Source organism: Anopheles nili, chromosome 3 (genome assembly GCF_943737925.1).
Source record: "Anopheles nili chromosome 3, idAnoNiliSN_F5_01, whole genome shotgun sequence".
Taxonomy (NCBI): domain Eukaryota; kingdom Metazoa; phylum Arthropoda; class Insecta; order Diptera; family Culicidae; genus Anopheles; species Anopheles nili.
Window position 1 is genome coordinate 5,527,262 of NC_071292.1, and position 70,886 is coordinate 5,598,147.

The 70,886-nt window shown below is 48.2% G+C and overlaps 4 protein-coding genes across 4 annotated transcripts in view; all 4 read left to right on the forward strand.

Moving 5' to 3' along the window:
- The window catches only part of LOC128723664 (protein bark beetle), a 16,273-nt gene extending 10,817 nt beyond the window's left edge, over positions 1–5,456 (forward strand). Inside the window, exons 3-10 of the mRNA XM_053817426.1 lie at positions 1–1,794; positions 1,860–2,071; positions 2,135–2,490; positions 2,564–2,689; positions 2,976–2,999; positions 3,151–3,619; positions 3,692–3,913; positions 4,304–5,456. The exon at positions 1–1,794 is cut by the window's left edge and continues 4,442 nt beyond it. Of these exons, the coding sequence (XP_053673401.1) occupies positions 1–1,794; positions 1,860–2,071; positions 2,135–2,490; positions 2,564–2,689; positions 2,976–2,999; positions 3,151–3,619; positions 3,692–3,913; positions 4,304–5,353 (4,253 nt within the window). The 3' untranslated portion in view covers positions 5,354–5,456. The remainder of the gene's footprint in view (positions 1,795–1,859; positions 2,072–2,134; positions 2,491–2,563; positions 2,690–2,975; positions 3,000–3,150; positions 3,620–3,691; positions 3,914–4,303) is intronic.
- Positions 5,457–10,373: 4,917 nt separating this feature from the next.
- LOC128725785 (serine/threonine-protein kinase pakF) lies at positions 10,374–50,036 on the forward strand. The gene is made up of 5 exons (XM_053819555.1): positions 10,374–10,442; positions 27,079–27,163; positions 48,291–48,946; positions 49,020–49,889; positions 49,962–50,036. Exons 1-5 carry the CDS (start codon positions 10,374–10,376, stop codon positions 50,034–50,036), a joined length of 1,755 nt encoding a protein of 584 aa, XP_053675530.1.
- Positions 50,037–59,369: 9,333 nt separating this feature from the next.
- LOC128727881 (uncharacterized) lies at positions 59,370–60,281 on the forward strand. The gene is made up of 2 exons (XM_053821833.1): positions 59,370–59,754; positions 59,842–60,281. Exons 1-2 carry the CDS (start codon positions 59,370–59,372, stop codon positions 60,279–60,281), a joined length of 825 nt encoding a protein of 274 aa, XP_053677808.1.
- A 727-nt stretch (positions 60,282–61,008) lies between these two features.
- Positions 61,009–62,075, forward strand: LOC128725618 (uncharacterized). The gene is made up of 2 exons (XM_053819377.1): positions 61,009–61,456; positions 61,560–62,075. The coding sequence occupies exons 1-2, from the start codon at positions 61,009–61,011 to the stop codon at positions 62,006–62,008; spliced, it is 897 nt and encodes a 298-aa protein (XP_053675352.1). The 3' UTR covers positions 62,009–62,075.
- Positions 62,076–70,886: the final 8,811 nt, after the last annotated feature.

Sequence of the window (70,886 nt, forward strand, 5' to 3'; positions counted from 1 at the left end):
TCCGTGGTGAACGACACAACGCTAACGATCCGACGTGCGTGATTGGATTTGGGGGTGTACAGAAGGTCCAGATCTACCGAAACGTGATCTCGAACAATCAGCAGAACTACGATCTGATTGCGGGCGTGAAATCCGCCCGTTTGAGGAATTATCTCGATGCTCGAGAAAACTGGTGGGGTAGCAGCGACGAGTTGCACATTCGCAAACGCATATTCGACTTCGACGATTGGAACAACCACGCGGAGGCGTTGTACCGTCCGTACCTGATCGAGGACGTAATCGATGGTAGCGTGTCTGTGAGCGAAGGTCCAAGCCCGCCAGTCGATCTGGACGCGCTTGGTGGCCGAATCCAGGAAAATCTGATGATCTACCGGCGAGAAACACCGTACGTCGTTAGATCCGACATAACCGTCATGCCTGGGGTGACATTGAGCATTTTCCCGGGTGTGGTGATGGAGTTCGCTCCGAACGTGGGCATTCTGGTGCTTGGAACACTACTTGCACGTGGTACCAGCGATGCCGAGGTGATCTTAAGACCCATTGAGAGCGCTTCGGAGTCGATGGTGCGTGTTGAGCGTTCACTGGAAAACATGGTGAACTACGACTCGATTCGGCTCTGCACCAATCGCAACTGCTCGCAAGGCGAAGGTGAACGTGAGCGAGTGAAGGAAGGCTTCCTGGAGTACTACAACCACACAACGCTTCAATGGATTCCGATCTGCGATCGACGGTTTACGGAGCGAAACGCACAGGTGGTTTGCCGCGAGTTGGGGTACGATCCGCTGGACGTTTTCTTTGGTCACGATCGCAGGATCGAGTTTCACACGAATTCGCTGACACGCATCTGGTCTTGGGTGGAACCGATGGAATGCCACGGTGACGAACCACGGCTGGAAGAATGTCCGGAAAGGTTGAACGGACAGTTGTACGGTCGCCGGCACGAGTGCCAGTGGGATTCGGAGTTTGTGTTCATCAGCTGTAATGGAGATTCGGAACGCCGCAACTATTGGGGAGGAGTGCGCTTCGCGAATCAGGACTTTGAGGCGAGCATGTACGAACACAGGTTGCATGACGCGTTGAAGCACTCCACCACGCAACCGGTCGAAAGTGTGATGGATTTCGTGAGGATCCATCGTGCGGGTATGCTGCACGGTGAAAAGTCTCCCGCCATCCAGACGATAGCTAAGAATCCGAGTATCTCGTCGGTGTCGATCAGAGACAGTGCGCACCATGGGGTGAATTTGATTTCGCCAACGAACGCGATCCACCTGAACCATTTGCAGATTCTGCGGAGTCTTGGACAGGGCATTAATGCGATCTCGTTAACAGGCGAAGGACGCGAGAGCGATGAGTCGAGCTATAGTCCGCTGAAGGACCTCGATTTGCCGTACAATCTGTTCTCGCTGGTCGATATCTGTGACACGAACAAAGAGATTACGCTGGAGGAGCGTGTTCTTGTGTACTACAAGTACGACAACAATCCGGTCAATTGCGTGAAGATCTTCAAGAGTGCGTATCGCGTTAAACCTCTCGGGTTCCGCTTGCTGCAGTCGAACCTGTTCAACCACTCGAAGGAGTACGGACGCCGGGACATGATCCAGCTGATGGATGGCGACATCTACAACGTTTCATCGCGTATCATCGGTACCGTAGATGCTGATTCCGACAATCAAAAGCGCCTGTTTAGGACGATGGAGCCAGCTCTGAGTGTACGGTTGATTGCAAGTGGAGCACCGGCCCGACACGGATTCATTGCGGAAGTGGTCACTCTACCTATATCGGCTATCGGATTCAGTGAGTAGAAGGTTTTTTTAACCTCTACGCACGTGTATACTATTCTTTTCCATTCTACTTCACAGATCGTGACGCTCAGCACAACATATCGAACACAGAGATTCAGGGTTGCGTTGGTGGTGCTCTACAGTACACATCCGTCGGCGAAGTGTCCCCGATGCTTACGCTGGAGAGAAACCGAATCATGAGCAATTGCCGTCAATTGTATGGAAATTTCTCGTCTTGCGAGTCGGCGATCAGGATCGATGTTCAAAACATGCAGTCGTTACACTTTAGGGTAAGAACGGAAAGAATCTTCCGTTAACAAAACGTGACGATAACCAACATTTTCTTCCAACAGAACAATTTGGTACAGGCGAACCAAGGCGGTTTGTCTATTCGTGCGGACTCTCGCGGTTCAGCTACATCGTTGCGTGGTTGGATTCATCACAATCTGTTCGCACGCAATCGCAATCGACCCGCGATCAACGTTGATGGGCGACAGTCTTCACCGTACCAGGAAGTGATCATCCACAACAACTACATCACACAAAACGACGCAACCTTCCGGGATGTGGTCGTACTGAAGCAGGTCGTTTCGAACTTTACCTACAACTACGTGCACCGCAACAAGGGACTGCGGATTATACAAGTCTCAGGCTTCGATCGCGTACGGCTTCCGATCTACCAGACTACGACCCACAACGGATTCTATGAGTGAGTGAAGAAGGGTGGTTAGAATGAAGACACAGACACAGAGAGTAATATGTGCGTCTTAATTTCATTCTAGTAATGTGGCTACTGATTGGGAAGGACGAGCTACGATCGTCGCTGGAACCGCCGGGCAACACTACATCGATAACATTTTTGCCAACCCAGACAACGATTACGAAATCATCACCGTGAACCGTTCCATGTAAGTATGGCCTATTAGCTGACGATACGTACCTTTACTAACGGTAGCTGATGAGTGAGAAGGAGTAGTAGGAGTAGAAAAACGCGCGTATGATACGATAGCGTTCGATAGTGGTTTTATTTCGGCATTTAAGCATTATGTATGATACGACTTATATTCCAAATTTGCATGGTATTTTGAACGATGTTACTCTTACTCCTTCCCATCTGTACTTCTAAAACCCATCTCTACTCTGCGTAACCGTGGGCTGCTGTATGAATGCACAAAACATATTACGCCCTGGCAGAATTGATTTCCAGTACTGGAATAGGTAGGTGTTGTACATTTAAATTCACACGCAATTGGTGTCGGTTCGCTTACAAATAGCACACTGCTCTCTCGCAGGGGGGAAGCTTTACATTTAAACAGAAGAAAAACCCTCGTTCGTTTCTAATCTTTTGTCTGGTTCATCCCTCGAATAGCACCTTGGATGTGTGGAAAACGAAAATCGACGCTCGGCACAACTACTGGAGCTACAACGAGACGCTGGCGGTGAGCTCGCGAATACGCGATCGCTTCGATGATCCTCAACTGTTGGAGGTGTCCTTTTTGCCGCTACACATGAACAACTTAACGGTGTTGGATGGCAAGTGTCCGCCCGGTTGGACGTTGCTTATCGACACGTGCTACATGTACGTTGGTGCTCCGATGAGTTTCCGGGAGGCGCGTGATTTCTGTCGATCGGATAACGCCTCGTTGCCATTCATTCACGGTGATTCGAACACACTGTGGTTATTTATTGAGCAGCAGTCAAGGTCGTTGCGGAACTACGAACGTGTGTGGGTGCAGGATGCAAATTATATCGATCGCTGCACGTCCTTCCTTTACCAGAACGTTGAGGTGGAGGAGTGCCACAACCGGCACGCATTCTTGTGTGAAATCGATCCAAAGGTAACGGAGAGCTAGAAGAAAGCTCCAGTAGAACCCTCGCATTAATCGACGCAAAATGTGTTCCGATTTTAGGTTGAAATTGATCCCCTCCACTGGACGGCGAGTGTGGAGGTGATCGGAATCATCGTTGCCCTCGCACTGCTCCTGGTACTGATCTGCGTTGTGTGCGTGTGCTGGTGCAGTAAGTCTCGCTATCGAGAGGCACAACGATTGCAACGACGCAACAGCATTCGGCAGAGTATGCGCAGCCTGAACAGCATCGATCCACAAGGATCCTTACGCAGGAGAAACTATGTAAGTTTGTACCGGATGTGCCAGTGAAAACGGATGCATTTGGAATGGTTTGTGGCGATCGAATGGTTCGTTTGCCACTTGAAATAATTCACAGAATTTGATGCTATTTTCACTCATTTCCATTCTGCGTACGGTGGCAGCCAACTTCAGTTTGAAGAGAGCGAACAAACGCTGTCGTAAGTGATTCGGTTTTGAGAGTGTTGTTTGCTAGCTTGTCTTGCTGGCTTGTTGTTCTTTAGCATGTTTCGTGCGTGGGGAAAACGAAGGGAAAGTGTGGTTTTCTTTAGTGTTTAGTGCTTGTCTTTTCTTCGTTATTTGAACGATTTATCTTGATTCTTACTTCTCTGAAAAATACCCGATCAAACCGATTAATGGGTTTCTCTTTTCCAGGCAATGTCACGATCAACGGATACGCTGCGTACCGCCACTACGAACGACTACAAACGAATGGCATCGAACGGGTCAATTGAGTCCGTGGATAAGAGTGTTCTAAGTACCGAAACTAGCTACGATATGTACGATCATAAGCAGAAACAACAGTACAGCAACGAGTACGCTGAGCAGCTGAAAAGCCAGCTCGGTTACAGCGAAAGTAATGGTGCTGCCTCTGAGTATGTCCCGAACGGAACTAGTCCTGCGAAAACGAAGGTGTACGGATTGCCGGAATATAGCAGCCACGCAGGAAGCATCGCGCTGGAGCTGGCTTTCCGCAACGAAGGTTTCAGGGATACTTCGACGACTTACTCGGGTGTGACCCGCAATAATTCGATAAGCACTGCCATCAACGAAGACACCCCGATAATACACGCGCCAGGAGGCGGCGAGGAGATCGAAGAAAATGGCTCGGATTATTACGGCAACTCGAGCACACTGCCCATGCGAGTGCAGGATAAACTTTACTTCCTGAACGAAATGAATCACCAGCTGCCAGAGTACGAGCCGCCGACGACGTCCATCAGTCACAGTAGCTTCCAACCGGCAAGAAACTCGCAAACTGGCTCGATATCGAGTGTACAGAGAGTTCCACCGGCTCGTCCGGCTCCTCCAGTGGTACCTCCTTTGGGCCACGTGTACCAGCAACCATCGATGCAGGTACGCCGGCCAGCACCTCCCGAACCGGAGCAAATGCGTCGTCCCGATTCGTACATGAAGGCTGTGAAGAAGTACGCAACTCCCGGCCGAGAACGGGAATCGATTTTGCCACCACCGCGCATGGATAGCCAGCGGCCAAAGACACTGTATGAGTCCTCCGGGGAGCAACAGGCACCGGTATCTCCTATCATAGATCCGTCAGCCACCATGCCATCTGGCCGATCCAACTACTCACGGTCAAAATCGGAAGCATTGCTGGAGACGAACTTTGATGGAGCAGCCACTATCACACCCGTGTTAAGTGCGGACAGTCGAAGCCACTCACAACCGCTTGAAACTGCTATGTGAGAAAGTGCAAAACGTTTAGAGCATTCTGGGAATTGAGTGCATATACTCCAACATATTTCATGTTATTTGTTTGTTTTGTAAACGAATTGTACAGCTAGACTTAAGCAACGAACAACACAAAAGCGATCAAACGAAACGAAACGGGCAGTAACGTGAATTAGTATAGTAGCTGGCAGTTAGATATGTTGTAGAGAATATTTTTAATTCACGGTGCTCTTGCGTAAAGATTTATGTATGTTGTGCTGTGAATGTCTAATTACCAAACCCACAGAAACGTGAAAGGTTCTTAAATTCGCAAAGAGAACGTAAGCGAATTGATTTGGGATCCAAAATGCGGCCTTGCACACGCCTAGGAAAATGTCTAACGGTGCCTTAATCATTCCGTTCATGCTATTTTCCAAATGCTTTTTGATGCTGGGGTTTGATAGGTTCCATGACCAATGACAAAATGTCTATTACTGTTATCGCATCGAGGCGGGGGTGCTCAGCAGAAAGCAATGTTATTTATGTATAGTTCTCGTGATAAATGGCCGAATGAGAATGCGTTTGGTAAGTTAGGTATTGATCTTATTTTAAGCTCGACATTATTTTAAAATATTTTATTTTGCAAAAGCGACAATCGAACGTACGTAAACCTGAACACAAAAGCTACTTTGTTAAAACAAGAGTTGTTTTTTAAATGATGTAGTAAATATGTGAATTTTATAACTGCCCCTGCAATTGTTTAGTTTAGTATAGCTTAAATGGTTCAAATTAGACCACAGTGAAATAAAATATAATAGAAAAAATTGTTCTGTTCGTATGGTCCATAAAACACCTCAAAGCGGAAAGAGCATGAATTGTTATTGTTATTTATTTAAGAACGGCCTGGCCGTATTTAGAGCATGAATTGATACACCGAGAGATTCTCATGGGGGATGCAAAATGTCAGTCAAATGAAATGTCACATCTTCATTCTTTTCGTCTAATCCAAGATGCTGCACATCTAATTTTGGGCAGGGCCGGTTACACCAACATTCGCCTTTTGCTCGCCGTAGATAAGACGAATGATAATGCATGTAACTAAATGTAACTTGAGCGGGAATTGTTGACAACAACTCACGGTGCTACAGTAGCGATGTAATATGCAAGCAACATCAAAACCATTCGATTTTGACGTTACATCACACTTACACTATACCGATGTTTAAACTATACGGCTCAAGAGTTATGCTGCACGATTCGCATATGATCTCTGTACAGGAGATTATAACATTATTTTTGAATATGGATGTTTTAGATGCAAATTTTTAAACAAATATGGTTTAAAACTATTAATTTGGTATTTTACAACAACCAACTTTATGTTTTATTAAAATTTGTTTAATTTGATCATTGACAATTGTCGACAGGACGAATGCACAATGGTAATGGCACTTCTTCCTCTGATGACAATTTTCCCCGAATAACCATTGTAATTTCCAAAATTACTTATTTATTTATTTAAATTTATATTAAATTACATTTGAAAAATAATCATTCATGCAATTCATGTAATTTAAAGGTAACATTTTCTGCCATAATTGTCCAACTTTTCGAGGTACATAAATTGTGCTCTAAAATATTCCATACATCAAAACATAACTACTTTTTGTTATAAATATAAGCGGAGAAATTATATATGATGAAAAAACAATTATTTATAAATTTTTTAACGTATTCTAAGCTATTAGTTTTATGAGTTTACTTCATGATTTAAATTTATTCGAAACTTGAAATAATCAACATTGTTATATTTTCTTACATTTTGTACAATATTTTGTTCTATTCGTCTACTAATATTATTATGATATTCTCGCGTAATATGTAAATTTAAACCTAATTTATCATGTGAATTGTCAACCGAGTTTACCGTGCTCCCGAGTGCCGAACATAGAGTGCGTCCAACATAAAAACATGCTCGCAGCATAGCCCCCCCGGTCGCTCCATCGTTTTCTCAGAATCGTTTGAATTGCAGAAGCGTGAGGAAGCCTGTCGTGTCGTGCCGTGCCGTGCGTGTCGCGCCGTGTGTGTTGTTTGTTGTGCTGTCTCTGTGCTGCGATATTTTGGCCGTGGAGTTTCGTCCTTTCGCCACCACCGCCACCCAATCCGACCTGTTGTTGGCTTGAGACGGGTGTGAAATCGTTCGAACGGTAAAAACTCATCCAAGGCAAGGTACGAACATCGGGTCTAGTTTTACGGCTGAGATCTGTTGAAGAGGTTTGCGAAACATCATCATCTCAGTGCCTACTTTGCCTTCTTCCATTGCTAGAGGCAACAGTCAAACTTTTCGAAGGTGCTAGACATCTACTTCTCCGCTGGTAGAGACACCAAATCAGGCAAAACACGTTCGATACTGTTGAAAACCTGTTCTGGCCAGTTCTCGAGCCAGTGTTGCTGCCATTGTGCGAGAATAGATCCACTGCGAAAGGTGATTTGTGGTTCTCGCGATTTTTGGTGGATTAACCATTCCCACTACCAGCTTCCCAGTGCACTTCGCTAGAGTGCATTGGCCGTAACGGCGTGACGATAGTGGAGAGTAATGGAGCACAGGAGCAGTCAGCAGCATCCTTCCCGTGTCCCGAACAAGGGGGGCCATTGTATTGATTAGTAGTGGGAGAAGAACGAACACGTTGAATTGTTGTTGCTGTTGGTTGAGTAGAATGGCTGGGGTGCGCGACCGAGACGAGAGTGCAAGAATTTTATGCTCTCTCTCAGTCCGACGCGTACGCCACCCGTCGATGAGCTTTTGGGAGTGCACAACGATACGAGAGAGCTGTCAAATGAAATGCAGTTGGTGTAATCTGTAATTGGCGTTATCTTATCGTCGGCGAGACGCGTGCACGAGAGGCCCGTGCTCCATTGATTCCCGACAATTTGGTATTTATGGTTGTTCGAAATAATTCTCGACGTCTGCCGACGGCTTATTGACCGTCTCGTCCGCCCATTCTCGTGTGTACGCGTGCGTGCGCGCAAAGGAAATCCGTGTTGAGAAAGTCCGAGGCGTTGGAGGGAAAAAAGGGAAAATTTCCAAATCCTTCTCCACCTTGCGCCTTATGGTTGAGATAGGCAGGCATGCAACACGGAGCATATTTATCACCGCCGCCGTGTGAGGGATGAGTAGTGAGTCGTGAGAAAAATGGCATGCTGCGCTCGTGAGACAGGAGCTTCAAGCGGATAAAAACCGGAAAATCCTGCTTTCTCCCCCGTACGCGTGCTGGTGTGTATGTGCGTGAGTAAGAAGCTTGGAACGTGCAGAAAGGACTCGTGAAGTCGGAGTCTGCGAGGATGCAATAAAATATGGTCGAAGTATCGAAGGCGGTTGGTAATAAATAGTAGTGGCAGTGTTTTGACGGCGCGGCGGTGGCTGCTCTGATGGATTTTGGCGCTTGCGAATGGTGCCACCGTGAGAAGGCACGTTAGAACTTTTCCGCGGTTGCGGTAGGCTGTGCTGTTGCTCTGCTGGTTCTTCTCCGTGCAGTATTGGTCCGAGTAAAACGTGCCTTCGCATCGCAGGTGGGGCATGAATTGTTTGCGAGCATAGTACTGAGCTCTTGTGTTGTCTAACTCGGGATAAAATGACTGGTAACCGGTGTCGAGTAGCTGATAAGTTCGTGATGTAGTTTGCAGAGTTTCCAAAGTTTTTTGTTGTCCCGTTTTTGTGTGCATACAACTCTTACACATGCCAAAGTTGCAAGCTGCAAGCTCATTCTGCAGTTGTACCGAATCATTCTTGCATCATTTACTCGGACACATTCGGTGGATATCGTCTCCTTTTCCAAACGTGAGCTAACGAAAAAAAAAGCCAGAAAATATCGTTTTTTAGTGCCTTAATGCAACTGGCTCGAGTGTGTACCATGGGCTGCAAAACTGCAGAAAAGTGCAGCGCCTTCAGCGAGCAAGGCTCACGGTGCGTGAAAATGGAAAAATCGATAACATTTTATTGCAACTTGCTACTCTAGCGCAAGGCTCGGCCAATCCGGCATCCACTGCCCAACGCAGGTGCTAGCGGGAGAAGGAAAATCGAACAGAGAGCACTTTTCCGTATAGCGTGCCGGAAACTCCGCTTGTGGCGGTGGGAGAGAAAAAGCCAAGGGCGAAAGAGAGAAGATATATTTTTGAGAACAACCAACAGTTTGTTCTACTCTTGCCTGGAAAATTCCCCCCGACAACGCTGGTATCTTGGTTGCTATTTGAGCAGCATTATAGACGGCGGAACTGGTTGAGATGTCCTTTTTTTGTTGTTTGCTCCAAGTTGCACTGTCGCTAAGGTTATGGAGCGTTGTTTATGAAGCAGGAACCGTAGGAGGTGTTGCGTGGCAGGGGGGCTTGTCTGGTTAGGAATTGACGTTTTTCTGCTGACAAAAGCTTTCAAATAGAACTGAAACTGGTTGACGAGGGTTGGTTTTGGTTTTATGAAATAGTTTGTTGCTCTCGGCAGGAGATGTATATTCCTTTGGACACCAATTGAAGAACTTTGTGCTTGGAAGCAGTGTGTCGAAAATCAAGGCTCTGATAATTGTCACGTTTCTCACCCTTCCCCAATAGTGGCTGGCATCGAAGGAAACGCACAGAAGTTGGTGGAAATGCAGATATAGCTAACTTTCTAGCCTAGCAGACGCGAAATACTTAGCGGAGGCTGTTGCCTAGATAGCTGCGTAGCTTGTTGTTTGATATAGCAGTTTGGGATCGAGCCGGATTTTCGTGTAGTGCAAACGGTGTGATAAAAGTTGACCGAGTAAAATTTGCGGAAGTGGAACGCGTACGCGATTGCAAGCGCAGTGCGAAATATCGAGTTCGCTCCCGAGAACGGAAGCAAGGACAGTCAAAGTGTATCTTCACCGTGCAGGACATCAGCGGCCTCGACGTCGAGGAAGGAGGCGTTGGCGGACCAGGAAGAGCCGGCGAGGACGAGGTAGTAATAGCAGGAAAGCGGAAGGGAAGCGGGTTGCGGCGACGGCGGTGCAAGGTGGCGTCGGGAAAACGAGCAGCGAACCAAACTATGCTCAAGTATCTAACGCACAAGCTTCGCACACAATCAATCAACGATGAAAATCATGTCAATGAGAAGGTAAGTGCCGGGTGTTATGTACATCGTATACTTCCATTTAGCTGTTTTTTTCGTCACGAACTATTAGTATTTTACTTGCTTTGATTGGCTTTGCGCCGATGGTCAACGGCTCGGAACCACTCAGTGCAACAAAGCAACCGGGAGCTATAATAATAACCTTCTATGGTAACCTACCTGGTAACGATTCCATTAGAATTGGGTTAGGGTCGTTGTCTGGTGGAGTAATAAAAAACCGCCACGATAGAGAGCACTTCGATGTCCGAGCAAATGGAAAGAGACAACCCGAAAGTTTAGCTCATGAAGAGAAACACAAAGAAACCGAAAGCTGAAAGTAACTATGTTGGACGTATCGTTCCGCTTGCAAACTTGCGGCTGTTTTAGGAAACAACGGCGTGTCGAGAAGGTTTCATAGTTTAAAAGATAAATTCTACCTAGGTGTTCGACGCCAGTAGGAAGTGGTTAGCGATTTCATGAGAGTTCCTTTTTTCCGTGCGCTAAAAGCTCTTCTCAACCCGAGCGTTTGGATACGCTTTGGCTGATGCTTACCGGCGGATGTTGTGTGGTCATGGTCCTGTTCCATCCCGACCTATGTATTTGCATTATGAAATCGCATTTCGACCTAGTGGTGGCTCTCTGGGGTTTCTCACTATCAGGAATGCTCAACTGCATACCGGTTTTAAGTCTCTCACATTTGGGCAGCATGCAAAGCAACATGGTCACCATGTTTACGCTCTTCCTCTGTCTCTCTCTTTCTTTTTCTTTGTGTCTCTTTTTCTTTTTACCCCCAAAAGGGGAGCCTTTATGTTCATTGTAACAAATACGGATGCATGAACGTGAAATATGTCCATTTTGAGCGTGACAACAAATCATATACTTTTGACGTCGTTTGTAAACCATGGTAGTGTTCGTTTATGGCCATCGCTTTAATTTTACCTAACATCGTAATTTTATGCAATAAAATCTGGGATTGAGACAATGTTTAGACACGAATGAGTAGTAATTTCTCCAGTTTTTGCATGCCAAAAATAATGGTGCATAAAATTTGTCAGGTTTGCTGTCATACAATCAAATCGAATATTGCTCATACTCTCAAACATAAAACAATACCATTGGTTGTCTTTTCAATTACTCTGGAATGCTACAATCTCAGTCAACTAATACTTGTTTAGACTCGTGAGCCAACTATATGCAGAAATTTCATAGAATATTGATACACAAACATCCTGGCTTTGTGCTTGTAGAAAACGATTGCTCTATGCAGAAAATAGACGAAATTCTGAAGCAATTCTGTGTACCCTAAATGCCCACGGGCCAGTAACCTTCGGAGCAAAAATAACACCAGCCACCAACACTGTTACATGAGCTGGCACGGGACGGGAGTGTTATCATTGCCATTGTTGGCCCCTTTTGCATAAGGACGGTCCCGTCTGGGCTGGTTTTCGGCTACCCGACAGTATTACACAACGGCTGCGCGAGATTTGCAACGGTGAATCCTAGAAATCTCATTCCTTGCCCCTCGCAAACGTGTCTATTTCCTCGTTTGTCTGATTTTGTGGACAGAAAAACAAAATTTTCCCTTGCCAGAGTGTGCCGTGAGTGCCTTACGCTTTGTCCTTCCACGATCCGGTGGCTTTATTTCATGCTGTGCGTGCGAGGACCTCGTTCCAACCCTAGGTTGATGATGAGTGAAAGTTGGGCAGTTTTGAAGCGTTTCATTCAACCGCGTTACGCGATGGTACGCGGAGGTCGACATGATACGCGCATGACCCTACTAGTAAGGACACATTGAGCAACAACAAAAAAACCCACACAGAAAGAAACTCATTACACCGATGGTAGTAGAGCGATGTACGACTACTACTGACGACAGCTACTGCCTCCTCCTGTTCACGTTCGTTCCGGGTGAATATGTTTAGCCTAAACCTGGGATGCGGCAAGGATCACTTTTTACAACGTTTCATTTTCCATGATGTTGGTGAGCTTTTGAGCTCCAGCTCGGATCCTGCTTGAATGTCATAATGCTTCTCTCTCTCTCTCTCTCTCTCTCTCTCGCTCCCACACACACGCTTGTGATAGCTTTTTCGCTGACTAGTATTACAACACTTTAGCACTCGGCTTCTAGCTTCCGGAAACAACTACAAAGGTAGCATTTGTAACAGTGTTCGTGGGGGGGGTGAAGGAGTCCTTTTGGGGATGGAAGCGAGGTGCACCGTTGTCTGAGTGTCTCTTGTCCTTGTGAGTGGCATTGACCAGCGCTGGTATTGTGCGAGTACGTGCTTCTGTCATGGAACATGGGCTACGATGAAGCTTTAAGCTCTCGAATCCCGTGAGCGTCGTGAGTAGTGGACAAAACTAACCGACGACCACTCACAGGACCTCCGCGTACGGGTGCTTCTGGTGCGGTGAGTGAACGATAAAAATGTTGAATGAGCAAGGACAAACGGACGAGCGTACAACAGCAAAAAAAGACAAAGCTACGCTACGGGGTGAGAGTTTGTACTTCTGCATCTCTCTGCGCGTAATATAACCTTGCGTTGGATTGATGTAACGCGAGCCGCGAGCCGCGAGAGAGAGAGAGAGAGAAAATAAGATGAAGAAAGTGGGAGCGAAAGAGAGAGAGAGAACGCAACTGTGGGACGATGGATACGTTTGGAGCAATTGACGACAAAGATTCGGGGTTCGTCCTTCCAGTACGGTTTCGACCGTTCGACGCAAAAGCACCAAGCGAACTCCGGAGGCACCAGGCGAGCCTTGGAAAGAGGAGACATTTCGCGTTCACTCGCCTGTCCCCATCGCAGCTAGAACGGTGTTCTGCAGGAGCAATAAAGTAGACTCCCCCTTTCTGGAGCCTTTATTCCGAGGCTGTGTACAGACGCTGGCGATAATCAGTGCGTTGGTTCGGGAAATCGCACGCCGTTTCTCGGAGTATCGGCGCTGTGAAGGAGGAAAGAAAACTCCCTCGCCTCCGTGCGAGCACAAGCCCAAGCAAGCGTCTAGCGGCAAAGAAGCAGCCCAAGAGCGAAAAGCAATCAGCAACATCGACTGTGGAGGGACGCAGCGAAGCGGGCAGCGAAATCCGGTTGCCAAAGAACATCGCGGTATCGGTGGCATCGGCCAGAGCTCGACTTTGCCGACTCCGGCCGCGAAGGCTCGGTGGGCTCGCGAAAGCTGTCAGTAGTGTGCCGAGAACCTGTGCAGTGTGCAGTGCTTGGAGGTTTGGAATTCTCAGCCACGGTGCTGTAGTGCCGTCGACGGTGTCACAAGCCCTTGGCGTTTGGGGCTTGAATGTCCTCGAATTTACCGCTGGTTGCTAGCTTCAGACACCTGGAAGGAGTGTTGTGCAGGAAGCGTTTCTTAATCGATCTCGTTTTTCGATTGCCAGCCCACACTGACGCAGGCCGTGACGGTGGCAGTGGGCCCGTGTTCTGATCGAAAGCGAAAGTGTCAAATCCGCCGAGAGATACATAGAGATTCGTAAGCCTCTCGTAACGGCAGGACAGCAAGAGCGACAGAGACGGAGCGTGTGCGTTAGAGAGCGATAGAGCGCTGGAAAAGCCGTGGGAGAGACATAGGCTTAGAAGCAGTGGACTAAAATTATTTCCATCAAAGCTCTGGCTAATTCTTCACCTTCGAGCAGCCTTACATCGCCCAATTTGGCAGGACTTGAAAGGCCAGCGTGCGGAAAATTTAACCCAACCGTTCGTACACCGATTTTCCGACTCGTACCGTGGGTTCGCGTGGGCGTATGTCGGTGTGTCAGCTGTGGCAACCAAGCAGGTGCTGTGTGTCGAGGCCTTGTTTGTGTGCTTAGCTTTGTATGTGGCCGCCTGTGGTCCGTGTGTCTGCGTAGTTCAGCATTACTTTGTACTGCAACGCGGCGCACAGTAGCAGGCCGAAGGATCGGCTCCACTGAGATAGAAACCGAACTGATAAGTCGACTAGGCGAGAAAGAGAGACCATACGGAGAAAGGACTTCTCGGGTGTATGTGTGCAGAGAAAAGCTAGAGAGCGTGTGCCGCGAGCAAAAGAGAAGGGAGAACGAACTCTGGTATTCTTTGTTGTTTGCCGAAGGTGACTTTGGAAGTGTCGAGTGTAGTGTCTTCTGCACATACCGGTGTTTTTTTTCGCTTCCTGTTCTGTTTCCCCAGCTAGAGCATTGCAAAATGCCAGGCTTGTTTCCGTCGACCGTAAGTACGATTTTCGATTTTTCCAGGGTTCCATTTGTGTGGAAATGTGTGAACAGCTATAGGTGTTGGCTGGGTTTATATTGAACCTGCATCGATCTAGCCCCGAGAAGGCGAGCATTTTGCCCTTGAATATTGTCCAAAGCCTATCCGCGCCTCCAATTCGAGGTTGTATTAGCATTTAGACCGATAATGTACAGCGATTGAATGTTAAGGCCATTAGTTTCCAGGCATTTCGAACAGGCAGTCCTAAAAAGGATTGTCCAGCTACTTTAAAGGCTAATGGTAGGATAGAAGGCAGTTTTCCCTGAATTACGTGGTATGTTGTCAACCTCCAGAGCAACTGTTTTAATTCGCTCTAAAGCGTAGCGCCGCTCAATCGCGTAATTGTAAAAAATTCCAAGCCCGAATGAAACGAATCTGAGCTGGACGTCAGCCACCATAAATCGTTCGAAAGGGTCGCCTTTCGCCTTACCGGTTACGGGTTTGATTTCTTGCCCTAATCTGATGAGTGTAGGATCATTCAGTGCACGGTTCGGTCGCTGTGTGGTGACCTTGTAGCATACCGGAGCGTACACCGTGTCTTATGCGGGACAATTGGATCTCGTTTGAGGAGCTGATGGTGTGGAATTATTGCCTGACCCCACCGTAGCTCCCGCACCATCCCCAAACCACCCACTGAACCACCCGTACGGAGGAGAATCGTAATTTTATCCGCCGTCACGACAGCTCTCGCCGTACAGAAGAAGAGCTGTGTTGAGCGTACCCTGTACCGGGGAGAGTGCCGACATCGTTCAATCTTCTGCTCTTAAACACGTTCAACCCGCCCGGTTTCTCCATCAGCGGCTCGGCACGCTCGAGCTCAGGCACATAAGAAACCCGGCCCAGGCGTATTGGATAAGAAAAGGATCTTCCCAGGCCGTCGGCTGGCGCTCTTCGCAGCATGTAAGGCGCAAGACGTTCGATTGAACCGAAGCAGAGAAGTTCGAGTGCTGTTCCGCAACATGCCGGGGTCGTTTGGTGTCGTGCGCGCAAAAGAGACCAGCAGTACCTTGCAGACACAACGGCGAAAGGGCGAAGGTTTTGGGGCGCGCTGGGGAGCTGAATGTCCTTTCTGCTCGCGTAACCTGCCTCTGTGTAGCGTAGTGTAGTTGTGACGTAGAGTAGAAGCGTAGCGTAGAGCGTAGAATCGAGAACCGCCCGAGTCCAAGAAAGGTTCGAAAGGGAACAACCTCTCCAGGAGACTTCAAAGTCATCCCACACGCCCGTGGTTCGGATTCGGGTTCGGGTTCGTCGAAAGGAAGCAAAAGCTACGCTGGTGCTACTGCTGCTGCTGCTGCTGCTGCTGCGCTTTGCGCATACTACGCGATGGCGTAGAAAATGTTATTTCAGCATTATTCCCTTGAGCAAGGGAGAGCCACCGTTTGGCGATGGGTCGGTCGATGTGGGTGTGTGTGTGTGGGCATGCTTTTTTCCTTCTTTTTGCTCTGCGCTACCAACAACACTCTTCCCAACATGGGCCGCGCGTTGTTGCACGGCTCCCATTTCATTCACGGCCACTCCAGCCGTAATGCTCTAGTTCCGTAGAGCGTAGTTTTTCCTTTTTATGAATCGACCACCACTCACCACAACTGAAATTTCCACTCTCTCTCTCGCTCTCGGCTGGAAAATTTACTCTTTTTCATTCTAATCGCTACCTTCAGGGCAAACTCTGCAAGGCACGGGCGTCTTCTTCTTCGGCGAAGCTTTCCACGTTCTACGTTGTTGGTAGTAATACATTTGAAACATTTCCTTCTCCCGCTCCGGACGATCACTTTCGAACTATCAGCTTTGTGGCGTTTTCGGTCTCTCTTGGTGAATTCCACGCAAGAAGACGTATTGTTCGCTGGATAGTGTTCCGCATATTTTATAGAGGATCCTTGTTGGCGGTGTTTGTCGCAGGCAAGCTTCGCTTGACAATTTATAGATGGATTTTGGGGTTGCGACACTGCTGCTCCCCGTATCGTTCGCCATTACAGAGCAACAGAGAGAGAGAGAGAGAGAGAGCCAGAACAAAATGGTGCTTTATTACTTTTAGCCTTTATTTTACGTGTTTATGAACGCGTTTCGGATGCATGAAGCGATGGTGTGATATGGTTTTGAGTCTTCTCTGAGGGATTCTACCTCGTCCGAGAGCAACCGGCAAATGCTTACGTGAGTTTGATTGCAAATCATTTCGCCACGGATCATCATTCCTGCCACGTACCGGCGTTGGCTCGGGTTAATCAGAGGCTACATTTGTTCGCGCAAGAACACACAGAAATCCCCAAAATTAATCACGTTGCTGCAGTTAAGCTGTCGGTGCGCTGGGTTCTTTTGGTGCGTGTGTTCGCTTCGCAAGCAAATGTGACACGCCGTGGAAAGAAACGTAACGACGGGGACACTTTTTCATCTGATGTAACGTTACAAGTCAGCATCGGTGAAGACCAGGAATGTGTCTCCTTGCGCGCGTTTCTATCTCAATTTTCTCATTTCCTGCTGGTTTCATGTCAGACGACATTTAAGATAATCCCTGCTGGAGGATATTAGGAACCCGGGATAATCCCTTTTGGGGGCGGCTTAATTCACACGGTACGGTTCGCGAACGCGTCCTGAAATACACAATCACAAAAACACACACACACACAATCGCATATATGCAAATGCTTTCACACGTACTAATGCTGGAAAAAAACAAATTCCATGAAATGTAGCTCCCTTCGTGATTACCTTAGCGTGAATGTCACGGTGTGGACTTTGGATCCAAATTTTTTTTTTAATTTCATTTTCCTTGTTCGCTTTTTTGCCGTAGTGGTAGCAAATTTCCCTTCCAAATTCCCTTGGGTGAGAGCTGTTTTTTCTGCTTTCTTCCGAACATAATCGTTTATTCCCACCCACCCTAAGTATCTGAAGCCAAAAGGCAGAAGGAGGCTGCAAATGGTCAATGTTATTGGCAAATGCTTGAATCTGCTGCTAGGAGGGCCCTACACCTCGCGGACACGTGGAAGCGGTTCGTGTTACTGCCATGCCGTGGCGTAACCGAGCCCTGGACCGTGGCTCCCGTTGCAAAAAGGATCGATTCTACACGCCCTTGAGAGCCCGAAGCTCGAGAGCCGTAGCAGTAGAAAGCCAGCGCTGGCTTGTGCTGGATGGGAGGTAGCGAAGCGTTCAAGGGAGAAAATAAAATAAGAATCATCCTGAAAAAAGGGTCCCCTGCGGATGGACAGAGCTGGGGCTTGAAATTCGATCGTGTTCCGATCGGGGATAAATCGGACCCGCCGGAGTAAATGGCCCAGGAGAATTTAAAAGATACCCACCGAACGAGCGGGTTTTATCAGATGGACTCTGGTGCTGGTGGTGGTGTGTGTTTTTCCGACGAACATCGAACCTACATTTTAGTACGGTTAATTAATTTTAATAATCGACCTTTTTCCAGTGGTTGTTTGGAAAAATAAATCACGAAACGAGAAGGTGGGGTTGTTTGTTCTGATGGTCCTAAAATTTCGCGTTTGATATAATTTCTTTGATGAAGCATGATGAGTTGAACCGATGCCTTTCCGGTTGATGGCGGTGCAAAAGAAAAAAGCGCTATCGATTATTATGTTAGGCGTAATTAATGATTATTGGGCTGAAAATGTCCCCGCCTTTGGTATTCGAGTCCGGGTATCGAACCGCAGCGTGTAGCGTTTGTTAATAAGCCAGTAAAAGGTATTAAATCATTTTTGCGCAAAAGAAATCCCCCTTTACAACCAACGTTAGGTGCGCTGCGTCATGATATTCATGCCGGGCTACAGCGGGCTGTCGGGTTTTCTCTCTACCGACGAGCGAAGAAAATTTATGAAGCTCGCCCCGATTTTGCGGTCGTATTTTATACATGAGCATTCAATGTAGTTTGAAGAATTGCTTCATGAAAACATAAAATGCAAGACAGTGAGCAGGCGAAGTATGGCGGAGGTTTGCAGAAGAAAATCGTTTCGCCGCGTCGGAGGGAAGTTAACAACAGGAAGAACAATTGAACGGGAGAATGATTGCAACAACGCACAACCGCACCAAGAAGTACCGCGCCGCAGTACATAAAATGCAATTCACTTTTCTGTCGCTCGTTCGCGTGTGTGTGCGTGTGTGTGTGTGCCTTGTTATGTGCAGCGAAGGTAATAAATTTAGCTGCCCACCAAACGGCAATGCTTGCAAGACGACGACAGGAAAGAAGAGAACCAGAACCGGCCCGAAACAATTTGGGCAAGGAATGCCAAACAAGGGCCGCCCCCGGAAGACGATACGGGGTGGCTTTTCACGTTTTTTCTGGGGTGTGTTGGCGCGGGGGGGAGGAGGGGGGTTGAGGGGGTGAACCGATTGTGCATCGAACCTGAACGTATGCGACCAGGTTGATCATGTCCCGGATCCCACGGACCGGCAGTGCACGGTTGGAGAGAGAGAGAGAGAGAGAAAGGGAGTATGTGCGTGTGTGTGTGTGGGGGTGGAGGTGGTAGAACCAGTCACGCCAGGGGTAAAAAGACAACATCCCGCAGAAAGCCTGAAGGACGAAGAAAGGTTAAACCGAAGCTCAATCAAATCAAACGCGAAGGGCCCGGTCGGCTTGTTTCTTGGCTGCGGTTGCGTTAATCAGTGTGCGATTTTCTCGCCGAGGACACCCCGAAAATGCCATCCTGGGATGGTGGTTGGCCAGAAGCGCCTGCGGAACGAGTTCCACAGGTTCTCGTGTCACCAGAAAATGCCTTAATGTGTGACTCAATGATGGTCGAGTTCACTTTTCCGCTGAGTTTCTAATCTAATTGCGAGCAAGGATATATGCTCCAAGCTGGCCGCCAACGATCACTCGTACCTCTCGGGCTACGTAAAGGGCTTTTTACAACTAGATCCGTTCCACGGACACACCCCCCTAGCCACTACCTCTTGCTAGTACCACCCCCTAATCCCAATTCCGATCGATCCAGCGATTTCGCTCACACGGGACAGGTTCGCGTGTACATAATCGTGACCGCGTACGGCCTAACCTCGAAACCAGCGCCCACCATCAACGAGCCGGCACCGGAGTAGAAGCTCAATTGTCGAACGGGTTAAACCTGAAAATCAACCGATCTCTCGCCCCCCCCTCCCCCCCCCCCCCCCCGGGACACACTCCCCACGGCACGCCCTTAACGTCACCCCGTTACGGCACGACAATGTGCAAAACAGCAAACGGCGACAGTGAATGAGAGAGGAAAATAAAAAAATAAAAAAAAAACGCGCAAGGAAACTTGCGGTGGAACGCTTTCAGGGCCCGCCCATCGTACAAGATCTAACCGCAACCGTGGCAGCGTTTCGGTTTTTGGTTGCCGGAGTTTTCCCTGGCCCCCAAAGTTTGCCCCGGTGTGTCCGGGCAGATTGAGTTCATGATTTATGCGTTTTACACCACCACCTCTCGGGCTCGGCTCTTCGGTACCGGTGTTGTGAAGCCAAAAGCCAACCCGTTGCTTCTTCTCGTGGTGCCCGTTCTCGGCCGCTATGCGGTCGCGTCCGTCAATTGGAATTCCTGTCTCGGTTGCACCACGTTCTGGGGTTTGGAGTCCGGTTTCTGGTTTTTCTTGCCCACTGCCCCCGAACAAAGAGTCGTCCGGTGTTTTCGCCGTGTGGTACGATTCTGTGCGACCGATCAGCTTGCTACGATGGTTCTGGAGGCAGGATTGGCACCTAGAGTTGGGTGTGTACGCTGCCTTCGAGCGATCGACCTCCAGAACGCCAGTTTTACGCGATCTATGCGACCGAAGAAAACCCCGTTTGGGGAAGGAAAAGCAAGAAAAAAAAAAGTGTACTGGTTAATCTCTCTCTCCCAATCGTGTGTCGGTTGGAACGGGTTCAAGCCCTGGGGCGTAAATGTTTTCTTTTCATTTGCAAAACCGGTACTACTGCGCTGGGACTGCCAACCGGACTGCCGTCGGTGTGGTGCCTAGCCTTGCGTGTTATTGTGTCGATGCTGACCTATTTCCTGTAGCGTTGTTGACGAAGAATAAAACCTCGCGAGCAGCCAGCTCGCAGAGCGCCTGACTTAAGAGGCTTCTTAACGGCGATTATCTTGATCTGAATTTGACAGTCTAAGGGAGGGTTTCAAATTTCTGCGCCTCCCGGTTTTGGCACCGACTGTCGCGTTTCCGGACGATTGCGTGTGATCAGCAAAATGGAATACATTAAGTACAGCACCGTTCGGCGCCGCGCAAGTTTAGAATTTCCGATTCACCAGCCGGTGAGTGGTGAATATAAAAGTACGCAATGGAGGCTGTTGTGATTTAAAATCACTCACTTAACCAATAAATGATGCATTTCTGAGCCACACCACGGAGCTGGTTAGGTGTCGCGAGGATATCCCGTCCATCAGGGTCCGTTTACGCGTGTGTTTCGTCACGATGAATAAATGTAAGGTGACCTTACGTCCGCATAATGCATACGTCGGCTTGCTTTTCCAAGCGAACGCGTGATCGAGAGCTGTTGCCCTTTATTTTGAAAATTCACGATCATGCTACGATGAAGCGTTGGAACACACTTTTCTAACAGCATTGGCAGTGCTGTAATCTATACCCATGCCTATACGCAAGCAAATAGTCGAAAGCCAACGAAAAAAAGAACCTCCTCTTAATTAATTAAGAGGAGCCAATATGATGATAGCGTTTCGTAGTGATTCGCACTCTGTACGATCGTTCGCTTTCCTCAACGATGACGTAATTCAACAGAAAGCAACATGTGTTCGAAATGTGTTTCACTCGTTGGATTGCCGCCGGCTCATCATCCTTTCGCGAGTGCTACAGCTGAGAATGAAATTAGCAAAAATGGAAAACACATGGTCAACCACAGGCACTGTGGCGCTAGGTTAATACGTGAAGAAAATCACCCTCAGAAGCATCATCCGGCTCGACCGATCGGTGTATATCGCATAAACGCTCGTGTGAATGAATCTGCAAAGGGGCGCTGAGCTGAGCAAGAATGCATTTATTTATTCAAGCAACAATCCTATCGCCGATGATGCCGTTAACCATCACCGTTTGTTTGCCTTATTTGGTTTGGCACGCCAACGATGTGGCAGTGAACCGGGGCAGCATCATCCGCCACTCTCAGCAGGAGAGCAGTATTATGCTGCCCTGTCTCCCCTGTCCCCCTTTCCCCTGTTACCATCCCACGGTACCGGTGCAAAAATCTCACCCATTATGAGACCACGCGCGCGAGTTCGGATTCTGAGTCGAGGCGTGCGAATGTACATGGACGAAAAAAGGGACAGCAGAGCACATACGTACGCACACACACACACACACACACATGATGGGCTCAGCTGCAGTTGAGCGATGGGTGGTGCAGCCGGTAGGGAATTAATTACAGTTTAAAAAATCGTAACATTAACAATGCAAGACGCGTACATGGAAAGTCAGTTTGGATAGGAGGCACATGCCAGGGGATGACGTGGAAGATGGGCTGGTAGAACGCACGTGTGGGTGGGGGTGGTGACGAAAGAAGGAAGAAAAAGAAGAAGAAGGAGGAGGAGGAGGAGGAAAAAGATGGAATGGTTGAATGAAAATGGTTGGAAGCAAACAAAACGAGAAACGAGAACGAGCTAACGTGAAGGTAAACCTGGCAGACGAACATCGAAACGTTCGTGCGGCGCATCGAACGCGAAGAAAAACTCACTCATCGTCACTTGGGGCATGTTTCGAGGGTTGTGAGAGTTCGGCAGGGTGGTAAGGGTGGCATTTTAAACCGTGGAAGAGCATGTTTATTTCTTTGCTTTACACTTCACAAGCCGATCAAATGCCGCCCGGGAACACGCAGCAAGAGATTGTTGCGGAGCAGACCATCACCACACACCCACCCCCGGGTGAACGCGGAAAAAAGGGGTGGTTGCGTTCTTTTCCCTCCATCCATCCGCGTTACATTTTTTTATTGTTGGTGTTCCTCCTCTCCCGCAAAGGTGCCCCTCGGCTGCGCGAGAAAAAGGCCCCCGATATGTGTGACAGTTGAATGGAAGTGACAAACGGGCACGACTCCGGCGTTCGATCCGTTGGTCGATTCGTTCTTTGTCCCTTTCCCTGGTACCGTTGGTAGCGCTATCGCTCGATCGGGCCGTTTTTCCAACCACCGCCATGATGGACCGTGGCACGAAAATGCATCGTTAGAGCGAAAGAACTCCGCCCGGGCGGTGCCGCATTGATTAGTTGTGTTGCACTTTCTTGGTGCATCTTTGCCGGCGCATTTGTTCGCGAAGGGTGGGGTGAGCGCAAGGGGGGTGTGTGTGAGGGAGTGCTAAGGGGTGTGCGTGATGCATCATCGTTAGGTGATACCCATCGGAGTGGCCAGCGGTGGGACTCTGGCAGCGGGAAATGCATTGTGTAATAATGCAATTGTGAATGCAATTCAATTGACGTTGCGCTCGTATGGTGCCTGCGTTCGTTTATGGAGGTTTGCTTCGTGTTGAAGGAGCATGTTCCTGGGCAGGCATCACAAACCGACCCATATGTGTACCCCCTGGAAGCGTGTGTGAGACCATAAATGGCAGCGACTAGAAATGACTTCACCTTAAAGTGTGCCATCCGGTGATGGCCTCGGGTCTTCCTGTGTACCTTGCTAAAGGTGAGGTGTTGCTAAAGGATTTATTAATTATTGATCATAGGCTCAACAAACCGAACGGCTTCGGGTCGAGCGCGGGTCTAACAAGAGCATGCCAGCTTCACGATACAGGCCCGCTTTGGCTCTATTGCCCCACGGCATAATTGCTGCTTCTCTTTCGGGGTATCTTTGTGTTCTGGTTTTTTTTCGTGGTTTTGTTGCTTTTCCTACACCCAAAACCCGGCCAGCCTCGCCGGCGATTGCGTGAGCGTCGATCGTTTCGGGCGGCCTCGAAGGAAAGCTCGCAGAGAAGCCGTCCGGCAGAAGCAGCAGAATCGTAGCATTCCGATCAAATGACTATAATACACGGACCCCGTCGGGGCGACCCCGTTGCTGCATAATGATGCCCCCGGTTTTATGTGCTCTCTCCCTCTCTCTTTCTCTTTCTCGCTCTCGATTACACTTCCTGTAATGGGGAGGTCGGGCGAAATGTTGGAAGGAAAATTGGACCGTCGGGCGGGCGGAGCTCGACGCGTAAATAAAATGCGCACGATTCAGCAAACCGTTCAGGTGAAGAAGCTAGTAGCGTAAACTGGTCCTCCAGCACCGGCACCAGTCTCGGCACCAGGCCTGGCAAAATACAATGGCCAGGCCACTCCCAGCCTCGGGCCACGGCCGGTTGTCTATTGTTGTTCGCTTTACATGACCCATCGATTGCTGTGATGTGGTCGTTTTGTGTGCGTGTGTATGTATATTATTTACCGTACATTGCAACGGGCCCATGGCGGTTCGGGAGCCAATTGTGGTAAAACTAACGACATGCTACGGGTCCGGTTCGTGCACCGTCACGCTGTTTTGGGCGAACAAAATGACCGAAATTCGCGCAAGTCGAAAAGATGCCCACGTCGCCGGAAGCCCCACGTAGACGAGTATGCTTGTTTGTTCGCCTATCCGTTCCCGGGACACAGGCGCACGGTTGCGAAAGACAAACCCAGCGCGTCCCCGCAGTAAGCCAAAAGTCCGACATTGCCAAAAAGCTTATTAACCTTGACCCTTTGCCGGGTGGTACAATGGTAGCCGCCGGTGGCTTGTTGGTCGTATTATAGCCGAAAAAGGACACCATTGTGTGTGGCATCGGATGCAAAATGGGGCGGTATTTCGTCACCGGCTTAAGGGTGCCGAGAAAAGCAGCATTTGCTGCTGGTGTGGGTCTTTTTAAGGGGCGCGAATGTTACTGCCCTTGATCTGAGCTTAATTGTCGCTGGTGGTAAAAGCACAGATTTAAATGTGTGTTTTTGTTAAATGTTGTTGTTGATGTTGATTCGCAACCACCGACCGGTTCTTGTTCCCAGTGCAAGCGCATGCACGAGAACGTGGAATTTATTATCCGAAAACGGCTACTGGCGCGGCCGTGGTGCAGTTCCCTGGAAAGGAAGTGACAATAATGGGCGATGAATGCAGCAGCTTGTGTGCTGCAGCAAGTTGTTAAGCAAATGTTAAAAAGTGCACCGAAAAAAATGTATATATGCAGGAATGAAGGAGGTTAAAAAAATATATAATACAAACATGCATTTATAACTGGTTTAGCCAAACCACTTGCTGCCTTATGGACCCCCCTTTCGGTGGATGGGTCAGACGGGCAGTGGCCAGTGAAATGCGAGCACCTCAAGTGTACGCGCCCAGACGAGGGCAACAGTAATTTACAGTTGACATTGCTAAAATGCCTGCCTGAAATACCCGAAACCGGGCGCGGAAAACGTACCGTCGACGTGGAAAACCAGGCCGCAGCGAGTGGAGAGAAAATAAAACGAAACACAAGCGAGACATTCATCTTCGTCGGGGGAGATGAAGGCAAAAGGGCAATGGCGTTACTTTAATGCTGCACGTCCTCCCGTACTACTACTGCTGCTCCTGCTGGTGCCCCATTCGACGTTCCGTTCTGACGCTACGTTCACGATCTCCCAATCCGACAGACGTCATTCGCGTTTATTGGTCCCGGTTACACGAAGGGGCTTGTAGGTGGCATGGGCTGACGCAACTCCACCAGACGTGCGCCCCTTCCCGGAGTGCCACGTGTGCCAAAGGCCGCACCTACAGGATGCTGGGTGTGTGTGAGAGACCCACCGAAGAGAAAGAGAACGGTGAACAGATGATTGCGCCTACCACCGGGGGTGCTTTCCGATCTTACGGGGTTGCGATCGGTCTGGTTTTTTTCTTTGTTGAAAGAAGGCGATTTCCCTGCAAGGAAGAAACCCGCGGGTTGTAAGACGGTGTGTAGCCAGTAGTAGTGTAACGTTTGTAGTGAGTACGGAGGAGCCAAAAAGGGTTGCGTCACGGGGGAACAACTCCTGCGGCCCAGACGCGTTCGATTCCACTTCTCGCGAGAAGTGCAATCTATCGCCGGGCAGGAGAAATAAGGAAACCTGCTGGAACCGAGCGGCTGGGAGGTCTCAGTAGAGACGCGAGAGGCCTTTAAGTCACGAGCGAAAGGAAGGTGAAATAGAAGTCACTCGAGATGGGAAGAGATTGGTGTGTCCGTGGCGTGGAAAGGCTCGACCCATCCTCTAGGGGCTACGGGAGGGAATTAGGTGAAAATGGCGATAGAAGGAAACAAAAGCGAACGTGTTCTTGCGTTCTTGGGCTTTTGCGCAAGCGAAATTACGCGAAGAGAAAATGGTGAAGCTCGAGTGACGGCGTTTGGTGGGATCGGAGTTTGGGAAGGAAACGAACTGGTTCTTTCCAGCGCACGGATCCGCCCGCTCTTCTGGTGGTGGTGCGGTATTTTTTTTCTTTCCTCCACCCAAAAGAAACCGAGAAAAGGTTTACAGCGACCGATCGGTGGGCACACGGTGGTGAAAACGAACGACAACCGGTCTCGCTCCGAATACGCCGCCGTAACCGTAAGTAAATAAACTGAGGCTCAAAATGAAATATAAATACGAGTAATATAATGTATTCCGCACCGCATCGGGAATGATAGTCAAACACTTAGCAGGAATGTGTAATCGGCCAGTTCTTGGGGTTCTTTTTTTCTCCCCAACTCAGTGTGTTCGCGTTGCATCACGCCAAGGTCTCGGTGTGCATTGGAACGGCCAGGGAGACCGTCGTCGTGGTGGGAAGATGACTCCTTAGGTGCCTCTCGGACACCCTACTGCTTGGTCCTCGCGAATGCTCATCTGCAAATGGACGGTTTTCACTTCGCTCGTCGTGCATTGCGTTCACAAGGGACAAGGTTCTCGTGTTTGCGGTTCAAAGTTTGGGTCCGTTCGTTGGGTTTCTTTTGGAATTTCTCGACTGTCGGTGGGCGGCGGTTGCTTGTTGAAGAAAGTACGCCCTACGCGAAGGGAAGCTCGATCGATCTGAGTAGCGAAGAAGTCAACCGGAGGGTTGGGTTATGGAATTATTCGATTATGCCGCAGACGTAGATGCGATGGAAAACGCATCTTTTCTTTCTGTGGAATGTTTCGAATAATTTTAATCCATTTAAAATGCGCTTCTCGGGGGTGGATTTTAGATTGCCAAAAATCAATTTGTACATAATTGTAAGTCTGCTTCCGAAAATGTAATGATACAATGTAAGAATGAAGCATGAAGAGGGAACGACGGCTCGTCCCATGATTGAGACTAATGCTGTTAGGGCGAAATATGACACCGTTCATGATTAAAATTGTCCTGGCAGGGCTCCAACGGCACCGGGCCTGTTTGAAATGCAGCGTTTTCCACTCCACTATCCTGCAGTAAAAGTAATGCTTTTGCAGCCTGCCTCCTTCTGCCATCCGATGGCCTCGAAACACATTACTAACGTTCTCTCTCTCTCTTTCTCTCGTTCCTTTTCCATCGTTTTGCAGATTGACGGTCACGACTCGGGCACCGAGTCCGACGGCGACCTGGAGCAGGAAGACGACCTGATACAGGAGCACGAGATGGAGCTAAGTAAGTAGTTGCACCTTTTTATCATTGTTTTTCGCGATAGGTTTTCCTTGGCCGGCTTTCCCGCCTCCCGAGCAGCAGGCAGCATCATCAAACCGGGGGCCGGCTGGAGTTGCTTCAGTTTTACGACGACTGCAACGTTTGTCGTAGCACTGGCGTAGTAAGGAAAGCATAAGGCCCCGGATCTGCTGTATATTATGTGTCGTTGCTTGGGGCGCTGCTTTTTTTTTTCAAGGCTCCTTCTCTCCAACACTCGGCTGGTCGGCGGCGGGCGCTTTGGCGTAACTTTGCCGGCATTTTTATGGCACGTGCTTGGGAATACAATTTGGCAGGATGTAATAAGGAGCATGAATTGTATGTGTCTTTCATAAAGCAACGCGAGGGAAGTGAGAATCCAACCCGCGTGAAGGTGTGCCGTGAAGAAGCGCAACGGAGGTGGGATATAATTTTGAAGTTTATGCGTCAAAAAGAAGAAAAGTAAAGAGAGAGTGGCTTTTTTTTCCACCATCGTTCACCCTCGAGGCTCTAATCACGCATCTTTTACCCTGTTCGGGCGCCTGTTAGCAGCGTGCTACGAAAAGGAGGGCCAAATGCTCACCGCATGCTCACAATCGCTTCGTTAAGGCTTTGTGTCGAACGGCCAAAGCGAATTAGCCCATGGAAACATGTTGATGAAACCATGTGTTTCGGCCGTGATTGTCTCCTATAATTAGTACGTAAGGGACACATTGATTAGTACACGCGAATGCGATGCTAATAACAGAGGGGCGAATTTTGACACAAAACAAAAGGATGATCTCATGCCGGCGTTGATGGGCATGGAAACAAATTGGGTAACTGCAGCCGGTCGGGGACAACTTGCTTGACGAAATAAATACATTCAATAACCGCGGCGCGCTCTGTCGCGTTCCCGTTTTAGGGACGTGTTCCGTTTTGCTGACAAAAACGGAAATGCAAAATGATCCGCGTCAGCGTTCCGAGCCGACCTTCCCGTGCTCTCGGCGTTGCATCAACAACTGCATCGGCATCAGCTGTGACAGGGCTTGCAGTATGTATGCGTGTGTGCTTCTCGCACGGTCCGTCGCTTCACCCGAAAGCACCATTTCGCCTTCAAAATAAAGAGAAATAAATAAACCGGCGAAAAACACAATTCCGGCTCCAACGAACCGTACGGTGGGTGTCAATTACTACGCCCGTCGCGCTTCCCAATGATCCAGCAACCCGTTGGTGGCGGTGGCGTTGGGTTCAGCATGAAAAGAAGACAAACACAAAAATATCCAACCAGCAGAAACAAACCCAGCGCTCTCGCACACACGCACGGCCCGGTGCAGCCAGGCCATGATGCGGAGGGAATTGAGCTGAATTGAAAGAAATAGATATTATTTGCAATCATTTGCAGTTATTTTTTAATGGGCGCTATTGTGTGTGCCACCCTGCCAGCTGGAGGGAGTTGAATGAACGCGGCTTCATCAGCCGTCCCGAAAAGTGGCCCATCGCGTAGAAATGGCATCAGAACTAATGGCGCCCAGAGTGTGTGAAAGAGAGAGAGAGAAAGAGAGAAGACCTGCGCCAAGTTGAACCGACGTCACCCGGCCGGCGGGAATCTCGGACAAGGCGGTCGAATTTTGCCAACCGCAGCTAATTTTCCGTTGCCGATATTTACGGGTTGTGTCATGTTTTGCTTTCATTTGCACAAAGCGATTAGACATCGGTTCCGGAGCGGCCATCGCTTGCGGGATGGTTCGCTGGTTTCGGTTTGCGCATTTCACTGCACCCCCGTCACCGGCACGTGTGTGGGTGTGGCGTATGTGTCATGGGGTTGCAGATTTCGGTGACATTGAAACTGGCCGCTGGGAGCTGTGAGCATGACTACATGGTGGAAGATATTACGAGCAGTTTGCGTATTCGCTGACCCATGTCGCGACACGATCAGATCATTCTACTCTGCCTTGCGGCGGTTTGGTGCAATTTGACAATTTAAATTAATAAATGGATGCACATGTAGCCGGTTTGTCGTTCGCGAAATGGGGTGATGATTTTACGAGTGGGTGGCATTTTTTTAATGGATGAAAAATTGGATGAAACGTTTTCACGACGCCCTGAGTAATCAAACTGTGCCCGAAAAAGAGCGCAAAATATTTCACCGCTTCTGGCGGGCTTCCGGATTTTGGTCGAAAAGTTTCGTCCTCGACTAATACTCCACTGTGTGTCTGGATGTGTCCGGTGCGTCTCAAAATTAATAAAATCCTCCCCTCGTTCGCTCGCTCGCTCGGTTCGTTTCGTTCCGCTCCACGCGACCGGACCGGCGCCTCGATAAACAAACTCATCTTGGCGTAATTGTTGCTAATGGCTGGCGAAACAATTTGCACTTGCCCGCCAAGCCTGGTCTCGCAACGGAAGCGTGAAAATTGCACTGCCTCTGATAGATGCGAACCCCCTGAGGGTGGGTGTCCCTGGGCGGCCGGTGGAACCGACCCAAGATGGCCAGAACCTCCAGTTAGCCAGCTGTCCGGATGTGTTTGACATTCAGCGGAAATTCGCACTGCATCGGCCGCCCAACTTGGCAAGTGGTCGTCCTTTCGGTCTCCAGCAGCGAACCAGCCAACCCACCCGATACGGTTGAGGGAGCCTGTCTGTGGCAGAGCCTTTTGGCCGGGAGTTTGGAGTTGATTTGCTGCAATTAAAGCAAACGTCCGAAACACATTTCTGCCCCCTTTTGTGGGCCCTGCCCCGATGGTCGTTGGTCATGCTTTGAGATTATTACAGCAGACTCGCCGCACCGCAGCAGCCCTTTCTTTGGCTGCTTGTTTTATTTCACCTCCCCAGTGCCCGTTGAGTGCATTTGCGGCCAGCTAGGAGTCAATCCGGACGGTGACGGCACCCATCTCGGGCGGGCAGAAGATTAGGCGCTCTCCCCAAGGGGTTATGGGAAAAGTTGCCCAACCGCGGACGGGACTTGTCCTTTAAAGGATGCGCCAGTGCCGAACGAAAAGGACAACTTCTTCAAAAACCCCCACCCTGGGAGCTAGGAGTGGCTCGTGATAGGCGGGGGTGGCTTTTGCCTGGCCATTTTTCTGCAGGACAGCCGCACCTTCTTCTCCGAGAGCGCTTATTAAAGTTATCCTTGTTGGTCTTTCGGTTGGCCGCTTCACACCACGAGGCATGAAGTACGGCCGTAATTAAGATTTGTGTACGGCTCGGAAAGTAGTCTGCTGCTGCTGTCTTCGGTGGAAGAAAAAGAAGCCAAAGAAGCCGAAGGAAAAAACGTGCCGAGGAAAATGGAGATACGCTCGGTGCGAAGATTCCATCCACCGGAGCAGGAGGTGTTGCCGTTTGGGCGTTTGCGCTGGGTGCCATGTTTTCATCACCGTGGCTGATGGAGGAAAATAAACTACACCGGCTCGTCGTGGCGCAGTGGCACAATGCGTTTAGTCTTTCTTTTTTTTGTTGCGAGCTCTCGAGCTTCTTGAAAAAGGTGTTGGCGGAATTTCGCCTCGCTTCTCGGAAAGCGGTTGAAGTCGTCCTAGTGAAGGGAGAACGAGAAAGAACAAACGAGCGAGCGAGCAAGAGCACAAGAGAGGAAAAGCTTCACATTCTTGAAATAACTCCCTTTAATTATGATATATTTTCCTCTTTACGGCTGTGAAGGTGTTCCATGAAAATAATCCTTTCTCTGGAAAAGTCGTAGCTTACCGAGCCGTCCGCCTTCGGGTCGGTGTTGCATTCTTTTCCTTAGGTGGTCGAGCAATGAGGGAGGGAATTTTCATTGTAGCAGAACGAATGGCGGTTGCTCGTATTTTATGCTAACAACAGTAAAATCCGGGCCCCACCCGATGGCCCAGCCCGGGCGAGGACGAAAAGGATACGTAAGTGCTTCTATACTTTCTCTTAATTTGTCATCCCGAGTGTCTTTTTAAATGGTCTTTTATGAAGACCTTGGGATTTGTGATCAGCGTGCATCGATTGCTGTGCGTTTGGCCAGAAATCGAGCGCCGAAGCGCGTTGGCTGGAGATGGAAAAGCAGGTTTCCCGGATCAAATGGCATTCAGCCCCCGTAAAAGATTATACAGCTTTTGTTTTACAACGCCCCTGCGAAATGGGCAGGACAGGAAGGACTCTCGGTACCGCCATTACGACGCCGCTCGCTTTTCGTCCTTTCGAAACGATCCTTCGTGTGCGTCTAGTTGCGTTGAACTGCCGACGAACAGGTCGAGCCCGAAAGGACACTCCAAGGACGTCGAGGCCGACCGAACGCACCACCGGCGGGTGACCGAGAGCTCGAACCAAGAAAGGGTTCAAATCATATCATTAAGCGCGGTGGCAGGGCCGGTGGTATTTTTCGGTGATTTGCTATTATGGTTCCATAATCCGCAATGCAATATAGTTGGAATTAATGGGCTCCTGTAAACGGTTTTGTAAATCGCATCTCATTTTTATTACGTTTTACGATGTTGCGATCAGAGACCTTTGCCTGCTCAAACCCTTCCAATTGCCGTGCAAGATTATCAGATATGTCGTTCGTTTGAAAATGCTACTGGATGAAAATACCGTTCCGTTCGCGAACGTGTTGAGTGGAAAATTCGCATCCGCGAGCAGAGTGATGAATGACCGAAAACGAAAAACCGTGCCGCAGTGATCGAGTTTCCTGTCGATCGGTAGCGTCATTCATTGAGGCCTTTTGGGGTGGCTGACTGAGCTGCACGCGTCTCTTTGTTGAACGTTGTATTTTAGCCGAACTTGGCCCCACCCGAAAAGGAAGGAGAAGACTGCGAAGCTTGCTTGGCGATACATTCCTTCGCGAATACGTCGTCGGAAGTTTTTTTTTCTTCATTCTGCTGACAAACGTGAAATGTTTGGCAATGCCTCACACTTTGCACGTTAGTGCGGGAAGTGATTTAAGTGATTGAACGATTCCGCGGAGATATTATTAGATTTCTAGCCAGCCAACGCGGTGCGATGGTGCAGCTTTCGCACCGATGTTTTTTTTTTCGACGTGATGTAACCGCCGCTACGAGTTTTCGATTCTTCGATCGATCGGCGTGAGATCGTGCGAAAGGCAATTTTCGTTTCTAAACATGTCGAAAACGGGTGGAATGAAAAAAAAAACGAATCCCCTAACCTCGTTAGCCTCTAGAAGGCCTCCGCGGCGTCAGCAGAGGGTGGACGGGCAAACAAATGCGCCCCACCATTGGTGTACAATATTAATCACGTACGGTGTCGCTACGACGCGCAGATCTGGCAGAGACGGAGTAATGGAAGTGCAGCCACGTGTGAACGAACGGACGGTTCAGTTCGGTTCGGTTGCAGAAGATGATGAACTGCGTTTCCACGCAATCGACAGCATACCATCGACGTAAGGATGCTTCCTTCCCGTGGGTAGCGTAGTAGCGCAAGGTCCTGCTCGCGGAAAGCAAAACCAAACCATGCGCCTGTCCGATGAACTCGCACGCGACGCGAAGAGGTGAAACCAGGGCCCGGAAAATCTGTGTCCTCGCGCGCCCTCTCTTTCACGCTGGGCCGAGAAAAGGAGCGCGCTTTTACGCTAAGAAAAACACTTCTCTGACGCACGTCCACCTCCCCCATGGCGGTTGGCACCCTTCGAGTCCGATGTTGGCGTAGTGTGTACATCGTAAAAGGCACTCATGGGGCTTTTGTAGCTCGTTTTTTATGTAGCGTGTAGCTTTTTTTTTTCTCCTTTCAAAGGTTTCCTGGTGTACCAACACGCTCGGGAGTACCACACTGAAATGGGTGATTTTCACGCGACAGAGTCCCCGTTTCGGGAAAGCGTGCTGGTGAGTGCTGAGCCCCTGAGTTTGCTGCTGTATGTGTATGTGCGTTGGAGCTCCCAGCGCCACCCTCCTAAAGTTCATTGATAGTAGGTTGTGTGGAGCCGTATGATGGAGCCGGGGGCTAGCACGGGGCTGACGTGGAGCTAGTGGTCTTGGGAATGCCACTGGCGGAAGATGTGTAGAAGAGACACCAATTCGCCTGTTCTCTCGCTCTCTCTTTCTCTCTATCTCTCACGTCCTGCGAGATCGCGAGAGTGCAATGAGAGTACGTCTAAGCAAACTACTCTTTATGCATGAGCATTCGCGTACGAACGGAAAGAAGGTGGACGGCGATGGGCGGCGATGGGCGAGCTGCCGGGTGGCGATGGTGGTGAAGATCCCGTCGCCAAGGGAGCGAGCACGTCGCGGATGGGTGGGAGGAACCGTGGGGGTGGTTTGCGATATCGTAAAATTCCTCCGTGCTCGTAGTGAGCCGCGAACGGCGCATGCGTCCGCTCGTTCATTCACATTTCTCCAACCGGCATTATAAGGTTGTTGGGTTCGCTTTGGGTGCCCGTTTGCCAATATTATGTGGCATGCGCAGGCGTTTACGTGCGGAAAAGCGAGCTAGAAACGCAGTGGCGTGAACGAGACGGTGCGTTGGAGCGAGCGAGAACGTGAGCGATGGTTTTGTGGCAGTAATAAGGATTCCCGAAATCTCGCCACCGACCGTGTGCGGCGCATTTCCATCCATCGTCGGAGTCAATTTCGTTGCGCCAGCACCGAAGTTTTTCCCGATGGCGTCCCTTTTCCGGCCTCAACCGAGCGGCTGCTCAGCGGGAAGATGATTTTATTGGTATTTTTGCGTATTATCGTAAACACATTCCCGACCAGCGTGTGCTAGAGAGCGAGAACGAGAGTGAGAGAGAGAGAGAAAGCGTAAAAGAGCCCGAGTTGGAATGAGAAGGAAATGGCAGGAAAAAAGGTCAAACAAACGATTGCCAGTGTACGGTAGCGTACACATCCCGCGATGAGCAAGCACTTCTTCTATTCCGTGCAGCGAGGAAAACGCCACGCGCAAAACGAAAATGGATGGAAAGGGAAGCGTTTCTTCTTGGGCTAACCTTCAAACGGTCGTCCCGGCGACTCGCTGACTCTCGGCCCCGGTCCCGGGAATGGCTCTTTTGGAGCGCACGATTTCGTTGGCATTCGTTTTCCGCGGGAGCCAGTCGAGCTGGGAGTCGATGCGCTAGAATCCCCATTAGGTGCGGTGTACGCTGTGGAGGCAGGATTTGTGGCTAAAAATAGCACCGATATTCCGGGAACCGATACGTCGATCTCGGGAACGCTCTCTTATTGTTGGGTTCTCTTTTTCACGAATTTTCAGGGATCATGTTTCGTTACGGTGGGGTTGAAGAATTCCTGGTAGTTTACGTTGCTTTGTTATCGCGCTCATTGCATCCTTTCTATCTTCCTCTAAGACATTGACCATTGTTAACTATATCTTGCTGTTGGATGTCATTATTTGTCCTAATAACATAGCTACTATGTCATGATGTACATGTATAGTGAGCAACCAGGCGTCTCCATTTCGTCTTTTTGATCCTTCCATGCATACACTCGACGGTCCTGTCACTATAATCATGTTTCAAGCCTTTCACTGGCTACTGTTTTGTATCAGAGACCTTGAAATTTATGCTTCGAAATTTCTTATTGCGCTTGGTGCGACCATGAATACTGCGAAAATCCGGAACAAAGCTTCGCACTTAGGGTGACCATTTGTGTGACGCACGGATGAAGCATAATTAACTGAAAATGTCTTGAATGATCATAGTGAAACGTCCCTAAGTGCTTAACGTTCATTGCGGGCAATTAAATTATGGTTCAGCTGTATTGAATCGCTGCTACGTACGTATGTGTTTCTTATTGGATAGAATATTCTATTTTTTACCGCGCACAGTTATGCTGTTTTTCCACCGTCAAAGGCATTATTACGCTGTGCTTTTGCGGTAAAGTACAGCGACTAAATTATTCAATTAACATCAATTATATACCTTCGCTTGTTTCACGTTAGTTGACTTTTATCGTTTCACTTTAGTTGACGGTAGGAGGAACCGTTTGGATGGGCCTTTGGCTTTGCTGGTAGCCCGGCGAGGTCCTCGAGTAGAAGGTGGCCTGTGATGGGTATGCAGCTGGTAAAATTATATTTTCCACAGCCTTTTATCATTCACAAACAACTGTTTCGCTTTGATCTCAATATGCTTGCGTCCTCACTCGCTATCTCTCTCACTCTGTCTTCCACTCTCTGACCACATCGATTGGAAGTCCGTTCTCGGGAAGGATATGCCTAAGACCGGCATGAAAATGAACTATGCTGCATGGTGTGTGGGAAGCAACGTTAGGTGAACATTTGTCGTTGCATAATTAAAATAAATTGTTGTTAAATTCGTAGTTGGCTCTTTTTCCATGTATAAACTTTATGGATATTTATTTATAATTATAAGGTAACGGTGGAAACTGTTTGTCCATGGGAAGCAGTAGATTTCCATTGAATGGTAGCGACTTCATCCTTCCCAAATGGGGATGAGATGAGTGTTCAAATAACGAACAGAGCCCCCCCGTGGTCAAGGAATACTGGTCAAGGACTTAACCGAAAGTTAATTAAATTTCCACCAGCTTGTTCGCCCTATAGGCGGCGAGGAATTTTTCCACGAGATTGTTTCTCCCGTGGCTTCGGCATCGGCAGTATCGATTCAGCCGAACGATTTTCTTTTCTTATTTCACTGCCGTTGTTATTTATCAGCTCCTTGTACTGAACATTCATTATTCATTCGAGCGCACGAGGCACGCTCCGATCTTAGCGCCGAAAACCTTTGTGTAGGCTAGGAAAACAGTTCGGCAGTTGAAATTCATCACTGAAATTTTGATGTACAAGATTAGAAAGATTATTTCTAAAGTGAGTGCTTTTCCAGCAAGCGCTCCATCTACGATAATGTGTTGCAGAGGAGACTGAACTGGTACAACGCGAAAGTGGAAGAAAACCCAAATAGCCCCTTTTCAGATGCTGCGCGCAGCAGTTTCCCAACATTCACAAACGGCACAAAGTGTGTTAAATTTTGCGTCCATTTCGTGTCCGGTGTGGCCGTTAAAAGTTTATGGCTAAATTTTTATCGTTTAGCCAACACGAGCACTCTTCGCAGCATTGCTGGCGTTGGTTTGGCGAGGCGCCAACTGCCAACGGACGAAGATTACCCTGGGACAAACGCAAAATTCACGGCTCATAAAATTTCAGCCCCAATTTTCGATCTCGCTTTAAGCTTGCGGAAACAGGTGAAACGCGTGGAGTCGATTTTTCCGGCGAAACCACCAGGAAAGGCGACACTCGGAACGGAAGCTCCTACAAGTGTGATGGGGTTGGAGAAGCTAAGAAGCGATTTCGATGGTTTGAGGTTTAATGCCATCTGGCACGAGGGACGCACAAGGACATGTAATGATTGAATGACTAACTGACTGGCTGACTGACTGATTGACTGGCGGTTGATGGTTGATTGCAGTTGAAAGTTTGATGAGCAAATCAAGCTGGCAAATTCTGTCTGCTAACGACCATTTTCAAGTCATTTTCCGTGATCATTATCGGACGGGCTTGGTTGAATTTATCTGGCATCAATATTAGAATCGAATAACTGCTTATTCACAAACTTCCTAGACAGTTTTCTCGTCCTCGAATTGAATGTGCAAATTGTTTCAGAGACGCAGAGTTGTTCCCAAACAAGTTATAGCTTTTTATTGAATATGTGACAGCGTTCGTCAATGTCACGGACAAGAAATAACGAAATTGTTCTTTTGGAATATTCGTATTCGGCATTCTATGCGCAAAAAAAATCTTACATCGCTCGGAACCTTTTCGCTCGATTAAACAATCAATCAAGTGAAAACGGTAGGCGTCGCAATCTTTCAATCGAGACGGTGCGTTTTTTTCTTAACGTTTTTCAGACCATTGGCTGGCGCACGCACAAAAACCTTCGTCACAGATCTCGTTATTGTGTGGCGAAACAGTACCATTCTGTAGAGGACAATGTGCCGTTGAAATTCCTGTCTCTCAGATTATGCAAAACCATTTCCGTCCCTCTGGTTTTCTGCGACCACCGTGTAGCGTTGGGTGTTATGCTTTTCTTCCACAAGTCCACCACAAACTTGCTTTCTTTCCGCCAGGAGCCGATTTTTTTCCCTTGCCCGGCAACGGTCGTTGGCGTCTAATTGGAATAAAAAATGTGCTCTGATGAAATATGTATATGCCGCCTCGCCCTCGTACTGTTGATGGCCATTCGGTTTTTTCATCGAAGCTTTCGTGGAAGCAAGCCGCCTCATGGGGGGGCCGGGCGTGAAGTTAGGGAAAGTGATTTCATTCCCGAGGGTGTTTACGGTACGTTTTGAAGTTGTACAGCATAATAGGAGCATGAAACATTGTAGCAATCGGAAATTTGACTGACGGCACTGTCATTTGCTGGCGGAAGGTGAAGTTACAAAGTTGCCGATTTCCATTGTATATGCATCGGTCGACGGATATCGTCTCGTTCATAGGAATCGTCAGCGTGCATTGTTGGTCTTGGCGAGGGTCCTGACCCATGCGAGAGGTCCTTGCACTTTTGAAAGAACAGCAAGTGGGTTTGGTTTGTTTATCGTCACTTTAGAGGACGTCTGTACTTGTCACTTGTCATGGAAAAGCTCAAGGATCAATGGTGAATTGCTGAAGGATCAGTTGAGCAGAACAAATGTTTGAAAAGATACTTTGAAGCGTTATTACATACCCTGCTTTTCAACGCGCTCATTACGACCAAGCGCAGTTGCGTTATCGGAAAAGTCGGCCTATAAGTACTCGTACTTTAATTAAAACAATTAATTTCGCTTGCGCCGGCAGTCATTACAATCATCATAAAAACCCATTGCGCCGATCACGATAAACGATGCTCGTTTCATATTTAATGGCGCTGCAGGATATGTGCGAAGACAATCTCATTAAAAGACGACTCCGCAGTAAACGGTGGAGCGTGCGTCCTTGTGCAAGTTGTGCTTTTATTTGCAAATGATGTCGTTTCAAATTAACCTTATGCAAATTGGTCGAAACGGTGCTTTTGCATTGTGTGCATAAAGCTGCATCGCACTTCCCGCGGATCTCTCGCTTACGCGTGCCCTGTGGCGAAAGCATTATTCAAATTTCGGCACACAGTGAATACTTTCAAGCTCTCCCGCTTATCGGGCCGCCCGGTTGTGCTGTTGCACGGTGCTACACTTATCATAATGAATGTCGAAATCGTGGATTAATCACTTATGGGCGCATAATCGGATAAGCCGTCAGGCCGGTAAATCATCGAAATTTGATGTGCGCGGTTTCGCAGCAAAAAGCTGGCTCCTGCGAGCCGGTGCCAAAATGATTAAAAAAAATCTTAAAGGATACTCGAAACTATGGGAACATTATTCCGTTCCATCCATCCCGGTCATTACGCAACCCCCTTTTCGGATGGAGCCGAACAAAAGGCACGCATTCACCGCGAAGCTGGTGCCAGGGTGTTTGGGAGCAATTTCCGGGCGCCAATAAAATTACCGATGGGCCCAGAGCAGCCACATTAATTTTGTGGTCAACGGCTACAAAGTGTCCATCTCTGGTGGTTGAAACCCCCCTTCGGACCGTTGAGCATGATGGTTTTGGCAAATTGTGTCCCATTGTGTCGCTGTTCGGTTCAGCGAGGCTTTTCCGGTGGCTTGGCGATACTTTTGTGACGAATTATGCAGATAAGTAAAAGATCAGAACATCGCACTGCCCGTAAGGAATGATCTGTGGTGATAAAATGGGCGATGTTGCATCAAATGAGGCCTTATTGCAACTGAAGTACAAGTTCATTCGAGATAATGTCGCCCATGAGCCATTGGTTATCGATAGTGAACTGCTGCTATGATGAAACCGTTTCAAAAATCATGCAATTATTTCCGAATCCCCGTTAAAACCGAATCACCTGCACCATGGGCATGGCAGCGGTTGATGGGAACGATATAAAGCGCGAGATGGCAGCGAGAGCAGGGATGGTTTGAAAAATTGCTTTTAAAATACATTTGAATGAGCGCTTCACGTAGCCTGCGCTATCTGCCCGCCTGCACGAACGCTGCCAAACAGTTGGCTTTGTGTTGCGGGTCTATAAATACATTTTTTATGACGCTAGCGCTGTACGTGTTTACGCGTTTTACGATAATAAGGAAGGAACCAGACAAGGTGCTAACTCTTATGCTAACCGAAACCCTTCCCATTCACTTGTCATCGTCGTTTCCTGCTATTAATCGCCTCGGGCGACCGCGAGCACTCGCAGCCACCAGAGTAGACAACACGAAATCAGCTGTTTTTTGATAAGCGTTGTGGAGAGCCCCGGGGCTGTGTTTCGTTGTACAATTTTCCGTCCCCGGTGAAACAGCTGGTCAACATTTGCCTACAGTTCGAGTGCGGATGGGGGACACTGGCAGGCTGGCAAATATGTGCTGTTCAGTTGGAGTGTTATTTGAATGCTTTCCCAGTGGGTGTATTACACAAGAGGCCTGCCACAAAGCGTGTTTTTTTTGCACGGGCTCGTTAATAATTTTTGAAAAACGTTCGGCTACTGAAGCATCACAATGACGGTTGCAGTGTCGAACTCTGGCAATGGGAAACGAGCTTCTGTTGTTTTGTGAAGCAACCTTGAATGGGGCTGCACCGTGAGGGGTCAATTAAATATGTAATCCCTCCGTGAGTAGGGCCGTGGTGATAAGGCATCGTAGGTGTGGGTGGGAAAGAGGGGGGCGTGGACGGGGGGGAGGGGGGGCAGTGCGTTCATCGTAATAATAATAACTCACGAGATAAGCGGCGAACGACAAACAGGTTATGACTTATCTGTCAATTTACACTGTCAACTACTTTGCGCGACCTGTTTTGTCTTGGCAATTGATTTCTTCTATCGGGAACCTAACCGGGACGCCCTTCGACCTGATTGTACGGTTTCTTCCTACTTCCGAGCTGAGCCGAAAGATCGATCCTGCTGTAGGTACACACATTATTGGGCTTTTATGAGGATTGACCGTGCGATCAGATACCGTGAATGATAGCTGTAAATGATGGACTCGAGCGCCACAAAGACCCACATCCACCGGTAAACAAAGACATCCATCGATGGCCGGGGGCCTGTCGCTCGTCCCATGCCAGAAGCATAGCAAAAAGTTGAGCTAGGCCAGGTTCAAGGAAAGAAGTTCACGCTATCGTCGCCGGAAGAACGCCAAGAGCCGTTGGAGCGCGCGAAACCCCGGGGGCTGTTTACTCGCGCTCGGCATCGTAAACAGCCGGGGTTCCTATCGGCAAACACAGGACTGCTTACTCTTTGTATCGCGAGATTTGCTTCACTGCCATTAGCCCACTGATAAGATTGCGATGGTGCGATTAGGCGCTCGTAACATTCGGCCCCGGTGCTCACACATCGCCGCCATCGCCGTTCAACAAAACAAAAAAAGGGGCAACCACGAACCCTTGTTTGTCGCTCGCTGGCCTCATGTGGGTTGCCAGCGGCCCCATGCCTGTTTTGAATGATTCCCACAATCCCCCGTCGGTGGTTCCTTCTTGCTTCACTTTGGGAACGCGTGAATAGCACGAGGAACTATGATTCCCTTCACCCCAAAATGGCCGGTGTGTGAGGGTGATGGTGGTGGTGGTGGGAGGTTCTATTTAAGCCCACCCTGCACTTGCGATGTGTTGTTTGGTTGGCCGACTTTTAAGATAAGGCTCCACAGGCGAGTGAAACAGCTGATGAAATTTTGAGCAAAATTTTCAGCACAATCTACACCCCAACCGGCGAGTCTCGCGATAAGGCGAGTTTGATGGAGGGAAAATGCCATCGCGCGATGATGGCCTGACAGAAGAGTACGGCAACAATCCGCTTTCGGGGCAGCCCGGGGACGAACGCTGTAGAACGCGGAACTGATCTCTAGGTGTCTGGGAACCGCGCGACTTTGTTTGCCGGATGAGAGACGTTTACTCGCCTTGTTTACCGGCTGACCGGCTGGGTGTTAGATAATCGCAGCCAGTCGCCATCTCGAAGCTTCCCAGTGTCTGAAGTACACACCCCTCTCTGCAGGAGGCCACTGCTCGAAGTGGAAAGTGCATCCTTCCTGTGCGGAATCTTGTGCACTCACGTTTGCGCCGACCGCGTGGTCACTGTCTGGCCAAACAAATCGACGTATCTCTATTGCCGCGATTAGCGAATGGTTCACTATTTACTATTTGCTCGCTTCCGAGGCATCGTCCCTTTCGCCTCGAGTGGGGAGGGATTTTACGTCACCCAACGTGTGCCCTGGGCAGCTGCTAGGCGAGATAGTTTCGCGAAAAGTGTAACCTTGAACGGGTACGTACACCTCGCAGGGGCAGCTGGTAGAGCTTGGAAGGCGGGATATATCTCGTAGGCGGTGTTGTATCTCGCGCAAAAATTTACATACATCGATAAACAAGATTCCAGAGCCAGCTGTGTAGAGCTGGAGGAGTTTGATGGTGTGTTGGGGTGCTGCTGGAAGCCGAGAAGGTGGAAGGTTGCTGCAATATTTGCATGCATTCGCTCCGTATTCCGCGGGCTGACTGTTGCTGTTAGCTCTCTTTAGTCGATAGTTTTTGCCCGTTGGCACTGATGATGATGATGATGATGATTGTGTGAGTGGGTTTTTGCTTCGAAGGCCGGCTGACATTGAAAATTGACATAGTACGAGAGGAAGGAAGGAAAGTAGGGAAAATAGTGGCCAGAGCGTTGAGGAACTAGAGGCCATTGGAAGGACATATACCTGGTGTGGGATGTTGTGATAGATTTGGGGCTCCTTTTTACGATCTTTCGTACGTCCAGCGGATCCGTCGACTTCACGGGAGGAATTTTCAGAATGTTGCTCTCAGACGTCTTAACCAGGTTCTAAAGCCTTTCAACTACTTCGTAGAGTTGTAGGTCTCGGTGATCTCTGGCACAGTCCTACAATCGCCCGCAGTAGTAAATCCTCGCAGACACTTTCACTGTCGCTGCCCTCGGCGTTGAGTTGGCTGCCGTTTACAACGTCTTTTTTCCAGCCCAATGCCTCCGATGGAGGGGGAAGAAATGGAAATTTTTAAGGTTCCAGTCTGCTGCCATTGCTACGGCACTGAAGTAGCAACGTTCCATTCTGCCACCACCCAGGGCTCGTTCAGCGAGGCGACGGAATGGAAAACGATGCTTTGCGCTCGCTGTTTCGCTGGTCGAAATTTATTTTATCTTCCCATTTACGATAACCTTCAGGCAGAAAGTTTTTTTTTGCTTTGCTTTTCTTTCGTTTTTTTTTTATTGTTGCTCACTCTCGTCTACGTTCGCTACTTGTTTCCGCTGTTGGTTTTTCCAGCAGAATTGATCTCATCACGTAGCCGGCTGAGCGAGAGGCACACGGTATAAATACTTTGACATTTGAATACGATTGCGATTTTGTTGCCCCAAGAGTCTGAGCTTCTCTCCGTGCCGTATCGAACCGACTAGTAGGTCTTCTTCCAATCGATGAAGCACAATTCCTGAGTCGAATTATTCAAGAAAGGCATGGTGCTGGCGCTGTGCGGGGTGTTACCAGTTTTATGTGCTGTACGTCGAATCGCGACGGTTTTTTTTTGTTTTTGCCGCTCGAAACCGTCGCCGTGTGCCGTGCTCGATTGTGTCCGAGAGCGATGCGGACTGGATCCATTTGCTTGGCTGCACGATCCACGCTTGAGATGGTTGTTATTCACCAAATAGCAACTAAATATTCAACTGACGTGCCTTCGCGGAACAGCAGCCGGTGGAAGGACACCTTCTCTCCCCCGATCGGTGGCAAAGTTAAAGGAAACACACAGAAAGATGGTTGATTATAGCAACAGGTGTGGCGGCATTCTATTCGATTGTTATTCTCCTTTTTGGCACCGATTTTGACAACGTTGCAGAATGTTGATTCCCCTGCCGGGTGAGTTGCCGTTGTCGGCCGGAAAGACGTTTTGTTGATCATTATTTTTATCGCGTTTTTTTGTTGCCATTTTCCTTCTTTTTTCTTCTTCCCAGCTGTGTCCCGGTAGCGTTGGGTAGCTGTTATCTTGGTTCCGAAAAGTTTCCCCCGCACATTTCCATTCGAGGCGGAGGGATCTAAAAATAAGCCTTGAATAGCTGCGATTGGTTTTATAAGCGGGTTTTGTTGTTACTGTTCGGTTGAATGGATGGTCTGGCTCGTTTGCTTTATACGATTCACAATTCAGCGCCATATAAAGCGGTAAGAAAAGGTTATAAAAGTGGCGCTCAAATTGTACTCCCCACAATTATGGTCAGCTGAGCCGCTGTGCTCTAGCGGCACGAAGCGTCCCATGTCGCGATCGTTTGGTGCTATTTTTAGGCGCGTTCGTGTTCGATTCCTTAACCAACAGTTTGGAAAATTAGCCTCGCCCCCAATTGGCTTTCCCCGGCGTCGATCATCGGTGGGCCATTAAAGTGCACTCCAGTGCCGCCAGTTACCAGTTGGTGGCTTATTACACCCTTCAATGATGAGCTCATCGCGACGTGCGCGCCGACGATCGAATGAATTATGGAGCAGGCTGGCTCGAATCGCGTTAACCGCCACCGTCCATTACTCACCTGTCCTGGGAGGAGGGTGGGCGTCTTAATGCAATTAGAGCGAAGAAGAAGGATCAATCGCTTCCCGGTGCATTAGGATGTCACCCTCTTCGGAGTGATGTCAAAAAGGTTTTCCATTTCCGAGTCTAATGGCGGGTAGAGCGTATCTAAGCACCGAGCTAGGTCTATTTTAGGGGACATCCGTAGTGCAGCTGCAGTGCCTTTTCCGCAGGTGTTCGTACACGTGAGATGAATGGTTGTCTATCTTTCCCACACACACCGAAGCCAGGGGGTGGGAATCATCTAACTACACGAAATCGTTAAAAACTGCTGCCATTCCTGACGTCCATCGTGTGTGTTACAATCGATGCGGCTTCGTCCTCCACACCTTCAACAGGCTCCCGTGGGAGAGCGAATGTGTTAGTATTGGAATGGCCCTTTTTTTTCCACCCAGCTCACGGCATACCGCACTATTTATAATCGGCTCTATCGACCATGCCGGACCATCCCCCTGTGGGGCTGGGCATAAATCGTCGAGTTAAGTAAACTAATCAACGGAACGCCGTTCAGACACAGCTCCCTCTTCCCTCAGCCATCAACTCATTGCCAGAAGGGGGTGGTGAGTGGGGTGGTTGCAAAAATCACGTTGATATGTCGCCTGTACGGGACACAGATGTGTGCGAAGCGCAGCTTAGATGCAACAATGTTGCGAGTTAGTAGCTGCCCTGCAAACCACCGAGGAGCATTGCACTCGTTCAAGGTCAGGCGGACGGGCGATCGTATGCAAGTGCATGTGCATGCGGCTCCGGACACTGGGCCAGGCCGGAAGGGAAAGTGACACATTCACCCCCGGGTTCGCTGTGTGCGGTTGTGTTTGTGCCGGCTTCGAAGGGTCGAGCCCACCAGCAGCAGCAGCAGCAGCAGATGTTGCGGGTTCGTCGAGAGGTCGCGTGAGATTTATTGCAACTAATTGATTTGATTGGTTTTAGAACTCGTTATTCTGGTTACATCATCTCGCGCCTGCATTACGTGATGCACCGGTTGCACCGGGCGGCTCGATGCAGCCGGTGGGTTTGTTTAAGGTCGACTTTGTTAGAGCAACGTTTTTCCGAATTTCCCATGTCGTCCATGAGTTTATTGCTTCTTTTTTTCGTGGGATGTTGGTGGTGTGTTTAACGAGTCAGTTTTTCCGGAAGGGAGAGATAAGTTTGTACGCGTTGCGTTGACCACCACATGCCCGAGAACAGACATGAATTTTGGCCCTAGAAATGCCACAACCCGTTCGCGTGTCCTGTTCTGCGTCGCTGCGAATCGGTTGCGCAAAAATGGCATTTGCAGGCAAATACTCCCCACTCCCGAATGGAGCAGAGCGTGCACATTACTGCGCCAATTTGGACGCACTCGGGAAAACGCAGGCAGCCAGTAAATGATACACATCGGACCGGGTCAACGAAGCGTGCGACAGGCAGACGAGCGAACGAACCCCAGCCCACCAGGGCAACATTGTTGCAACAGCGCGTCGATGCTATAGCAGTGGTGGTGGTGGTGATGGTGGTGGTGCTCGTTATCTTCCCGAGGGAGTAGCGAGAAAAGCGGGACTCCGACACTCCCGGGACACCGGGAAAATCCGAGTTTTCCACGCGCGGCAGCGTTACTGTTGGAGAAGCAAGCAAAAAGGTACAGTAACTGGAGCCGTTCCAACTTCTCGCCCCCCTGGTGAGGGTGGTAAGGAAAGGGGAGCAACTCCAAAAGCGTCCTTCGTCCTTCCGCGCCCCTGATCACCATCAGTCAATCATTCGTTTGTTGGCATTCGCTTTCCGAATGTCCCGCTTAGCGTCACGCGAATCCGGTCGGAAGGAAAATTTCCCACGAAAACCCTCCGCACCAATAGGGGCCAGGTGGGTGAAGAGCGGGGTGATCCTTCGTTACTGCATTCCATATGCAAACGAGAGGCACAAACACACACACACACACACACACACACGCACACAACGGTCGGTGGAAAATCTGTTCCCCAGAGCCCGACGGTTGTGATTTTCGTTGCAACAAAGTGTAACTCCTTGCAACTATGAGGACGACGCTTCCCGGCTATCATTGCACGTCCTTTTCCCCACGTTCCCGGGCACGGCAGAAGAGAGGCCACGGCCCTTTTTCCCACCACTTGCCTGGTGCCCTTTGCCCCCCCCCCCCCTCCCCTCCCTCCCCATCGTTGGCGCTACGCTTCGTTACAATATTGCCCCGCCACTGTCGCTGCGAGCTCGCTGAGGGTTTTTGGTTACAATTTTCCTTCCCAGTTTTCTTCTCTTTCTTTTCGTTCTACCTCACCGCCACCCCCCCCCCTTCCCCCTCCTCACCACCTATTAATCCACTGTCCGCGCGGGGTGGAACGCGTGACGTGTAATAATACGACCAGCGCCAATGCTAGACTGCGCCCGCTGAAGTGTCTTTCGCTGCACGCGATTTTTTCTCGCGTGACACCCGGCAGCCATCGCGGAATCGTTTTTTTTCCCTCGATGGCCTCCTTCACCTCCCTGGAATGGCTTGTTTGGGGGTTTTGCAAATTGTATCGCTTTACCGGCGGGCGGATGATTGAGAGAGAGGATGTTTAGTGGAGATTGGGGATTGGGGTGCTTTCCTCCGCTCCAGGACACGAAGGAGGCGGGGGAGTGGGGAGGGTGGGTGCAAAGTAAACGCGCCGACGGAGACCCACACACACACACACACACAGGGCGTTTTATGAGCTGAGTGGTTCCGTTCAGGGCGGGCTTTCATGTTGTTTTAATGGTTCTGTCAGGCACAACAAAAAAAAAACTTGGGCGAAAAGATTCCGCTACGCTCTAATTGGGGTGGTTTGGGGTGGGTTCTATTTGTGCATGTGTGTGTGTGTGTGTGAGTCGTTATTGCTTTACAAGAGCCGGCTCGCGACAAACTTATGCGGGAGTTTTGTTATTCCGTTTTTACCCCAGGCTCGATCGCGTAAGCTGTTTTTGGAGCACAATGTCCGCTCAGCTGGACCGGTGTTAATTGCCAACGTAAACACTCGATTGTACGTTCTTCGGTGATCGTTTTTGCTTTTTTGCTTCAATTTTTGCTTCTGCTCGTCCGTCTCGTTTACGGTGTGTGTACGTGATGTGAACAGCGCGTGAGACACCACCAATTGATTAGGCATTCCTTATCGCCGCATCGCTTATCGTTTTAGCCCCCAACCGGTGGTGACTCGCGGTGATGTGTATGATAGGCCTGGGACAGGGCTTTTTCTGCTGATAAACCGCTTCCAACCTCTGATCCGGCGTTCGACTGACCCACCGGGATCGATAGCGATACCAAAAAGGGCATTTTTGATCGATAACTGAATGACCTGCGTTAAAGAGACCTTCCGGCGACAAAGAACGATCGTTCCAGACGTTCTAAGGACATGCCCTTCTCACAATGAACCATGCCCGTTGCAAGCGATATGAATGTGTAAAAAGAGAATCGCGGTGTGAATCGAAGACACACGCAATGAATGAATGCAGCTCGCGACACCGGGACGCTCGCGTTCGCGAGAAAACCGCGATAGTTGGCAAAGTTTGTCAGCTGTTTCGCGGTCGACAGTTGATCTTCACACGAACACGAACACACACACACCGAACTGCGCCCACCCGGCCCCATTGGTGGGTGTTGCATTTGCACTAAGCGAGTGGTTTATGCCAATCATCACAACCACGACGATGTAATGCTGCTCCCGCGATACGACCAGATAGTGCCCCGGTGTCCATACACGAGCTCTCGACCCAGAGCGTCTGTAGAGTTCCCTATGGACAGGGAACGATCTCGCTTACATTGCGTACATAGCATAGCCGGCGACGCACTCGCCGCGAACTGCGCTTGTGGTGGTTCTATTGCCGCGAACCGCGAATCGCGAGTCGCGAAGCACGAGCTCCCGCTGGTAGTAGTCGTCGTAGTGGTTGGCGCATACGCTCCCGCCTGGGTACTGCGGCTAGATGATGTGTTCATCTATAAAAGCAGTACGGCAGTGGGTTCTGAAGGCGACAAATGGTCTACACGACGCCGGTAACGCATCGCAGCTAGAGCAAGAGCCTGCGAAACGTGCAGCTCTAGTGCATTCGGTTGGTGATAGTGGGGCTTTTTTTTTGTTGTTTTCTTACCCACACGATCGTTCCTGCTGCTCCAGACTGAAGAACAAAGAAGGAGACACGCAGCAAGAAGTGTTCACCGGATCTCGATCCCACCTTGGGTTTGGGCACAGTGATCGTAGATTGTGAGGAACCTGAAGCTAGAAGCTAAGCGTGTGCAAACAAGACTTCATTATCGCCGTAGTCATCGCTGTCCGCGCGTACGTGCAAGTGATCTCGTTTGAGGAAATTTCGTGAAACTCGCGCTATTTGTATTCTCTCTACTCGCAGCATGTGGGACGAAGTGCTAACAAGTAAATTATCGTTCCTGATTTATTGCGCTTATCTGCACGTTTTCTTTGCACGCTTGCCTGTGCGCAAACGTGTGCAATCATCAAACATCAAAATGAACCTTTTTCGAGCACGTTATTCATCCAGTGTTCAAAAGGACACAAGCTAATGCGATTAGTAGTTGTAAATTAAATGGATTTAGACAACTTTCCTTTTCTGATCGCTTCTCTGTGCACATTAGACACCAAAAGCGTGCAATACTAATCCGTTGCTTGTCTCGTTTCTCTCGCTCTCTCGCTCTCATTTACTCCGATAGGTTTAAGCTCCCGGCAGGACACCGTGTCACCGACCGATACGGCATGCTCCTCCGAGTCACCCGCCTTCATGGGTCCCTCCTCGTCGCATCTCCTGCTGTACGACCAGAACAGCTCCGAAGAGGAGCTGGAAGTGATCAACGGCAGTGCGGGCGATGTGGGGAGCTGTGCCATCGAAATCGGGAGTGTCAGTGGAGTGCCCAGCCGGGTGACAGGAGGCATCGGTGTTGCCATCATCCACCCACACGTGGACGAGGATGATGAGGATGAAGAAGATGACGAAGATGCCACCGAGGACATCGTGGAGGATGACGTCGATGAGGAAGACGACACGGACTACGTGCCTCCATCAGTGACGGTGACGACGGCATCATCGACGGCAGCGACAATCATCAGTGGTCCGATGGACACCAGCACTAGCGCCAACGGAAGTGCCATCGTGCGGGGACATTTTATGACGATCGGTGGATGTGGTGATGGTAGTGGTGAACCTCTGGATGATTTTGTGGACGAATTGTCGAGTTTGACGGCGATTCCACGTGTTCCGTTGACACCACCGGTCACCAAAGTGATCTCGACCGGTGGCAAGAGGCTAGGAAGTGTTAGTAGTTTGCTGGAGAAACGCAAACGATCGCTAGTACACAACTCGGATGATGAGGTAACGCATGGCCGCTTCATCCTGTGGAAGATCGAACATAACGTCTTGTAACGGTATGTGGTTTTCATTTTAGGTTCGCTATCTTCTCGAGCAACAGCAGCAACAACAGCAGGGCTCGCAACAACAGCAGCAACAGCACCAGCAGCAGACCCATCATCAATTCTCACATCAGCATCATCACCATCCCTCGTTGCGTCAACAAAACCAACAGCAACAGGCGCACCAGCAAGAGGAGCTGCAGCTGGAGGACGCCCTGCTGTCAGCTCCGGTCAATTTTCGCACGTCGCCGCCTCTAGAAGCTTTAAAACCACACCGTGGCCATATCATGCAGCGCTCAACAACGCCACTCGTGCTCAGCGAGGCAACCGGCCCGCTGCTGTCCTGCGGGTCGTCCTTGCTCTCATCGGCAGCGTCATCGCTTTCGTCGCTTAGCGGAACGGGAGGTATTGGTAGCGGGGGTAGCGGATTTTACGGTCCCGGCAGCAGCAGTAGCGGTGGTGGTGGTGCTGTTGGCCTTCGATTCGGTCTCGGCCGACGCCCCATTGGCTGTGATAGTCCTTTGACTGCTGTGTGCCACCGCAACAGCACCAATCCACCCCTCGGTGGTGGCAACAGCAGCATTGGATCCGGTCTTAGTACAACAACTCGAACATCATCATCATCGACGCCATCTTCTCTGTCATCTGCGCCGGCATCGCTGGCGAGGCTCGTTGCCGGTCCCGGTAGTCCCGGGAAGGAAGCCTCCGGTGAGGCGTTGTTAGATGCGCAATCACATCACCACGGCGCGTCTCTAGTAACTAATATGGACATCAGCCGGTCCGTTAGCCCGCCGGCGAAGATGTTTCACTGTGCCGTTTCACCGCGACGTCGTCAGTCCCGCCATCAGCAGCAACGGCTGCAACGCCCTCACAGGCCATGTTTAGATTTCGATAAAATGCAACAGGTAAGGTTAGCCGTTGATCAACCATGGTCCGGTATTTGACCTTTTTCCGTTCGGGTTTTCGCCCCATTTTAGCTCAAAGCACGTTCCGTGACCACGTGGCGGCACAGCAACGAACACTCGGGCGAACTGTCCGTATTCTGCTGGTGATGATGAATGACGGGCAGCCTCCACCGATCGTGGCGTCCAGTCGCCGGCATCACGGCGAGCTGCTTTCCACTAGAAGGAGGAGTCGTTGCAAAAACAGATGATGCCTGGGTGGGATATTTGTACGATTACCATGTTCTACAGGAATCCTTTTTACCGGACACGGGGGAAGGAAAGGACACGGGGGGCACGCTTTTTCCGAGTGCGAGTATCGTCGTAAGATGGCTGTGGTGCAATTAATTTCCTGATAATAAGTAGTAGGACGGCAGGAGCGTAGAGGCGAACGAACGATAAATGCGTCCCGTAGGAAGCGAATGTGGAAAATCATTCCCAAGGAAGTTATTCAAGCTCGATCCTAAGTGCTCGTGGGATTATGTGTTTGTTAGTGAAGTTTGTGAACGTACTGGAGCAGCATGAAATAGTACAACAGGATCGTTTTTACGCATTGTAAATGGCCGCGATGATTCGCTTGAAAGCAGGCAGCGTGTGCCGCTCGCGGTCAAACAATTGCGTTTAGTTGCAGAATCGGAAAATGGCGCTCTCGTGCGTTTGCTTTTCAGTTCTGTTCGGTTTCTTAGACAGACGGCAAACGTAGCGCGATCGCGTTCCGAGTTAAGGTTAATCAATGAATGTGTTTGTGTGTTTCGTTCTTTTTTATTATACTACTCTTAATGACATTTTCAAAGCAATTTTGTGATTTTACTCGTTAGCAATGTGTATTAAGTTTGATTGTTTAATTTTTCTCATTGAACGCGAAACCCGGCGTTCCCTGGTGGAGCCCGCGTTCTATTTTGGGCTGCCTGCGTTGTGCACTAGAAACTAAGGAGAGCTACCGTGCTGTGGCATAGACGATCGTCATTGTTAATATTAGAATGCGAGAGGGACATCTTTCAGATTGATTCACAGGGCAGGCGAATGATCTTTCCGGGCTAGTTCTTCTCAGGGACATACGTACTGACGCACGCACACAAACATTTGGGGGGAAAACGGCAGTACACAGATCGAAGGTTGGGTTGTACAAAATGCAGTTAGCTTACAGAGCGGCTACCAAAGAACACGGATCGGATGGATAAAGCCGATGAGAGAGAAAGAGCACCTGCTTAAAGAGAGAAAATCTAGTGCAACATAGGACAATAGGGCAACAAATCGACTGGCATACGCGACGAGTGTATCCAGTTGACTGTTTTATGCGTTTTAAGCTAATCCTCTTGAGGTAATGGGCTGTGGAAGAAGGAAAAAAACACATACTAAAGTTCACACACAACCAATACCTGCCAGGTCCGTTGCGGTAGAAAAACACGAACTATATGTTAAATATGATTCACATCGTTCAGCAAGTTTTAATAGAAACTCAATCAATAGACAAATAAACAAACGAAGTCACGAACGTCAGAAGGATCGGTACTTTTAGGCAAACCAAACTTACAAATCAAATTGTGTTCGCCGATCCATCTCTGGCTAGGTGTGAAGAAGTCGAAATGAAAACAAATCCATTCTCTCGCCATCCCGATGCATAGACAACCATAATCAATCTGTAGATGGAAGCAAGTGTAAAAAAACAACTAAGCTCCCAAACGTTACAATAACCATCAAAACAAACAAAATTACAAGCCATAGTACTGCCGTGTGTGAGAAAGAAGCGAACAAACATCTCGTCTTGCCTGTGGTTTGTTTATTACCGCAGGCATATCCCGTGCGTACTCGTAAAAACCATCGACATGTATTCATGTGTTGTTATTAGAGCTCTTATCGTTATGTTTCCTACTGCTACTACGGTGGTTTTCCCGCGAGACAGCTTCTAAAACATCACCGATCACCAACTGCCCGACAGATTAACGAAATAGCAAAACCAGTGATCAGAAGAGAAAAGAACAAGCCATCCTGAATGATGTACCGTAATATCATCTACGCAAAACTGATAGCAGCTCATCGATCGTGCTAGAAGACAGGCAGCATCATGAGGATGCGAAGTTGTCGGCTGCTTTTACGAGCTAGGAGTGTAGCAATCTTAACGATGAACCGAAAGGAAGTATTCAGGAGGGGAATTTGTTTGAAATCATTTCGATGCTTATGACGCGAGGCTTGGCATTTGACAGGGCTAGGAGCCGATCATACTTGGTCTGGAAAAGGATATCAAACTAGCGTTTTACAATTAATGTTGCATGCAGCGATACAACAGTAGCCTATATTTTAAAGCAAGTAAACAAAATTTAAACAAATGCAAAGAAGATTTTGCTGCACACCAATAGAACTAAATCCATCGGTAGTAGGAGAAATCTAGCGGCAGCGTGCATGAGAATTTCTTTTTTCGTCGAGTAGCGTACAAAATGAACATTTCGCTTGATGCCGACATAAGTATAACCGATGACTGAGAAGGAATACAACTGATTAAAATAGAATATTCTTGATTTTTGTAGGATCTGGTGAGGGTGGAGCGGAAAACTGTTAGTACACGAATGGGCTACGCGCATGAATCGAAGGTATAACAACCATGTCGGCCGTAGATTAGATTCCTTTTCTTGTGTCTTTTTTCCTAAGAAATCTTTTCGAAAGGAGCAGCAACGGTTTAAAATTTTCCGTCGAATAGCCACGCTACTGCACGACTAGCATTTAGGGCTGTGGCGACGTTAAATATCGTCGGCTCGACCGTCGAGCCGACGTTTCGTATCGTCGCCTCGACCGTCGCGTCGACGTCGAGATGCAGTAAAAAGTCGACGTTTCATGAGGATGTTGCCTAGCATGTGTTGCAAATCAATGGCGCTCACGTAAAATTGAGTGATCATGAAATAAAAAAAAATCCATGTGGAAGGGAAGCTCAGGCCCGTACGCTCTGCTCTCGTTATTTTCGCTTCAAGCTCTTCTTGACCGTGTGGCCGCGAGTGCATGTCGGAGTGGAACATTAGCTCTGAGTGTTCTAAGTGTCGAAACGATTCCCCACCTATGCTCTGTATTCGTTCTGATTAGGTCTTGTTGTGCTTGGCTGCCTTGCTTTTTCTGCCTCTCTTCCTTTTCTTTGCAAATTTGAATTATTTTGGGTCGAATTAGAGAGGGGAGAAGTTAGAATTGATGAGATATGAAGTTTTGTATTGAAATGATTGAGCGTCGAAAATTTACCGATTCAGCCGTCGAGTCTCATATTATGTGCCCCGTTGCTAACGGTTGACTTTCTTTCTTTTAAGACCAAATTATGACGCCGATTAAAATATATTTTGAGATCGCTGAGAACCCCATTATACCCATAACGTGAAACTGACTTGAATTTGCCTAGCAAAATACCGTCTCGCAAGTTTGTTTCTGATCTGCACCATTATTTCACGTTCATGGTCGGCACATCACAATCAAAAAGACAGATATTTTTAGTGGATTTAAAAAAATGATTAGGGTATTTGGCGCTAAGTGTGCTTGGATTAAACTTCTTACAGACTAAATTATTTCTTTTGAGCAAATGAGTAGGAACCATCAAAAGATATGAGCGTAAATATTTCAGTCAAAATCATATGTCTTTGACAATATAAAAAACTAATCTTTCAACAGTCGATATTATTTATATGAAAGTAGAAAAAAACATTGAACATAATTACGGACTTTAACTCAACCTTACAAAAGCGTTATCCATATCTGGCTGGTTTGCAGGGAAGGACTTCCATTTCCCATGTTTAGGTGATGGAGCTCGGTAGGTAATATATCGATCGGTAATAAATACGTTGGTAATATCCATCGATCCCCCGATATCGTGATTCCCATCGTCAACCAATCATTCATTCCTTATCATTCCGCATACTTTCAATTGTACTGGATTTGCTTCTTCGGTGTTTATCATAAACAGAATTCCTTCGCTAAGGGTAAAACCAATCCAATAGCTTTCTGATCGAAGCGATTGGCTAAATGTACGAATTGCTGTATCTTTTACCAGAAAGCCTACCCTCGGTTGTGAGTAAATTCAATACCATATTTTGTTAATATAAACAAGCACCTGAATCGTTATGAAAATGTGCTTTGCAAACCAATCGTAGAAACAATTGCCGGTCTATGCTTTAAATTGAAGTCAATGAATTTCGCATGCATGGCATCTTATGAATGCATCTCTCCTATAGGAAAAGCTATCGTAAACGTAATTTAGACAATTTCGCGACGATTACAAAATTGATAAAATAAATTGTCCCATACGGTTTTCCCTCCGGTTTTCTTCTACTGTGTGATTTGCTTAAATGGTTGAACCATTTTGTTGAGGCATCGGAAAGGGTTAAACTTATTTTGAAATTATTAATTTATTAAGAATGGGAAACCCCTAATTGAAATTCGCTAAATATAAGCGATCGCTACAAACTTCTAGTCGTTGTTCCACGGACATTCCGTTCTGATAATAACATTGAGTGATTGAGCTACGTTAGGGCCGCTCAGTACGGGTTTGAAGCTCAAGACGAGTGCGGAGATAGTTTTGGTACAGACAGAACGGAACAAAAACTCGTGACGACCCCGGCCGATACGAGTGACAAGAAAAATGAGCTAGTTTGTGGGAGCTGTGTGGAGCGGGGTGTTGAGCGGTACGCGCGGTGCTCACGACGATAGCAAACACACCCATGCACAACGCTACGGATTGGAAATTTGTATGGATCGAAGAGGTGACAAGCTCATGAAACGTCGAGACGAACGATACATCCCAAATTTTGCTTGTAGTGTGTATAGTGCACACGACAAGAAGGTTCGTTGCACAATTGGTAACAACGTTTTGTAGCCGAGAACTACCTGCTTAACTGGTGCAGTTAAGTTTCTGGTTATTGGAGTCTCGGTAGTGCTTTGTAGTTGTTTGTATTTAATTGTGTAGCATTTGTGGCTTTCGGTATCTTAGACGATTTTGGCGGAAGAAGGTGTGCTTGCACTTTTAATTTAATTATTTCTTTCGACATCCATTTGGAATCAAGCGGGACGGTTTATGTTTTTTGACAAAATACTAATACTTCTCGAGGGTATTTTTCACCCTGGTATGCCTCATCTAATAGGCGTAAGTGGCAGTAAGAGAGGAATTAGCGTTTTGAAGGAGATCACGACCGATACGGGAGTACGAACGCAAGGATCGAAAAGCGAAAGGTGGCAAAGGGAGATGGTAGATTAGTAGCAGCGATCGAAAATCGAAAAGAATTACATTTATCTCAATCATATGGAATAGACTTGGGCGGAGTAGTTGGGCCGGTTTGCTCTGGCAGTTTGTAGTAGAACAGTGGCGTGGTTTTACAAATTTGTATCATATGCGTAATGCAAGCAAATAACAAGTAACAACATAATAGTAATTGTAATAATAATGAACTTAGGGAAACACGCGAGCGTCGAGAGCCTGCCCAATTTGTGGACGCTTTCAAGTCGATAATAACTCGATAAACGCAGGCAAGGAAACAATATGATGTACCCATAGACAACATACCACACTGTCACTCACGAAACACAAGTAACAAAAACAAAAAATAATAGTATCTATGGGCATAGAACGATGCATTAATGATAGAGCAACCACTTACACACCAGAGCATTACTTCACAACCGACGGAAACACTACACGAACCTAACAAGTAAGAATCGTAAGTTAAGTAGAGACAAACAATTAATAATTGCAAGTAGCGTGGGTCGTGTGTGGGAGCTACGACGAGGAATGTCACAGGGCCAATATTGGATGATCATATTGATGGAGCGCGACAGGAGGGAAATGTAAATCAAACCGAGTAAGAAAAAAAACGGCAAACAAACAATGGAGACACAATCGCACACAACAGTAAGCACACGACTAGCATTTAGGGCTGTGGCGACGTTAAATATCGTCGGCTCGACCGTCGAGCCGACGTTTCGTATCGTCGCCTCGACCGTCGCGTCGACGTCGAGATGCAGTAAAAAGTCGACGTTTCATGAGGATGTTGCCTAGCATGTGTTGCAAATCAATGGCGCTCACGTAAAATTGAGTGATCATGAAATAAAAAAAAATCCATGTGGAAGGGAAGCTCAGGCCCGTACGCTCTGCTCTCGTTATTTTCGCTTCAAGCTCTTCTTGACCGTGTGGCCGCGAGTGCATGTCGGAGTGGAACATTAGCTCTGAGTGTTCTAAGTGTCGAAACGATTCCCCACCTATGCTCTGTATTCGTTCTGATTAGGTCTTGTTGTGCTTGGCTGCCTTGCTTTTTCTGCCTCTCTTCCTTTTCTTTGCAAATTTGAATTATTTTGGGTCGAATTAGAGAGGGGAGAAGTTAGAATTGATGAGATATGAAGTTTTGTATTGAAATGATTGAGCGTCGAAAATTTACCGATTCAGCCGTCGAGTCTCATATTATGTGCCCCGTTGCTAACGGTTGACTTTCTTTCTTTTAAGACCAAATTATGACGCCGATTAAAATATATTTTGAGATCGCTGAGAACCCCATTATACCCATAACGTGAAACTGACTTGAATTTGCCTAGCAAAATACCGTCTCGCAAGTTTGTTTCTGATCTGCACCATTATTTCACGTTCATGGTCGGCACATCACAATCAAAAAGACAGATATTTTTAGTGGATTTAAAAAAATGATTAGGGTATTTGGCGCTAAGTGTGCTTGGATTAAACTTCTTACAGACTAAATTATTTCTTTTGAGCAAATGAGTAGGAACCATCAAAAGATATGAGCGTAAATATTTCAGTCAAAATCATATGTCTTTGACAATATAAAAAACTAATCTTTCAACAGTCGATATTATTTATATGAAAGTAGAAAAAAACATTGAACATAATTACGGACTTTAACTCAACCTTACAAAAGCGTTATCCATATCTGGCTGGTTTGCAGGGAAGGACTTCCATTTCCCATGTTTAGGTGATGGAGCTCGGTAGGTAATATATCGATCGGTAATAAATACGTTGGTAATATCCATCGATCCCCCGATATCGTGATTCCCATCGTCAACCAATCATTCATTCCTTATCATTCCGCATACTTTCAATTGTACTGGATTTGCTTCTTCGGTGTTTATCATAAACAGAATTCCTTCGCTAAGGGTAAAACCAATCCAATAGCTTTCTGATCGAAGCGATTGGCTAAATGTACGAATTGCTGTATCTTTTACCAGAAAGCCTACCCTCGGTTGTGAGTAAATTCAATACCATATTTTGTTAATATAAACAAGCACCTGAATCGTTATGAAAATGTGCTTTGCAAACCAATCGTAGAAACAATTGCCGGTCTATGCTTTAAATTGAAGTCAATGAATTTCGCATGCATGGCATCTTATGAATGCATCTCTCCTATAGGAAAAGCTATCGTAAACGTAATTTAGACAATTTCGCGACGATTACAAAATTGATAAAATAAATTGTCCCATACGGTTTTCCCTCCGGTTTTCTTCTACTGTGTGATTTGCTTAAATGGTTGAACCATTTTGTTGAGGCATCGGAAAGGGTTAAACTTATTTTGAAATTATTAATTTATTAAGAATGGGAAACCCCTAATTGAAATTCGCTAAATATAAGCGATCGCTACAAACTTCTAGTCGTTGTTCCACGGACATTCCGTTCTGATAATAACATTGAGTGATTGAGCTACGTTAGGGCCGCTCAGTACGGGTTTGAAGCTCAAGACGAGTGCGGAGATAGTTTTGGTACAGACAGAACGGAACAAAAACTCGTGACGACCCCGGCCGATACGAGTGACAAGAAAAATGAGCTAGTTTGTGGGAGCTGTGTGGAGCGGGGTGTTGAGCGGTACGCGCGGTGCTCACGACGATAGCAAACACACCCATGCACAACGCTACGGATTGGAAATTTGTATGGATCGAAGAGGTGACAAGCTCATGAAACGTCGAGACGAACGATACATCCCAAATTTTGCTTGTAGTGCAGGGCATCGGTCAAACGGTAGCAGAAGCAGCAGCAGCATACGTGGTAGAGGTATGAAGTATTGAAGCAAAGTTTTGTTTTATATCGTTTATGTTACTAGTAGTGATAGACACAAACATACTGGAAATGAATGTTCTTTCATTCGATGTGCCGCCATGTTGCAATTTCCGCTGAAATTTCAACCAGCCACAGACATTGATGGGAGGAATCGTTGAGTAACGTGAACTGAATCGCAGCTCTTTTGATCGGAAGGGTTCTGCCCAAGTGCGTTGCGGAGATCCTGAGCCATTTAGAAAGCCGGTTCTTCCGCGCGCGATGTATATAATACAATTGGTGAATAAATAACAAATTGGGCGCAAATGGTACGGTGCAAGGAGCGTACGCATTACAAACAAAATAACGTGCATTTTGAAATGGATTTTTGTAGTTTTTCAAAAGGATTCAAATCGTCGCGTCGTAAACGAGAGTAGTGATTGTAGTAGCAACTGCAGTAAATAGCTCACAGTAAAGCAAATTAAATACATTTGGGTTTTGCAACACATACACACACACAAGGCCGGAGGAGTTGGGCCAGAAAGCGAACGCAATTCGCTACTGGTGATCATAAAGGATACGTTGGATTCAAACCATACTGGGGGCGCATTATCTTGGCGTGTTTGATTGACTGTACTAGATTTAATGTTCTGTTTTGTCTGAATATCTATATTCTAAAGTATCTCTCGACAGGCAAGGCGATTGGTAGCAGTAGTTTGTACGTAAAATTGGCGTTAACTGAATTGGAATGCATTGAAACAGTTCCAGCCGTGTTCGAATTTAATTAAAACAAACAACAAAAAACCATCTCAAATGGATATCGTGATAGTTGGTTTTTGAATGTTCGAAAACAGGCGGCATTTTTTTTGTTTGCGTTTGTTTGAATCGAAAACGTTTACACCCGAAGCAGATTCAGTTTTCCTCACAAGTTATCTCGAACTAATGGAGAAAAAAAAGAAACACAGCCACACATTAAAATAAAGGGAATAAGAAGAGCATTGATGCGGGATATGAAATCGAGTAGATGTATGAAATACGACATTCAGTGGGGATTAGTTTGAAGCATACTTAGTATCACGTAACGGAAAAAAACGGCAAATGGAAGGAGGAAAATGGAACTGAGCGGTACACGTTTAAAAAAAAAAAACAAATCTGCAGCAAATAGTAGCGCAACAAACTGAAACAAAAATAAAACAAAAGTAAAAAATGATTTAAAAACAAGCTACTAATGTGCGAGTGGCGTTTCATTGGTAGTGCTCTTCCGAATCGATTTCTTGAATCTTTAGAAGCATGAAGTGACGCCATACAAATACCGCTTTACTCGAGCGTCCTTTTGTGTGCGTTTTTCTTTCTTATCAGTTACCATGGGTTGATCAAATCCATTCCATTCGAATCATCAGTTGCAACTTGGAATCCTTTAAATACGTACCGTTTCGTAGATTAATCGCAACATGCGGCAAACACTCATCGCCTGCCTAATTTTCATCCTTGTGGCCACCGTGTGTGGTCAACGTGGCAATGCTACTCGTGACAGGATTTGCAAGCAGTTCAACAAGAAAATTCAAATCTTTCGTCCCCGCGGGTTAACGGTGTCACAGCGAGCTAGGGAAAACCTGCTTTCGTTTGAGATAGCGGTGTACGTGAATCAACAGCACAACGAACGTTTAGCGTGTGACATTTGCGCAAATGCTACGATCAACTATGGAAAAAGTAACCAATTAGTGATTGATCATTCTTCGATCGTTGTTCTTCCGGGAGACAGATTCCAGTACTCAGTCATCGAGCGTTATCGCTATGGACCTCCACGGCTGTTTAGTTGTGAATTTACGGTTTCAGGTAAGTGAACCGGTTGGGTTGGAATACTTTGTAAAAATAACCATCTAATGATGTGCCTTTTTCTCTTTGACATCGAAAATGCAGGAGATCGTTTGAAATTCGTACCTGCAGTTAAATCCGATACGAAAGCGCCTCTCCCGACGTTGGCAAGAAATCAACCAGACGCATTAGCAAACAAAATGCTGTTGGAAGAATTGATCAACGACATCATTGATGGTTGCAAGCGATCAGATATTACAAATTTTCTTGCCGTCACAACAGACGAGAATGTTGAGAATTCTTCCAAAATGATACCATATCTTCTCGAACGCCTTAATACGCTAGTTCCGACACTGAACTGGGGCAATATGTTAAGCAACGCGTACCATTCGAAAGGAATGCTTGTGTTCGACGCCCAGAGTGCATTAATGAAGAAAAAAGTTCTACACTTAATCCGCGGGACCGACGCCGCTAACAAGATAGTCGATTACGATCGCTTAAATCGCTCGTCGTATGATACAGATGATAGTTTTTATGATGATTACTAGACTAAACATCAACAATTGGGGGTAATAAAATACATTATAAATACGATAGAAACTGTTGATGGTTTTAATAGAAATAACGTTAACTGTTATGCACCAGTGGTGCATTGTGGTAATTTGGGCAAATTCGTACCATTACGCCCAGTGTTCGTAACATGGTATTGCAGTACCACCGACAGATGGCGCTTGCTCGAGAGGGTAACAGTTAGCGCCACCTATTGGTGGGTATATAAACCTGAAATTACGAACACTGAGCAAAAAAGGATAATTGTAAGGATAATATCGTTTGAAGATCATTTGTAGATGGTTTTACATCTAACTTTGAAAAATATATTATAAATGTCTAATCTGTGTTTGAATAATTCATATTCAGAGGCATTGAGCAGCGCAGAAGGTTCCAATTCATCCTTACATTCACAAGCATCGTACAATGCCATGCACCACAGCTTGCATTGAGAGATAATTCTGTTTGATTCCGAGCGCGCCTTGTGCTACAATTGAAATGTTGATTAGATCTCTTGAACTATTAAACTGGGGGGCATAAATTCACTCAACCAGAAGCCATCACCACCACAACGAGTGGTAGTAGAGTTTGCTACTACAAACACCCTTATCAGCAATTGTGCTGATAAAGAAGGATAGGCCATCTCTACAACACACCGGCGAACAAAAGTTCGATCGACGCTTGGTTCTAGATCGTCATTCGTAGTGATCGTTGCAAACCGTCAAGATGTCTGAAAACCGTAACCAGCACCTGTTCGTTACGCTCGCGATCGTGGGCCTCATTTTGGCGTCTTGTCTGCTGGAGCAGGTCGACGCCAGAAGGCACCGTTCCGGAAGCTCGAAACGGAGCCATCACCGGCCGAAAAACGTTAACATCGAAATCTACCATCCCAAAGGTGTCATGATTTGGTACCCATACCGTCCTGGCATCGAGATGTTCGGAATCGAGATATTCATCAACCAAGACAACACCCAAGCTGACTCGAGCGAAGAAGTGGCATCTCGGATAAGCTGCGACATCTGCCTCAACACAACGAAGGTGACGTACGGAAAGTTCATTCTGCAAAGCGAGGACGCGATCATTCGCAGTCGAGATCACGTGTTTTATAACGTGATCGTGAAAAAGACCAACGGCGAAGCACGTGTTTCTCGATCGAACGAATTCTACGTCTCGGGTGAGTTTACCAAAGGCTGCGTCACGAAGAGGCCACCATTACGTTCCCTCCCAGGGGCCATTTGTAATGAAGCTTCAATGTCTGTTCCGTCCCGTTACCTCAGAGAGCCGCATACTTATGGGTGAAATCAGCAAAGTGGACAAGCCGTCCGAATCAGCCGTGACCAGCATCCCACCGGTCACTGATACGAAACCAAACCCAGAGATAAAGCTGCTGGAAGACATCCTCCTGGAGGTGTACGATCAGTGCTATGCCGACCAAAACCAAACGAAGCAACTTCTGCTGAGTGCCGAAACACAGACCCGTTTGGACGCGAAGCAGCTGTACCAGTTCACGTTCGACACGCTCAGCGAGATGCTGCCAGAAATCGCCTGGAATGGGACGCTGGTTGATGCGTTCTACGTTACCGACGATATCGGTTTCGCGGTGGCCACGATCATCGACAAACTGAAGGTGCTAAAGCTGGCCAAAGCACTGCCCGAACGTCCGATCACTGATCTCGATTTCTACCAAAACGAGGACACGTCGAACGATATCGAAGCGTGGGCTTAAGCTGGCGCGTTTGCTCGTGACTCATATTTAGATCCCTGTTTTTTTGTTGTTGTTTTTACCAATGAAGACCACCTTTGCCCTCTGAGTGCTGATAAATGTTGTAATAAATGTTACCACCTAACCTCAACACGGGTGCGTGCTTTGTTTGTGTGGTTGATTGGAAATTCCGGGCAGAACGGTGAATCAACGGAAGCGTCCTTATCAGGGTTTATGAACCAAGAGGGAACTGATCGATCGCGTGTAGAAACAGACTACCATGGCGGATCGTTTGCATGAAACACTCACAGTGGAAATGTTCCCATTCACAAGAGGCCGTAATTTTTCTTCCGCTGATTGAATGGTAGAGAGATTGTTTTTTTTTTGAATGAAAGAATGAATGGCCGATTGTAGCGATGAGTTGTTGAAATGCATCAGCAACATCCTGATGAAACGTATCACATCCATCGATCGCGATTCGAAGTTTGTGAGTGTTTGCTCCTGAACAAAAAAAAATGGGCCTGCTTCGGCTTTCGTGCCTCTTTCTTGTCTCAAAAATCAATCCCATCAGGACCCTCGGTGTCCTAATGCACTTTGCGCCTTTTGCCTTTACACTTGCGGCACTGTTAATCCTTTTTCTTTTCGCTGAAGCCCAAGCGTTTGCCCACTGAATGCCTTCCTGGGGGCTTATGTTACAGCGGCTGGAACGGTTTTCTTAGCCCCGTGGATCGCGACCCGTTTGCCGGCAAGAATCTCAAAACCGTCTAAGCTTCGTCCGACCCGGGCAGGTGGATTCGTCCTGCCGACTGCAATGAGGTTAAAGGATTTTCGCTTAAGAACTTAATGAAGAACAAACAGCTTAATCGCTCGCCGGGTCTCGAACGGTCAAATTCGGGCGATCTCAAGCTAAGGTGCCTCGCCGTACCTCGGAGTCGCACAATACCCCGAAGGGATGGTTAAACGAGGCTCTTTAATTTTAATGAGATCAAAATATTTAAATACTTTCGCTCGAGCTGGGGCAAGGCTCGATTCTTTGGCGATAAGCCGCCTGGACAAGGACCAAGGCCGTACAGGTGACTAAAAGGCTTCGAAGGAGCGAGGATCGGAGAGTCTTCAAAGTGCAGCATAACATTGAACGGCCGCCTTTTTGGGACGATGCGAGCGATGATCCCATTTGGGGTCCTTTTTCGCCGAGAGCCACTTTGAACGGTACTGTCGTCGTCATCGTCGTCGTCAGGAGGTTACCGACTTAAGACCTAAAACTTCTAATGCCATTTAGGCGGTGAAGATGAACCTATTAGCTCAGTGTGAAGCACGGTGTGACGTGCGAGGCAAAATGTGGTCGAGTGATTTAGCAGTCGGTGTCGAAGAACTGTTAACAAAAGCAAAGGAATGCCCTGAGTCGATAAAGTGGGGCATTCGTGGTTCTATTCCCAAGGCATCACGCTGAATCCACTCCGACGAAGGTGTTGCTAGGAGAGAATGATCGCTTGCTGCGATGTTTTATAACCATAGACCATATAACCATGGATTCACTTCCCACCTTATACTGTCTCCGGTAGCATCGTCGATTCTTGCCAGCCCAGAACTGCCCGCTGTAAGACACCGTTTTCCCATGACTCCGTAAATCACGCCCTGCAAACCACGAGCCCTCTGCCACACGCGAACATATGCGACTCGTCAACGACTAATCCTCGGCCGCCAGCGCTGACGACTTTATCGCTAGGACGGGACCCGTCCTTCCGGAAATGGGGGGGTTTCCTTTACGAGGGGTTTTTTTTCCGCGGCCCTAGCTTGGCTCGGCTATTGGGCCAACAAATTTTCCAAATATTTTCCAACCAATCTTCGTAATCCCCGGGCTCAGACGTGCTGACGGCGCACCCAGACGGGAAAAAACAAATGGCTATTTATGTTTTATCTCCGCGCGGTTGAGTGGCTGAAGTTTATGCCCACCGTTTACGCTGGTTTACGAGTTGCGCAGGGCTTTTCGGTGAGCGAGGATCGGCGCAGTGAAAGCGACCATCCCTTGCCGACGTGGTACGTTCGTAATCCTTGTCATAATTAGGATCTTTGGGCGCGTTGACAAGTTGCATAAGGTGGCAATATATTCGTTAATCCCAAAGCCACCCCGGGGCAACTGGTAGTGCAGTGCATTTCCACGTTCCTGTGGAGTTTTACTCTGGGCAACAATTCTCACATGCCCAATAGCGGGTGCAATTTATTGTGCCAAGAGAATTGGTGTGATTTACAAACATTACTCACAATGTCAGAGCTCTTGATTATGAGACTCTTCGTGGGGTTTTATTTCTAGAGCAGGCCATGGAGTTGTAAATTGCACGTAGCTCGCCGTATCGAAAGGTTACTAGGACCTCTCCGAATTGGTTGCCATGGATACCGTCCGATACCTTTTTTTGACTAAAAACCAGCATCGTTTTGCGAAGGGAGACATGAAATGCAAAGAAAAATGACGACCGGAACGAATGCATTCGAATGCGATTCGACGCTGCATCCCATTGCTGAATGCATCTAATGGTTCGAAATGCGATCAGCAGGACACATTGTACGTGTTTATGGCACTCCTCACCCTAGCTGGTAGACGACTTTGTGCTGCATTGTCCCCGGTTTCAAGCCCTACGCCCTTTTCGTCGCGACGTCGGTGATCGAACACGAGTTGAAATCGACACCGCGACTCGCGAACCACCGAGTGGGCGGAAGATGCTGATCGGAAGAAATATCTCCATTTAACAAGTGTCCTTCTGAACGGTCGTTACGGACAGACGCGGAAAAACCGAACACGACCACAATCACAATGTTAGTGCCTTGGGCGAACCGAGCGGCAGCAGTGACGGGGTTTTTCCTTTTCTTTTTCTATGCTCTCACACGCTGTCTCTGCTTGTGCGAGAGAAAATTGCGCTGACTTGTCAGAACGCCAGCACACCATTAAGGATCGCCGGGAAATGGTGAAAGAAACCGTACCGGAGAGTGTTGGCAGACAGTTAGGAAACAGTTTGTGCTAACATTGAGCATAACAACAACATGGCTCCGAGGGTGGTGAGGGTTGTGTCGAGCTACCACGTCCTCATTAAATGTCCTTCACGCGCGGCCAACCAGTAGGTCACGTAGCAGCTTCGAGTCTTGGAGCAAGGATGGGGACAAATTGTGCATAACGAGCAGTTTTGTGGGAACAGCGTGCTGTGGTAAGAGCGAATGCGAAAAGTGAACGAATATTCTGATATCCTGAATGAGTGATGATCGAAAGGACTCGTTCTCGCAAGTGATGGGACTTTGTTTCGTGGAAATATGCTACAAAATGCTGTTAATGATTGATTGTCGAAGGACACAATGGGATAATATTCGATTGGGATTCACCAATATGGCAACGATGCTCTTGAAACAGGAACTGGGTTATGAGCATTAAATAAAACAGCGATAATTTTAACCACCAAGCCCCAACGCTTCTCGTCCATTGTTGCGAACCGCACAAAGTGTGCTGCCTCTGTTGATACTGCGCTAGAAAACTGTTTTCTAAAACGCTGCTGTGAGTGTTGGGAAACAGAACGGCTCCTCTCGGCTTCGCCTACACCCCGCTGGGCGTTTTTTTGCGAGTTTTTTTATCTCCCCCACAGAGAACGGACATGGCCGGAAGTGGTGAGTGGAGAGAGCGAATTTTATTTAGCCATCGAAAAGCTCCACCCACCATCGCGCTATCGTCATCATTATCGGTACCGGTGGGTGTGCGTCCTTGCGTGGGTGAGACCGAACGGATGGCTTTTCCGATTTCTTTCGTTCTCTCGCTCTCTCTCTCTCTTACACACTCACTTGCTCTTGGTTGGAGCCGTAGCGAGGAGCGAGGAAACAGCGTTCTCGTGAACGGTAAATATTGTTCGATCGCGATGGGGAAACAACTCTTTCCACGACGCTTCGGGAGGAAAAGCTATCAGGAAAATGGGCTGCAATAAAACAAGAGAGAAAGAGAGAGACAACTGCTTCGTAAGGGCCACCCGCTACCACCAGCGTCCTTTTGGGCAGGACGTGACTTGCGCCGTTCGTCCTTGCAGGCGCAAATTCGCAGGCGGTTGGTGCGTGTTTATGCGTCAATTGAAGCAATTACGATGTCCCTGCCGCCCTATTGGACGCGTTCAACCTGTACGTGTGTGTGTGTGTGTGCCGAGGTATTCGCGAAGCCAAACGATTCGAAATAATCACCAGCATCCGGTGGCGAATCCTGCCAAAGGACACCATGGCAGCTTCGAAACGTGGGTTCCCCCAGAAGTTGAACGGATTTTAATTGCCGACGACGAAAGAAGCTTTCCCTAAACGACCGACCCTCGTACGACCAATGTCCGTTTTTTGACCAACTTTTGTCATCCTCCAACAGTGGGAACTTTTGCAGCAATGTACCGTAACAGGAAGCGCTTGTTTTCGTCTCCATTCCGTCCGTTTATGATGGGTTTTTGTTTATTTTCATTTGTTTCACTCATTAAATCGAACATTTTTGAACCATTATTGTACTGGAAATGGATGGATCGTAAAGTTCACCGTTTTTTTTTGAAAAGCGAAAGTAAATCGGAATCACCGGTCATGTGAAGAAAATGCGACATAAATGGTTAATGTTTTACAGCCTTCCTTCGTCATGTCAACTCAATTCATAGGAGAAAGGGTTAAAGAGTTTTAAAATATTGCCATTTTGTTACACGTAACTGTGTCTTCCTGATACAGTTCTAGATCTGAGAGCACAAAATAAGAGCAAGAGGATCAATTGGCGTTGTAAAATCATATGACTCGTCATCCTTTTTTTATGATGCTACCATTCATTTTCGAGCCTGTAGTCACTCGAAGAAGAGCCAACGATTTTCACCTGAACCAGTCTACGTACGCATGCCGATGCATCTTGTGTCGGGACGTTCATAAACCACTAAATACATAAAACAATTCACTTGACAAACAGTTCCTTTGCTGCGTGCGTGTATGCGATCGGAAAAGGACCAACTATCCCACGACAAACTTTCCGGACGGCTTTGCGAAATGTGTATGAGATTTTTATTGAATTACGATATATTTAGGTCCGACGCACTCCTAACTTGCGTCGCGCATGTTCCTGAAATCAGCAACCGGTTGAAGCGGACAAGGAACGAAAGGCGAACGCCCTCTCCCAGCAAATGACTCCAGGCAAAGGACGTACCAAAAGGTCCTTGAAGGACGACGGCCAGCAATGTGCGATGTAGCAAATTCATTGCAGCGCTCTCTTTTTTTATCCTTCGACCAGTTTATGGCACCAATAATCGTCATCGCTTCGAGCAAGGATCCTTCGAACGCACGGTCAAGGACGAAACTCGAATGGCCGACCTCTTCCGTCGTCGTGATCTGCCTTGCTAATGGTTTGTTTTCGTTCGTAAATCGATAAAAGCATGATGGCGTCCTGGCGGGATGGCCAGTCAGTCTCGGAATGGTCCCCGAATGTCCTCCCGGTGGGGATCGGACATCGGTCGGGGGTGACGTCGTGACATATTTATTAGCACCTCAGCCGAGACGGATTGCCCATTATCAGTTTAAGCTTTTCCGTGAGCCATCCAGCGGAGAAATGATCGATCCGAGGCCACATCGTGGCTGGAGTCCGGTTAATGGGAGCCTGGGCAGGACTCGCTCGTCGCAGGGAAATGTGAAATTTCACAGCCTCGAGACCGGCTGGGAGGGGGCTTGAATGGAATTCGAAGCGGTTTCCCGCTATGTCCTCGGGCGAGCAACCTCAAATCGTTGGCCAGAAAGCACAGAATGCTTTTTCGTCACGGTTCCACCCTGCTGGGGGTGTAACGAAGCTAGAGAAAATTCAACCCACGACAGCGGGTTGCACCATTGTTGCGGAAACGCCAGCGTGAAGGAACACAAAAAAAGGATACCAAATGGCCCGAATGGGCAACAATAAAAGGCCAACACCTCGTACCGGCTGCAGAGAGTCGCCTGTGAGTTGGAAACGGCATTGAAAAAACCAAATAAAATCGCGCGCTAAAACCCAACCACGTAGTGTGCCATGACGGGGTGAAAATTGTGCAAAATATTCAAAGCGGAAAAAGAAATCAAAGCAACCCATGCCCATGTGGCACGTTTGGGCGCATTTTGAATGCACTTTGTTTTTTTCCCCGGATCGCGGAAAAACACGGCACAATCGAGGATGTGCCAGCGATACATGACTTCAAAGCAAAGCATACTGCCCTGCAAGCCATCCCGAGGGGTTGACCCCGTAGTCGACGATACCTTGGCCATCTTGGTGCCACCGTAGTGGGGCGAAAAACAATCGAAACATACACCCCAGTCCCGGTGGGCTGCGTGGTTCCGGATGCGGTGGAAAACAAGCGCATTAATAACAAATCGATTGTGTTTGCGGGCTGCGCACCATATCCTTGTGGTCCGTTGGGCGCGGGCTCTGTACGCAAACAAACGGCCTTTTAATTCGCGCTGAGCCTCTTTGAGGAAGCCAAGTCAAACACATCAATAGCTCGCTGGCATTCGAAGGGTCGCGAGTCTGCAACACAATGCCACAACGGCGGGTTAGTTTCGCACCGGGATTTTTTTTCCTCTCCATGGCCGGTCAGCTTTGGAGGGGTTGGAAAACCGCGAAAATGCAGACCTGACGATGGAAAAAAACACAACAATGGCAAAACGTCGGTTGCCCGAAGCCTTCCGGCTGGGGACTTTTCTTTCGCCTTCCGCTACTGGTGGCATATTGTTCATTTTCGCTGCTGATGCGGATTTGGTATAGATTAATTAACTCCGTTCTCCCAACACCATACACACATACGAAAAGCAGCCACAGGCGCACTCACGTATCCTCGCGGTTGAACTGAGCGCTATTGTTGTTTTATTTTTTTATTTCATAATTTTCCCGCCACTCGTGGAAAACAATCCATAATGGTTGGGGTCTGTTGCCGCAGCCGCAGGGAAAATGTTTAATTAATTGACAAAATATTGGCAGGCTCTTCAGCCGGTACCGTGGTTTTTTGGCGCACTTCGCGCGTCGAGTACCGGCTCCGACGCTCGTTTAATTTTGTTCAATGTGTTTCCACTTTGCCAGCCCGGGAAACCGGAACGCAGCTAGCAAAACATCAATAATCACCGCGTGTCTCGTGTACCGTGGGATATTATTGCGCCGAGCCGGTTTCTGGGTTGAATTTCCATGGCCTACTTGCAAGACGAACGTACATTTGACGTTCCGATGACAAGCCAGACGACTGGGCGGCGTGGAGTGTTTCTGAAATGGATTTGTTTCTTTCTGAGCCGTCTCATCTTTGAAAACAACCACGACCGGAGTGTGGGCAACAATCGATACAAGTTCCTGCGCTGCGATCCGCATTTCTGTGTGTGTGTGTCTGTATGTGCCGAAGCATAAATAAACACCAACATCGTCAGCAGCCGTCAATCATGAGAAGGATATCGATTTCCTTGCTACATCCGTCCAGGGGGAAACGCATCGCTTTCAAAAAGCTGTAAAAATCTCGTAAGGATCTACTTCCGTGAGCGTTTTTTTTGTCTGCCAGTGTTTGAGATGGTGGAATTCGTTGTCGTACTGACGTGATAAGAAGCATAAGGCGGTGCGCATTCAATCACCAGCAAGTTTAATTAGTTGTACGCGTTTGCGCAGTTCAGCTGCCTTTCGCTCAAATGTTTAGTTTATCGCTCTAATAAACCTTTTCCAGTCACAAGTAACATAATGTTTGCATTAAACGGTGGCACGCTCTCGCACACATTCTCAAGGACATGCTATTTCCCCACGTGCGCATCGTTCGTACGATGCGCACGTGGTAGAACAATACGGGCACCATACACGGTCGATTAGGTTTTATTTCCACCCACACAAAAAAAACCATTCACCCGGCCATCAATTCCGCTGCACGAGCACCGTGTAAATTTGTTCGATGTTGCCCTGCACCGTCGCTCGATCGGCCGTAGGCAGCGGAAGCGACTCGAGTGCTTGCACTTCTGGCGCGAAAGTATCCTGTGCGTTGTTACCCGCTGGGGCATTGGAGGGTTTTGTCTGCTTGCACAAACCCGCACCAGAGGATGGCACTAAACCAAAAAAAAAAACAAAACACACAGAAACCCACCCTCGATGGCACTTTGCGGTGGTGGAAAAACCGGCATCGCTAGCCGGACTAGCGCGTGCTTCGATTGGGTGGAATTTACATTCTTGAGCACGAACTGCACCGGTCCGTTTTCAAAGCGTTCGATGGGTTCCGGTACACTTTGGGATACCCGCCGGCGGAAGGATATATTGGCGGAGTGGAAACGCCGACTACACTCCACCGGAAGCGCTTCCACGGGCGCAGGAAAACAAACTTCCATCCGAACAAGTGCAGTTTTTCAGTTCACCATTGTTCGGTTCGATGTAACCACGCGCTCCTTGAGCTAGGGATGGAGGAAACTCGAAAACTTTCCTTTTCTCGACGCCCGTTAGTTGCCCGGTCTGGCATTATTTCGGAACCCTACACGGCGTTCAATCGTAGAGGTGGAAAAACTCCTCTTTTTACGCCCTGCTCTGCGAGCCGTTTTCCCGGAACAAGATCAAACGAACGTTGCCCCGCGTCGATGAAATCAATCCACTCTCTCACCTGCTGTCACGCGGAATAAACACGATTAATAACGGTGGAGCAAAAAAAAAAAACATCCCCCAAAAACCACAGCAAGCCGGCGAAACCCTTGATGGCCCTGCGATCGTGCGCCGCCACCGGTTTCTTTCGCTGCTGGTGTTGTTTGTTTAACCTTCAACATGCCACTCGATTTCCTGGAAGAAAGCAGCCTCCCACTGGGTGGGGTGGTTCCGAACTCCACCCAAGACAACCCCCAACCAACCAGGCCGGGAGGATCAATCCCATCGTCACCTAGGGCGGCTTCCGTCCATGGTTTTCCG

Bases quoted from the DNA above. Each gene is read 5' to 3' on its own strand.
- LOC128727881 (XM_053821833.1), top strand. From the start codon at position 59,370: ATGCGGCAAACACTCATCGCCTGCCTAATTTTCATCCTTGTGGCCACC. The intron at 59,755-59,841 runs GTAAGTGAACCG...AAAATGCAGGAG, and splicing joins TTGTGAATTTACGGTTTCAG to ATCGTTTGAAATTCGTACCT.
- LOC128725618 (XM_053819377.1), top strand. From the start codon at position 61,009: ATGTCTGAAAACCGTAACCAGCACCTGTTCGTTACGCTCGCGATCGTG. The intron at 61,457-61,559 runs GTGAGTTTACCA...CCGTTACCTCAG, and splicing joins GAACGAATTCTACGTCTCGG to AGAGCCGCATACTTATGGGT.
- LOC128725785 (XM_053819555.1), top strand. From the start codon at position 10,374: ATGCTCAAGTATCTAACGCACAAGCTTCGCACACAATCAATCAACGAT. The intron at 27,164-48,290 runs GTAAGTAGTTGC...TTACTCCGATAG, and splicing joins GGAGCACGAGATGGAGCTAA to GTTTAAGCTCCCGGCAGGAC. The intron at 49,890-49,961 runs GTAAGGTTAGCC...GCCCCATTTTAG, and splicing joins ATTTCGATAAAATGCAACAG to CTCAAAGCACGTTCCGTGAC.